Source organism: Nothoprocta perdicaria, unplaced genomic scaffold, assembly GCF_003342845.1.
Source record: "Nothoprocta perdicaria isolate Ctin4 unplaced genomic scaffold, notPer1 scaffold_124, whole genome shotgun sequence".
NCBI classification, from domain to species: Eukaryota; Metazoa; Chordata; class Aves; order Tinamiformes; family Tinamidae; genus Nothoprocta; species Nothoprocta perdicaria.
The window spans coordinates 2164130-2234533 of NW_020454361.1; the positions used below are offsets into that span (position 1 = coordinate 2164130).

At 45.6% G+C, this 70404-nt stretch overlaps 3 protein-coding genes across 4 annotated transcripts in view; 1 reads left to right on the top strand and 2 right to left on the bottom strand.

Moving 5' to 3' along the window:
- Window positions 1–8263: 8263 nt before the first annotated feature.
- LOC112960406 (rho GTPase-activating protein 20-like) lies at window positions 8264–23071 on the top strand. Its single transcript, XM_026054646.1, has 16 exons — window positions 8264–8287; window positions 8370–8452; window positions 8504–8566; window positions 10248–10418; window positions 11062–11211; window positions 12732–12773; window positions 13606–13690; window positions 14505–14582; window positions 15698–15764; window positions 16767–16955; window positions 17174–17349; window positions 17799–17960; window positions 19074–19183; window positions 19814–20003; window positions 20610–20727; window positions 21342–23071. Exons 1-16 carry the CDS (start codon window positions 8264–8266, stop codon window positions 23069–23071), a joined length of 3438 nt encoding a protein of 1145 aa, XP_025910431.1.
- A 4767-nt stretch (window positions 23072–27838) lies between these two features.
- Window positions 27839–32840, bottom strand: LOC112960435 (adrenodoxin-like). 2 transcript variants are annotated; one of them, XM_026054680.1, is made up of 5 exons: window positions 32662–32840; window positions 29541–29665; window positions 28887–29016; window positions 28403–28570; window positions 27839–28371 (listed from the first exon to the last, which is right to left on the bottom strand). In XM_026054680.1, the coding sequence occupies exons 1-4, from the start codon at window positions 32838–32840 to the stop codon at window positions 28450–28452; spliced, it is 555 nt and encodes a 184-aa protein (XP_025910465.1). In that variant the 3' UTR covers window positions 27839–28371; window positions 28403–28449. The 2 variants fall into 2 exon arrangements, with proteins under 2 accessions (XP_025910465.1, XP_025910464.1); XM_026054679.1 differs by having other exon boundaries at window positions 27839–28570.
- Window positions 32841–39643: 6803 nt separating this feature from the next.
- Window positions 39644–70404, bottom strand: part of MSN (moesin) — a 48139-nt gene continuing 17378 nt past the window's right edge. Inside the window, exons 2-13 of the mRNA XM_026054647.1 lie at window positions 62663–62746; window positions 48640–48735; window positions 47854–48128; window positions 47353–47436; window positions 46849–46995; window positions 46295–46391; window positions 45257–45420; window positions 44680–44810; window positions 43903–44063; window positions 43269–43361; window positions 42635–42868; window positions 39644–41763 (exon numbers count right to left, since the gene is read on the bottom strand). Coding sequence (XP_025910432.1) covers window positions 41599–41763; window positions 42635–42868; window positions 43269–43361; window positions 43903–44063; window positions 44680–44810; window positions 45257–45420; window positions 46295–46391; window positions 46849–46995; window positions 47353–47436; window positions 47854–48128; window positions 48640–48735; window positions 62663–62746 — 1731 coding nt within the window. The 3' untranslated portion in view covers window positions 39644–41598. The remainder of the gene's footprint in view (window positions 41764–42634; window positions 42869–43268; window positions 43362–43902; window positions 44064–44679; window positions 44811–45256; window positions 45421–46294; window positions 46392–46848; window positions 46996–47352; window positions 47437–47853; window positions 48129–48639; window positions 48736–62662; window positions 62747–70404) is intronic.

Genomic DNA, 70404 nt, shown 5'->3' on the forward strand with positions numbered 1-70404 from the left:
TATTTGATCTCCCAGGTCCTTGTCCTCAGCGACGAGCTCTCCTCAACCTGCTTGCAACTCTCAGTGTTTTCAGGCCCCTGCTTCCCACCTGCTTTTTCACGGGGACTCAGTTAACATAGAGTTGTTGCAAGCTCCTCACCTCTGCCCACTGCTCAACCGTGTCTGTCTTGGCCTCTCGCACTCTTCCACCCTGGACATCTTCCTGCAGCTCCCAAAACATTGGAGCAAAAACGTTTATAGCTTTAGCCAAATTCTGCTGTTATTTACCCAGCTTAGGAAACTGTAGACCTGCAGCTGCAGTGATGTGGGTGCTGCCTGGATCCTGCTTGGAGGCTGACGTGCCTTTTCTTTCGTTTCCATGAGCACACAGTTCACAGGAGACTGAGCCCCACAGTCCTGTACGCACCTCAGGCAGGTTTTGAGGAGGCACCAGAGTGGGAGTCACTCTTGAGTGTGTTGCCAGTCCTGATGCTGACAGGCAGAAGAGCAGCAGAGAGGGGAGTTTGCCTTTCATGGTGTGTTTTAGAGAGGAGGTCTCGGTTAACTTGTGGTGGTGTTTTTTTCATTTATTTATTTCTGCCAGCCATCTCTGAGAGCGCCATTTAGCAAGGCTGTGTGACACTCACTGTGCAAGCGAGGCGGTGCAACACTTACAGGATGCTTATAAGGTATAAAGGGATTAATGTTTAGCTCTAATGAAATCCAGATGCACTAAGCTGCTCTTCTCAAGCTCTTTCCACTGCCAAGTTGTGAATAAAATCATTTAATCACTGTAAATACATGAGGCACAGCAGCCTCGCGGCATGCGCTAGGCTCTTAAACGTGTTAGCCCCAAAGCCATTGGGTTTCGACAAGCATTCACCTGTGGAAGGGGCCAGGTCACCTCAGACCCTCTATTTGAAACATAGTCATCCATGAGACGGCAACTTGGGACATTTTGGGGGGATTGCAGTACCTGCACATGTTTGCCCTAGCTGCCTTGGAAGTAAGCTGGCTTCTGCCTCAAGAGCAAGTCACGCAGGTACAAAGGTGGTGAGCCCTTGGTCCATCTCTCCCAGGGATGTCTTGGTGGTGCCGCCAGCAAGACACCAAGACCTTGGCAGCTTTGGTGAATGCATGTTGTTTTCTGCAGTGGAGACGAGGGAGAGATGAGGTGCATGTCTCATTGAGGAGAAACAAGACCTCGTTCTAGAGGTGCATATCTCTGAATGAGCACCCCTGAACCATGGGCCTGTCTTGTGAAGTGCTCACAGTTAGAATCTTCTCTTTCATCTCCACTTTATATTTTCTTGCATCACCTGCTGAGTATGGGTGTTCTGCATGCCCAACCCTGGCAGCAAATCTGGACCCAGACAGAGCTGGACATGAACTGGCACAGGTGCAGTGAACTGGGCACTTTTCTGTATTAAAACAGAAGAACTAGGAGATCTGAAACAAGGAGATGGACAGAAAAGGAGTTTCTTTTAGAGACATGGAGGAATGTGTTACTTTCTTTTATTCCTCAAGTTTGGCTGCTCTGCAAGCTTTTAGTTTTGCCAGAACTCAGTTCAGCAAACCTTTTATTTGCATTAAAAAAACCTCTTCATTTATTTTCAGAATATTTCAGAATATTTCAGAATATTTAAGGTTGGAAGGGACCTCTGCAGATCATCTAGTCCAACCTTCCTGCTCAAGCAGGCACACCTAGAGCATGTGGCACAGGGTGGCATCCAGGCGGGTTTTGAAGACCTCCAGAGAAGGAGACTATTTTGGCCTCGGTGATGAGTTTTTACACTGTGAAATCCAGTAAGTTCCCTTGCAGTGTTATAAATACATCCAGGTTTACAACGGGAGCTTCTGCTGCAAAGTACCAGACTTCATTAAACAGTGGGAAGGGCGTCTTAGCATCTCCTCACACTATCTTCCCATTAGCCTTATTGTCAGCTGCTCTTTAATTATTTGATGCTGTATTAATCAGAGCATGCCGCAAGCTGACACTAGAGATCTTATATGTGTGTAATGCTAGGGAGAAGTAGGAAAGTAAGGAAGTATTCTGTATGGAAAGTTCCTTGAGCATTTGCACAAAAGAAGTAAAGGGCTAAAATTGTTCCTTTGCCATTAGGAGAAGCTATGAAGTTCTGCTCAGAGCTTTCAGGTTCTCCTGAGGAACCTGCTTTTTAGTGTGGAGCTGGAGCAGCCCTACTTGGCTTTGAACCCCAGCAGTGCTTTAGCAAGGGGCAAAACTCTGCACTGATCTCCTGTGTGGATGGATAGTCTTGGTGGACGGGAGTAACATGTGAGCCACAATGTGTTCAATAGCCAAAAATGTGGACCCAAGCCTTGACCAATATCAGGTGTCTCAATGTGGAGTTCAACCCTGTGTCATTTAAGAACATGGACCATTACAGCTGCTTTTGGGAAACATTAGCTTCGGTCTGGAAGACCCATGGTCCTCTGCATGGAACATCAGACTCTTCTGTGCTTTTGAGAACGTGCTTCTCCTTTGTTATCCTGTGCCAGTGTTGTTCCTGGGATCCTGGGGAAAGGAGGTTCTGCAGGCACAGCTGACTCGGATGCAGGAAGTAAAGGCCATGGAACAGATTAGTGCAAGTCAGACTAATCCCTAGTCACCTCTGCGTGGAAAACCTGGTAGCCATCCAGCTCCCCATCGCCATCATACAGGATGCTGCAACATAAACCAGCAGGCTCCATTTCTTGGAAGGAAAAGGAAGATGGCTTCAAAGAATGTCCTTGCACATACAGCTAGGGCTGTCCAGCTCTCCGTGCTTTAAGTGGTGTTTGGATTTGCTTGGAGCTGCTGTTCAGCAGGCAGCAATTAGTGAAACAACATGTGGAGCAGAGCTTTTGCCTAACAGCTCAGATAAATATTTACATCCAAGTTTCTTAGCTCTGAGTTCACTCTAAGCCTAGATCCATCTTTCTGAAGGGGCTTCCATCTCCCAGGAATACTGGCCTGTGGCCACCCAGTGGGATTTATACTGCTTCCACCAAGGAGTTAGGATAATTATGGGCCTCAGGGAGGTCAGAGCGGTGGCTGGAGAGGCAAAGGTTCTCCCTTATGTTTGCAAGGAAAGTTGTTTTGCCATATGCCGGTGCTGGCAACGACTGCCCTCTCAGGAAGCCTGCACTTTTCCTCTCGTTGGTGCCCTGAATATTGGCCCTTTTGGGGGTGATGTGGAGTGTTAGAAGGCAAAGGAGCAGCTGCCTGTGTCCTCAGTGGCCTGCAAGCAGAACAGAGCAGGCAGCTGTGGGGTCTGAGCCGTGGAACTGAGCCAGATAACGCCTGCAGCCGGGGGCCAGGAGCTGCCCGGGGGAGGCAGGGAAGCGCCAGCAATGCCGTCCTGCGTGGTTGTGTGGCCTGCCCGTGTCGCGCTCGCTCCCCAGCTCCCCCAGCCCCGCAGGTGCTGCGTGCACCAGACACCAGGCCCAGGTACTTTCAACTCCTGCTGCCCTTGTGCAGTGAGAAGTCTCCCCCTTCCTTCTCTCTCCTAGTTGGGTTTCCTAAATAGAAGCGCCCATGCAACCTGTACCAGCACCCATGCAACCCGTACCAGTGCAAATGCAATGCGTACCAGAGCTCTGCAAACACCTCCTGCGCTCACATGAATGAGGGACTTGGCAGAATTCTTTCACACCGTCACACACGAAGATACTTGCAATGCTGCTAACGTAAACTCGTGACATGGAAGGTAGCAGCATTTGTTTTCAGTTGGGTGGATCTGAGCCCAGGCTGTTGGTTGTTTCTATACTCTTGAGTCTTTTCTTTTTTAATTGCCTAAGTACTGAATAACCATGCTATGTGTATGCAGTAACATTACTGTGTTTAAGCAAATCATTACAAAACATGTTTTTACTGGAGATCAGTTATCAATAGTGGTGATCAGCTGCATAACATGCCGATACCACAGGGAACACATGAACGTTTTGTGTTCACAAAAAAACAGCAGAGAAGGAGGATAATACCAGCGTTACTGGCTCCGAGCACTCCCCAATGCTCTAAATAAGCAGAATACACTGGCCCCACTCTGCCTCCCCCTGACAGTGCTGTGAGCAGCATGACCATCTGTGGATGAGATGAGCATTAGCGTGCCACTGACACAGAGGCCAGGCTTAAGAACAAATAAAACCAGTATATGATATTCTTTCATAATCTTCACATTAGAAAGTGGTCTGTATGTCTTAGACTTGGGTAAAGTGACACCAAGGGGCAGATTTTCAATATTAAAGAGTTAAGTATAGTGCAAGCCAAGATGTGGAGAACTCAGCAAAACATCACTTTGCAGTAAATAAGGGCAGGCCTGAAGTACTCTCCTGTACTGATCATATCGCTTTTAGCCTCTCTGGGAATAGGGAGACTAGTGCAATGTTCTTCAGGGTGGCATGGACCTACCAGGCTGGTCTTAGCGTTGCTAGCAAGCCCCATGGCTTGGCCAAGCATGCTGGGCTCTGCAGGGCTCCATGCTGCTGTTTTGACACTGCTACTTGTTTTCAAACTAGCTGCACATCTCTGTTTCAGTGAGACATACGCAATGGCCAAAGCAGACCTACTCCAGATCTTTCCAGCAGTGTATTTTTTTCCTTGGAAAATGCAGATTCACTGAAAGCAAACATTTCATGGAAATGAGCTGCTTTGGAGCGGCCTTCCAGTAAAATGAAGGGATGTTAAAGCTTTCTGCCAGGCAAATTTCCACTGGAAAATGCCCTTGTTTCCTGCCAGCTTACCTACCTGCAGCTCTGCAGAAGCCCAAACATATGGATTGACCATGTAATTTTACATCCTGTAGATCTGCTGCCCCTTGGCTCACAGGTGGTCCTTCAAACAGGCAGGCAGGGGTTGCAGACAGCCAAGCCAACAACTCCTTGGTCACCCTGTACCCACAGTTGGTCTGGAAGCATCAAAGTCTGAGATAACCCGTTCCATCACAACCTGCCACCCTTCATAGCACCCACAGCTAGTGAGCAGTGGAGATGACGGGGCCATGTCCATTGCTGCTTTACACCGGCCACACGTATGGATGAGTCTAACCAGGATGCAGCAATTTGATCCCATTAGCAATGTCCAGGTCTGGTCACCTCCCTGGAGCCACCAGGTTCACAAGAGCACGCTGTGTTGTTTTGGAACACTATGTATTGATGCTTCTGCAACAAACATATCGAATAGTGTGTTTTGCAGGAAACTTGGACTGTTAAAGCAAAACACTTATTTCCATTTCTGAATGTAAACTAAAGCAAATGCCAATATTCCAGCAACACAGATGTTACAGGCTTCGAACAGCTCTCATTGGCAGGAAAATTCACCTCATACCAGGCAGGTATCATTATTTTTCAGTTCCACCCCACTTTAATAATAACATTCAAGTGCAGAGGTCAGTGGGGGTAAAAAAAAATACTCACGTTGGCCAGCTGCATTGATGCCGTAGGCCATACATGGGTTGGGAATGAGGGGCATTGGACTCGCAGCTCTCCCCGTGCCAAGAAACACACAGCTAAAACTGGCAGCTCGGGATGAGTAATGCACAAACAGAGCCAGAGCGTGGCGAGCACTCAAGCACTTCCCAGCGTGTTGGGTAAACTGTGCTCTGTTCCCAGAGCAACCGTGTGGGGAGAGATGGGCTGCGCCTGGGGCCGGGACGCGCGCCAGCGCACTGCCAGTGCAGCCAGAGCGGGGCCCCTCTGTGTGCGAGCGCAGCCGTGCCGAGCCCAGATGCACAGGGAGCGCAGGGCCCTGTGGCCGGGGCATCGTCCCCATGCAGCAGCCTTGCAGCCGGCTCCTGAGATGGGAGGTAGAGGCCAGAGCTGCCTGCGCCGGGCTGGGCCAGGCTGGGAAGGAGGATGTGGGCAGAGAGGGTCTCTGAGGGGCTGGTGACTCCAGTCTGGCTGACGAGGCCTCTGCCAGGGCCCGTGCAATGAGATACCTCAGGCTGTTAGAAAAGTGATCTCTGCGCTCATCCCAGGATCGTTCGTAATTATTTGACCAGTGGCGATTGGCTTAGGACTTGGGAGGATATTTCCTAAGTTATCTGAAGCCTGAGTCAGGCCATGGGGCCTCCATGCAAGTGGTAATCTCAGTATTTTAGTTGGAGATGGCAAGACACAAGTTATTCCCCACATTCAGTCACAGTTTTTGCAGGAAACCCGAGGCTCTATAGAAGAAAATATTCACCAGAACTTTTTTCTCTGTCACCTGGGCAATGAAATCCTGACTGTGCTATTTTTCCCTAATGTTTGTCTTGGATAAATGACTTTTCACAGGACACTCACATTTCGTAAATAGTTGGTGTTCCTGACCCAGTTGTACAGCAGAGGAAATGGTTCCTTTCCCTGCAGGAAGGTTTTTACATGCCCAAAGATCTTACCCAACTTCATCCCAAGGGTCATTGCAGTGCCACAGGATGGTCCCACCGCACCACAGCTCATTGCTGCTGCATGTCTCTACATGCCCACGAGCTGGTTCTGGTGGCCTTTGCAGCTAGTGCTCGCTCAGGGTTTCCCACCTGCTTCTGTCCCCAAGGTGCTGCATGACGCTGCTTGCCTGTGCTGTGTGTCACAAGCAAATTCTGTCCCACTAAGGCACTAAAGACACTAATGTTCCCTCGCACTGTAGACTCGCCTTTTCTGAAACAGACATTTTTGAGCTGATGTTATTTTTACTTTTCTGTCCCTGAGAAACACTCTAAGATGGACTCTTTGCCTAACAAGGTCAGATTATGGAACGAGGGAGGCATTGCTACCATATTGCAAAATCTGAGTCCTCGGGCTCGGATATGACATATTAGGTTGTTCCTGCAATCTCACTTCAGCTTTGAGTTCTTTCCTCATGCTCTTTTTCACAAGGTCATCTGTGCTTCGCCGTGCAGACAGACCTGATCCAGAGGTGACTCAGGGGCAGTGATATGACTGGCTCTTGCCATGGGATTCCCTGGACCATGGTTGCAGAAGCCAGAGTGTCCGGTAGAGGAGACAGGACATGAGTAAGAATGTGTGGTGCCTCCCTGGCAGCTGGGTTCTTGCTCACCTCTGCCACAGTTTCCTTCACAAAGACTGGTAAATCACTTGCACCAACTTTCGAGGCGGTTGCTAATGACCTGCTCTTAGTTTTCTGGACCCCTGTGGCATAAACCCATGGAGGCAGATTTATAACAGTGGAGAGCCCCTCCAGCTCCAGCAGAAGAGATCAGGAACTGTGCTTCAAACAGCACCTCTGTCTGCTCAAATACCCCAAATCCAGTGGTTGAACGCTCACGTTCACCGTAACCATCATCATTGTTTTGATCACCGTGATCATGCTTTCTGTCCAGGGAATGGGGATGACGCCTTACTCCAACATGATAAGATGTCATCATAACATGGTTAATATTTAAGGTACTGAACTGTAATAACAAAATATACTCAGAGATATGCTCACATGCAATGAGCATATTCTGCACGCAGCATAGAGTCTGGATAGTCCACAGTTAATAAAAATAACATTTTCTCATTCTTATCATCCACTATATTTCAATATGTTCAGAAGCTGAGAGATTGATAATTCAAGGCATATTCTCACCTTTTCTGTTCTTAAAGATCTGACAGGCATGTGTTGAAAGTAGAAATGAACTATAAAACAGATCATCCCATGCTTACTTAGCATGAGCTCTTCCTGTAAAGATCTGTCCTCTGGGCTAAAATCTGTCATTTTTCTCCAGCACAAAATTAATTTAGCAAATAAAAGAAGACCCGTGACCTTCATGTGGATATGTTGACTTGGGTGTTTACTGTGTCTCACCATCAAGTCACCCCATCTGTGTGTTGCACAGGACTTTGTGGCAAAGACCGTTAAAGAAAAATGATGTCTTGAGGTTACATAACTTGGAGAACTTAATAATAGTCTGTTTGCTGAATCTATGTGTCATGGAAATTAAAGATGGAGAGAAATCTATTAGGTAATGTCATCCATTGCTTTAACCAATAAAATCCTGCTCCTGCAGTGTTAAGTGCTGCCCATAACTTAGTCAAATCTGGTTTTAAATGGGCTTTCCATGCCCATCCTTAGCAGACTGTTCCACTGTCTGTGAGACAGGAGTGTTAGGAAATTTTTCCTCACCATCTGCCTGAGCTTTTTTCCTGCTCAGTCTCATGCCTTTGCGTTGGGATTTGGCTGCGAAAATAGGAAGCATTTCCAGGCAGGAAAGTCTGGAGCATCCCGCTCAGCACAAGGGCCAAGGAGCAGTGTGGCAGCAGGGAGGGGAGGAAGCGTCTGTGAGCGCGGAGCAGGATGCGCGACATGGAAGGACTGGGTTGCGAACAGGTAAGGCAGAGATGTGCAGAGCACAGGGAGCATGGCTGCATGTGTGCGGCCGCACTGATGGGAGTGTGCTTTTCTCTTACAGAAAATGAAGCCCATAGTCCAAAGAAGACAATCAGCCCCTTCTGCCATTACTAAAGCTCTCAGCAAGTCCAGATGCCATGCCAGGTAGAGGAAATATCTTTTTGACCCCTTATTTTTGTCTTTCTGCATACACAGACCAAACCCCAACTGCTTTTCTTGTTCAGTTCACAACATCTGGAGGAATTTTTGTGTGGAGAGGTGAGGAATATTTTCTGGTTTGCTGGAACATGCTTTGAAAGTGCCTCACCAGAGAATGTGCAGTGCCAGACCTTGATCTCTGTTACAGACGTGTAAGCCAGAATAACTCCAGTGAGCTCCTTGAAGCTACTCTGGACTTGCTTTACAGCAGAGAGAAGAAAATCTGACCCACATGGGAAAACAGCCAGGCAGGTCTCCATTAGCCATGGGGGCAGCTCCTACCCTCAGTCTTAGCTGCAGAATAGCAAACCCGCTCCTTGCTTGCAGCACTGTCAGGGCAGTGAGACCACACTCCTTTAAGCAACACTGAGACGCAGTGACCAGGACAGTTGTCATCCTCTTTACAAACGCATACTGGTTAGCTGTTTGGGAAACTGTGCCTTCTGAAAAGAATAAGAAAGTTTCCTTGAAATATGTCTTCATCCCCTCTGCCTGCAAAGAGCAGAAGCACAGTGTCCAGCTCCGCTACTGGATGCTTCCTTGAGTTGCTCTGGCTGGGCAGTCAATGAAGCTTCAGCTGATGGATTCATCACTGTTTAGTCTACCATCTCACCAGCAATGGGCAGTGGTATGAGAAATAGAAACAGAGGTGCCTTAAGAAATAAAACAGCTGATGTCAGGGGAAAGAGAGACAGAAACAAACTGTGGAAAGAGGCGGCCAGAGCAGTGAAGGGCTGCTGTGTGCTTAGGCAGCAGTGCCAGCAGCGCGTGGCTGTGGTGTGGAGCAGGGCTGGGAGAGGACTGAGGTGGATGGCAGCCCATGTAGCCCTGCCTGGCTCTGCCTGCGTCAGCTCTGTGGCAGGAGCAGCATCAGACCCATCCCCTGTGCTCTGCCTGCAACCAGGGGCTGAGATTTAATGCTGCCTCCATCCTCGGTGAGCATCTGGCTGTTCCACCCCAGCACAACAGTGCAGACAGGAGCCACAGTGGGAAGGATGGACTTGTTACAGCTGTGTCCCCAGACACAGACCTCGGGAGCAGCACTGGGGGCACCAGGGAGCCTGTCGGCTCTCCCTTAGAACCACATAGCACGGCACCGGATCTGGTGCTTTGGTGGGAGAACCACTAGGACCTGTCCCTGCTCTGAGAGTTTCAGGTCCCCTGACAAGTGACAGCAGCTTTGCCTCACCACTAGCTTCTGCAGATGGGCTCAGTGGTGACAGGAAAAGCTGATTCAGTGGATTAACATTTTGGTCATGACCAGCCCCTAAAGAGCATCCACTTTTCATCCTCCGTAGGCAATTGCTGTAGGTGCATTTTGGTGTCCTGGCTCATCCCTGCAGGAGCTAGTCTCATAGGCAAGCAAAGGACAGAACTTGCTTTCATTCGGTTGTCTCCTGGCCAAGTAATGTAGCCCTTGTCATTCTTCTCTACACCTAGCTTGCACAAAGGAATGAAGGGAGGAAAGAAGGGAAGGAGGGAAGGAAGGGAAGGAGGGAAAAAAGGAAAGGAAGGAAGGGAGGGAGGGAGGATGAGGAAGTTTCATCACTCCAGTCTTGGTGTAGGTGTTCACATTGACTTGCGGCAGATGGAGTTAATTGGACAGAGGCTGGACTGCAGCTTGTAGCTGGGTCAGCACTGGGAGAAGCGCTCGGTGGTCAGGCTGCTCCAGGACATCATTTGCCATGAACTGTATGGGAAGGGACTTCTGACAGTCTTGTGGTTTCTTCTCCTCCTGCAGGGAGACCACCCTCTCCTCCTCCCATTCGGACAATGGGCTCCCAAGCAGCTTGTGCAGCAGCCCAGGTTCCACTTTTATCCTGGACGAGCGAGTGCAGCTAACCGTGGGCCTGCAGACTCAGGAGAGACACCTGATCCTGTTCAGCGATGCGCTCATCATCGCCAAGTCCAAGTAAGAGACATTCACTCTCACTCGTCCTCCCAGTCCTTCCAGCTGAGGCTGGATGCTGAGCTATTTGTGGAACAGGCACCACAACCACCCTTCTTTCCAAGCCCAGCTATAAAATGTGGCATCCCTGCACCTCCCTCTCCAGAAATTCCTCTTGGTACTAATGTCTCACAACATGTTCCTGAAAGGAAATGTTGTCTAAGTCATTTTGCCCATTTACTCTTTTTTTTTTTTTTTTTTTTTTTTTTTTTTTCAAGTGGCTTCTTGAAGGAGCCGCATGAAGGCAGGAGGCAGCAAGTGCAGATGACTAATTCCTGCTCTGGTCTCTTCTACCAGTGTTTCATGTAACACCTAAGTGAGCATCTTGGGTAGCTTCAGTTATTAGAAAGACAGCATAGCTGGTGACTAGCCTGAGCTACCCTCTGCCTGCCCCTGGCACCCATGATCTGCACTGCTCAGCCACAGCTGCCCTGCTGCAGCCATCAGCCCCAAATCAGCTTGCAGACCCTTCTGGTAGTGCCTACATGTGCCCAGGCATTTCACTTTGGGGCTGTTGTTATATCTGCAGGACCAGAGGATAGTGTGACCAGACTGTGGAGGTGTAGGTGTTAGGATATGACCTAAAAACCTATTATTTGAATTGCAGATCCTCCTCCAGCTTGAAGCTCAAAAAGCAGGTGCACCTGAGTGAAGTATGGACCAGCACTTGCCTCAGTGAAGTGACAGAGAAAAAAATGAGTCCTGAGCATTCGTTTGTCATTGGCTGGCCTACCACCAACTATGTCGTCACCTTCAGGTATCACATCAGACCAGAGTTCTCCATTGGCAGCCCAGCAGCTGCCCAAATCCTCCTTTAAGCCAAGAGGTAACTGAGGATGTAGGGTCCTGCACCCTATTACACTCACTGTCCCATTGAATATAGGACTTCTGCTAACATTTAGCAGTGGGGGGGAAGTTAGATCTTGGGAGGCAGTCATGTTAGAATTACACCTGCAGGCTGTTCCCCTAGAGCCTTTTAAATGTGAGAGCCGAGCCTTGTCTAGTGAGGGCCAGCCCTGCAGAGCATCCTGGAACAGCACATCCAGATCTGCCACAGCCAGCCAGCTGGGCTGTTGTGTAACCTGCAGGTATGTTATTTCAGCAACTGCCAGCAGCCGCTTCTCTACAAGATTAGCCCCAGTCCCAGAATTTTTCGTTGTAAAGAATAGTTAGTTATACCAGTGAAAACTGCCAGGTGGCCTGTGCCAGAACCAAAGTCTTTATCCATCACTAACATGCCATGGACAAACCTTCATTTTGCAGTTGTCTGCCAGGCTGTCTCAAACCCACAGCAACAATTCATAAAGATGGAGAGGTCCTTTAGGATGGGCCTACACAAGCAGCACCAGCCCAGAACTTGCCATGTCCCTGCTAACTCCCTAGATAGAAAAGTGAAGGACTTTGGGACACTCTAGAATAGCCAGATCATGTCCAAATGCCATTAAAAAGGCTAATCCAGTGCTGTATCTGAGCTAACAAGCCTCACCAAAAAGCAGGTGAGTTTTTAATTCTCTTGAACTTTGTATGGCAAGGCTAGACTGAATCTTAGCTAGTTTATACACAGGAGACTCAAGTCTTCACCAGCTCAGGCATCTGCTCCATCCTCTGCTTGGCCAAGCAGTGAAGCCATCACTCCTCAAAGTCCTTCTGCCCCCAGCTATGGCTGAACAGTGGGACTGGTCTGGGTAGCACCTGCTGCTTCCTTGGGACAGCTGCCTCCTCATAAAGGAAATGGGAACCACACTATCATTTCACACTTGCTGTCTCATCTTCAAAATCCAGGCTGATCCTCTTCTGTGTCACTGATTCTGGCCTTGGGGCTCGTGCTCTCACACATAAACAGGCATTTGTTTGACTTTGCATTTCCTTCATGTCACTGAGATCTGAGCAGCCTAAGCTCGCAGCTGAAGCTTCTAGGAACTGCACATACTGGAAAGGAAATGGCAGTAGAAAAAAACAGTGTTTAAAGGTCATTGCAAAAATATTGAAGGCCCACAAGATGAGTTACCTCCAGCATAACAAAGATACTCATTTCTTATCTGAACACTTGTCAGCTGAGGCAGGAAATGTAGTCCAGTTTGTTGCTGGGATATTTTATTATTATAATTGTTATTATTCATTAAAATAGAACAGGACCAGGAAAAGACTGTGCTTTTATTCCTGGGCTTTGCAGGAAGGAACTTTGACTTACAGCTATATATAAGTGAAACTGGGTAAACTTCAGAGACCATGAACCACTCAGCATTTTTTTGATGATCTGCCTCTCTTTATCTTCAGCTCAGCCAATGTGAAGGAGCAGTGGCTCTCCACATTACTCTGGTAAGTGACACTGTGTCATCCTTATTCTGAGTGGTTCTCCTGCACTCCTCAGAAGAAATATAAGATGCCAGATATCAAATCATCTCTGATTTTCAGGACACTAAATGCCTGGCTACCATTTGAAATTTGAATGTAGAAACCCTTGGTAAAAACAAAATTGTTTTTGACAGTCCAGAAAAGATTAAATCCACTAGAAGATAACATTTTTTGAGAACATTTGGATTTTGTTTTGTTTTGCTTTTGTTTTCTTTGGAGCTAGATCTTGGCTTTGCTAATCACTATGGAAATATCACAAATGATATTGATTCTTCAGATGATTTTTGCTTTGATCAGAAGTTCGTATTTCATGGCATCTAGAGACTCCTTTTTTTTTTATTTTCTAATACTATGATTTTAAATATTGTTTCCAGTTACCTACAGGCAGAAGTCTGTATAGGTACAGAGAGGAGAAGAAATTGTCTCCCATTTTGTGGAGAACATTACCGTAAGGAAACTGGAAGTTGTTACACCAGAGGCATCTGCATTAAATACTGCCATGTGGGTTTTTTGTCCTCTCCTCTCCTCTCCTCTCCTCTCCTCTCCTCTCCTCTCCTCTCCTCTCCTCTCCTCTCCTCTCCTCTCCTCTCCTCTCCTCTCCCTCAAAGAACTCAAAGAAAGATAAGCCAGTAAGAGCATATGACCACACTATGAACTTTGCATGTTATTCTTCCTGACATAATTAATCCTTAGTATTATGCTGCCAAAGAGCAGGTCACTTAGACCTCTTGTATCCAAATGTTAGGGTTGTTTTTGAGTTCTCTTGGGAAATCATATTCCTCCCCTTTCTTTTCAGGCATATCAGTGAGACAAAACAGACTGAAGACCTGAAGACTCTGGCCCTTCAGATCTTTGTGCTGGATGCTGATAGCTGCTCCTCTGTAAGTAAAACTAGGAAGCCGTTCATCAGACCAATACTACACGGAGATCTGTGAGGCAGAGGAGGGCAGATAGCATTGTGATGCTGCTGCTGATAGCCCAGTTTAAAACACAACTGCCCCCTGAAAGGTTTTGGAGAGTGTGCAGCTGCACACTTATTGCTGGAAACTCACTTGGAGGAAACTGGGAGGAAGTCAGACTCTTAGCAAAGAACAGTTAATTCTTAAGATTATTCTCAGTGGCTGGACTCTTCCCTCTTTTCCTTCTGCTTTACTTCATAGTTAGTGATTGTTTGTGGTTGGGTGCCCAGCAATTCCCATTTTTGGTGCAATAGATTGAGGTTGCTGATGCTCCTGTCTCTTTGCATCACTAGCATTCATTTCTATTCTTCATGCCAAACTTGGTGGGTCACCTTCACCTCCTGGTATCTCTTCCATCAGAGGGACCCTAAACACCCTTGATTTATTAGTGCCAGAGGTGAGCCATTTGCAATGACAGGGACACTATGAGCAGTCAATAACCACTGTGATCAAATGCAGCATCTGAGCATCTTAAGTTCCTGTGAATCCCACTGGATGAAGCCTTTGGATGCTATAGCAAACCAGTGATAGGAATAGCTGGGAAGAGTTTTCACACTGCATAATGATTCCAGTGCAGATTGAATTGGCATAACTATTTTAGCCATCAGCAATTAGTAAAGGCAATCTATAGACAGATTAGTGACATTTTCCTCCAATTCTCAAGCTACAAGAAACTGCAATGAAACTTCCTGGGTTTTATCAGCTTACTCTGTTTCCTTTTTTTTTTCATTTCTAGACTATCACAGTCAATGTGTCTAATGTGGAAACTGTAGACAGTGTGATCAAGAAGACATTGGGGCAGCTTGGGCTTCCTGTAAGTCACAATTGTTTAGTCTGCCAGGCCTTCGCTTAGGAGCTGACCATGTCTGATTTATGGGACAGTGCAGATCTGAAGAACCGCAGATTTGCTCTAGTTAAATTTTAAGGTATTAATATTCTCTGGACTGCTCAGTGAAGCAATCTGGTTGTGTGGATACAAAAATTTACACATGCTTACATCCTACATTAAAGTCAGCCCTTGTGCAATGAGGTCCTGTGGATTTCAGAAGACTTTAGAACTTGTGCTCAGAATTAGTCTTGAGCTAAACTTGTTGAAGAATTATTAATTTAGCCATGAAACTAAATCAGTGGTATTACCAGACAAACCTTCTCCATTCTTACATCCCTTTACCCAGAGTGATCTGTCAATTACAGTATTTAAGAGAGGGCACTAATAGTGTCCCACTAGTTTAATACCAAGGAGGACTGTGCAATATATTGCTGAAATAGTCCTGAGAAGCCTCCTTCTCAGCACACATTAAGAGAATCATTTCTGTTGTGCCACGTGCTCATGGTAGTTTTATGAACACAAGGCTGAGCATACTCCGTAGCTCCCCAGCCAGAGAAAGATGAATCTTTCTCTGGAGCCTGCAGAACATACAAGGGCAATACATCATGCAGTGTGGCTGTGCTTTGGCATGGAAGGGGAGGCAAGAATTACTTGGGATGGTAGGAACTCAAATAGGCAGATTTGTTGCCTGACCTGGCAGCAACAGCCAAATGCATTGGTCCGTTGAGGTGGAAGATGGTATCGCGCTTCACAAAGGATGCTGACATTCCTCAGCAAGTGTGAGGACTCCACAGCTGGGTTTTTGCTCAGCATGGTAAGGGATTTCCTGAGTCATCGCCCACTGGGTGGACATCCAGGAAACCCTAGGGTGGATTTGCATCCTGCCAGCTCCTAATCCCTCCAACTCCTGAACCTTTCCCCTTCCGCTGCACGCCTGTCCCTCCCAGCCACACTGGGCCCCGGACATGGCCGTGTGCTTCCTGCTCCTTGCCCACTCAGCCCTTATCCCTATCCGTTGCTTCCTGCCTGTGCAGCCTTGCAGACCCTCTTCCTGGCTTCCTTGACGTAACTTTCTCTCCTCTTTGTCCCTCAATTTCCAGAGTAGAACAAACGATCACCACCTCTGGGTGATTTCTGGAAAAGATGACTCTGCTTACCCTCTCATTGGTAAGAGCTGTCTAACTTCTTCCCCGTGAACCAAGCTTGTTTTGAACTTTTCATGAAATCTGGAACATTTTAATTACTTCTTATGAGAATGTTACAGTGTTTAAGGTTTGCTCTTTAAGCGCTTTCTTGAAAGTTTACAGGTTTATCAGAAAACAACCAAAAGACAGTGAGACTCCCTGTCCTCAGGTCCTTTCTGCCGAGTCAGAGCAAGCGAACATCAATGGTCTCAACAGGCAGCTCATATTTGCACTAAGCAACCACCAGTTAGGATCTAGTCAGGTGGAAGAGAGAAGTAACCTCTGATCTACCCATCATTTAAGCCAAAGCCACTGATGTATGGAAACTGCTGCCTGTAGCTCTGACAGATGGTTTGGCCATTGTGCAGACTATTTTGTCCTGCAACATGGTGCTTAGTAATACAAAAAAAATCTGCTTTAATCCCATATTGTTTTTCAGTAAGAGCTGAGTAAATATTTCCCCAGCCTTTCCAGGGAGATTCTGCATGTTGGTTTATTGAAGAGATCTTACTCCAAGAACCAACCTGTCATAAGACACTGTTATTATGGGGCTCATTAGACTGCACATTTATTTGTAGGCAGTGATGTTTTCCAAGTGGTTCTGTCACATGCCTATTTTTTGTATCACTCCATCATAGACTAGACCGTCACTATAGGATAGTTCCTGAGCAGAACAATGCTTCCAGTATTTTGTTAAATAGATCTCAACCCCTAATAATGATAATTTTTTGTATAATATAATGCTACATATAGAAGAGTGGCTGGCCAGGTATAGCCTCATATACCTGTTTGTAAAGCAGTGGTCACACAGGCACAGATGCCTGTAGTGCCCTAGTTCTAGGCTTCAGGTGGATGTTGTTGAGCAAAGCTGCTTTAAAGTCCAGCTGCAACAGGAGCCATTGGATGTGGTTGCTTCCCTCTGTCCGGGATTAGAGCTGCTTTTTGATAGTTTTGCTGGCCTTTGATGCCTTTCTTTACTCAACAGGGCATGAGCATCCTTTCAGCATCGCCTTGAACTGTCTCCGAAACTCTGTCAACCAGCAACAAGGAACCAACGATAACATCTTGCTGGCTGATGGGACAGAGGCTTCCCTCTTCAGTCAGCTCCTGAAGGAAAAACAGTGCCAGTTTGTCCTGAAACCCAGGCTCCAACCTTCCATGCAGCTGAGGAGAGGTAGGGGCCTGAAGCAGTGTCTTATGATGAGGCAGAGACTGCTGTTCCCCATGGCAATTCTGAAGTCCTCCTATGTGAAACATTTGCACCAAGTGGCTCCCACACCTGGATGTGTGCCAAGTCCTTGCCCTGCTAGGAACCTTATCTGCACCTGTAGATCACTTGCTGGCCAGTAAGAAGGGGTGGCACATGCAACAAAGGTCTGTGCTTTGTTTCAGAATCATTGGAGAAACACACCAAGAGGAAGAAGTCCTTGATCGATTGGGCCCTGCGCCGCAGTACCAGCACACCCACAGGCAGCCCTCCTTCCCAGTCACCCACTACCCCACGGAAGCTCTTCGGCCTGTCTCTTTCCTCTATCTGTCCTGATGGGATCCTTCCCAAGCCCATCATGGTAAGCAGCAGCCCATCCTAGTGTAAATTTTGTGTGTACTGCCTGTTTAGCCAAGAATTTAAAAATCACCTGTGATATTTACAGGATTGTATAGGGATAAGAACAGCATTTTCCTGTGGTTCAGATCTAGCTCAGCAGCAAGAGTCAAAGATACCTTCCTGCATCCCCTCCTGCATCATCTATATCACTTCTTGCACAGATGTCCATCCTGTTTCTGTGGACATCTCCACACAGGCCATCACAGCCTAACAGGGCCAATGTCAATGCTATGTAGGCTAGACCTCCTTCACTACAATAATCAACTGACCTCACGCTTGCTGCAGGATAAGAGCACTCTTGTCCCTGGCACACTCTTGCTACATCTTATACTAAAATTGTTGTGAGGCATAATACTCTCCAATGATATGGTAAAACATTGAACTTTTAAGTGTAAGTGGGCTTTTTCTTAGGATATGCTGCTCCTGCTGTACCATGAAGGTCCCTCTACCAGGGGCATTTTCAGACGCTCTGCCAATGCCAAGACTTGCAAGGAACTTAAAGAGAAACTGAACTCTGGCGATGATGTCCAGGTGGATGGAGAGTCAGTCTTTGTGGCTGCAGCAGTCATCACGGTATGTGCGACCATGTAACTCAGCTGTCCAGGCTAGTCACACCTTCTTTCTGTTAGTAAGGAAGCAACATGAGCCTTTGTGGAGTTTCCAGCCAAGCATGTTCAGTCCTGATGGCTAGGTCCATCTATGTCCCTCAGACCTGAAGGTGATTGTTTTAACATTCAAATGTGTACATTCATCCTCAGACTGCTGTTTTATTTTGTACCTCCCTGTACAAAACAGCCACAGAGTGTGGTTGTGTCCAACCTCAAAGATAACCATGCTATTCATTCATAAGTTATCTCAGTGCAAAAGAGCATGCCAGATTCTGGACTCCACAGTTCAGGTCCTGCGCTTACATTGGTAGGAAGCTTTATGGGGCCAACACCAGACCTGATCTTTGTCCTTTCTGGGTGGAGAGGAGACTGCAGGGAGACATGGAAGAAGTGTGACTCCATCCACGTGTGTCTGCCCTGCATCCTGCAGCAGAGTCAGGAGCTAAGGCAAAATGAGCCTTCACCCTCTCATCAGCCAGCAAGCATGAGAGAAAACTGCTCCTGAGTCCACATGGAGGGATTGTTTGAGATTGGGATAAGAATCAAGCTTTAATAAGGAGAGGCCTGGCAATTAAATTTGGCTAGAGCAATTCAGGAACCTGAAATATCAATAAACATACCTGGTTTTTGCACTTGTTGGCCTAGTACAGAAGCCTGCTCAGTGGGAAGATATTCAGGCACTTTTCAACACAAGTCACGTGTTAAGTTGTTAAATAGTCCCCTGAGAAAAGTGGCAACAATATCCATTGCTAGAAGTGTTTAGAACAGGATTGTACTGCTTAGATTGTCCTTTTTGCGTTAGTCCTTTACTGTTATAATACAGAGGACAATCCTATTCAGAAAAGGGACAGGGACATGAGGGTTGACTGTCTACCCTCTTCCAGCACTAATGCAGACAAGACTCTGCAGTGCTGCAGATGACAAGCTTGATTGGAGCAGAGAGGGGAGGAGAAATGTATGTGTCGTATCTTATTTTATCTTGTGCTTATATGAATAAACACTGACTTTATGCATCATGAAACCAACACAAGAAATTAAAAACTGACCAGACTGCTCTGCATATATATATTTAATTCAGGATTTTCTCCGAAATATACCTGACAGTGTTCTATCCTCAGACATGCACGGACTGTGGATGGAAGCTGTGGATACAGAAAATCGGGCACATAAGATTGAAGCCATCAAAAGGTTTGTAAAAGCCTTTGTAAAAGCTTCTCTTGGTGGGAAAAGGGGAAGTATGTGGCCTTAAGCATAGTCATCATGTTCTGGGAGACTCCAGGCCACAGCAGACCTCTAGCTGCTTGCTAGTGTCATGGTCAGAACGTTTTTCTTTCAGTAATCTTTTATGAACATTGTTGATGTTTCTAGAAAAAAAAGTAATTAGAAAATTCTTTTCTGGTGACCAGTTCAAATTACCAGCCATTTTTTCAGCAAACTGAAAAAGCACAGTAATTCAGCCACAAGGAGTACATCAGATATTAATGGAATTATAACTTTAACAATGACAACAATTTTTCTGTGCACAAAACAAGGCTCACTGGGATAAATCTCATCCTGTGGATGGCTCAGCTCAATTTTTGAACCTGGGCCTCCTCTGTTATCTCTGTAGCTGGAAAATGGGCAAGAGTATTGCCTGCAGTGCAACCCCACATAAATACATCCCATTTACATATAGATGTAAAGTTGTGGCTCCCAAGCTGATGGAGGAGAATGACAAAAGGCAGAAGGGCACAAAAGCTTTGGGAAGCAATTTTTGATATCCAAAGACCAGATTTTTGTGAACAACACTGTTTCAGTTTACTCCCTCTCCCTGCACAGTCTTGTCAATCAGCTCCCCGAGGCCAACTTCATTTTGCTCAGACACCTCTTCAGCGTCCTGCATCACATCGAGCAGAATTCGGGCGTGAATCAGATGAATGCCTTTAACCTGGCTCTCTGCATTGCACCCAACATGCTGTGGCTACCCAGTCCCACTGGGCCTGAAGAGGAGAGCAGGTCTATGAAGAAGGTACTTTTTTTGTAGGTTTGGTCTCATGATAGTCTTTCCTTTATACAGCTTTTTATGGGAATGGTTTTCCTTTCGTAGACCAAAAGGAGGTCTAGGGTCAGAGAGAGCTGAGCAGCTTCATCCTTTCCCCTCCCCAGCAGCACCCATGACTGACTTGGCCGCTTGGTCTGTCCAAGGCAGAAAGAGCAGCTGTGGCTGCTCTACCAGGCGAGCTCACCTTCTGGGCAGACATTCACCAGGAGGATGGAGCAGCTTACGTGAGATACGGCTCCTTTGGCTGGACCTAGCAGTGTACAGGACAATACATCAGAGGAGGAAAAAGTACTTGTATTTTACAAGATGCTGTGAATAGTAAGGAAAAATAGACACCATGTCACACCAGGCTCACCTCACCAGTTCATATCATTCAGCTTCTTGCCCACGGTTTGGTTAACATAGAAGCTTTGCTACATCCCTCACAGCTTCTTGACCAAAAGATTCTGTAGGAAATTACACCTTTGTCTAAGAAAAGTCATCTCTGAGGTGCCTCCCGGTCTGATTTTACTTGGTTTGTATAATTGGCTGTGTTTCCTCAAAACTGACTCCAGAAATTGATATCTTTGCCAGGTGGCCATGTTAGTGCAGTTCCTGATTGAAAACTCAGCAGAGATTTTTGGAGGTGACATTGCTTCCTTGTTTCAAAGACCAGACAAAAAGAAGTCCCAGATCTCAGAGGACTCTGTAGGTAAGTCAATGGCATTTTGTCTTCCAGGAGTGTTTGAAATCCTTTAAAAATAGGTAAATTCATATGAAAGAGTTTGCTTTACCCTTCACTTCACTACTAAGGAAAACCATTGTAAAACAGTTGATTTTGGTTTTCCCTTTCCCTGTCAGGCACAGGCAGGAAGGAAGAGGAAGGCTGAGGGCTGAGGTACACCACCTTTAATGTGTCCTTGAACATGGTTGTCTTTCTCCTTGTCTGCTGTTCCATCAACTCCAGCCCTTCCATTTTAGAGTACAACCATGAGGGTTCCAGTAGCCATAGCAATGCATATTTCAGCAACCTTTTCTTCCTAATCAGTTTTCTAAAGTTAAACCAAGTAGTTGAATGGAAAGAAATCCAGTCATCTCTGTTAACCATTCTATGAATGCAAACTAGCAGTGAAAGCTCAGGTCGTCAAGCCAGAATTTTTAGTGGCATTCCCAGTAGTGATCTAGGCTCTGAGAAAATCATTAACCTTTGTTTACCCATCTTCAAAATGAAGCTGATCATGTTTCCCTGCCATAGCTATAAGGCACTTTGTTGGGTTGGGTGAACACAGGCAGCAGATTAATTTGCACTGTCTGCCCCTGGCATAGGCTTGACTCAGCATGATGATTCCTCTGATGAGCTGGAGTTTTCTGCTTGTGACCCAGAAGGACCAAAGCACCACCTGGAGCCTGAAACAGATACCATTTTTGAACCATCCAGCAGCTTATTGCTGGATGAGGAGCAGAAAGACTGGGACTTGTTCAGTGAGATCACAGCTTGCTACCAAAGCAAAGCTCAGAAGAATGCCAGCACAGACAGTTACGACCTCCTGGAGGAGAATGGCTCCTTCTGCTCCATCGGCTCAATACGCTCCCTCAGCCCAGCCCGGGATCGGTGCTCTTCAGAGCCCAGTGTCTGCCTCAGCTCCCAGCTTCCTACCCAGAGCCACGAGCCAGTGGCCCGTCAGTCTAGCTGTGATGCCACCATCATGCACAGTCACACTGACTACATCCACCGGCTCAGGCAACTGCAGATGGAGAGCCAGAAGCTGATTGATGAAGGTCTAAGCCCTGGAGTTAGTAAGACCAGGCAGAATCTCTGGCAATCACCTCAGACCAGCAGTATGGTGAAGAAACTCAACCTGCAGAAATCCAGCCTGTCCAATAGGTCCAGCTTTTCTAGCCTGTCCTCTACCACCACCTCCCCATCTGCTTCCTCACTGAGCTCCTTGGACAGTGCTTTCTCTTACTGCTCAGAGTCATCAGCTATCAGTCCCACAGAAGTCTCATCCCTGCCCTTCATGTTCGGAACATCTGCCAGGCTCCATGCTGTGTCCCCCAGGATTGCCAGGAGGCCCCTAAAAGAGTGGCACAAGTCCCTAACCTCCCCTTTGCCTTCAAATCCCTGTGACATGGACACTTTCCATGAGTGTAAGCCCAAGGTTTCTGAGAACAGCCTGTGCTCTGGGGAAGGAAGAAGTTCTGCATCTGTCAGCAGAGCAGCTGTGAGAAACCTGCTGACCGACATTGACTGGGAAGAAGAGGAGAGGCAGCTGAAGTGCATGGGGTCCCCTGGACCAGAGCTCAGGAGCCTGAATTATTTCAAGGAGCCTGAACAGGGACCAGAGTGCCCAGCTCCCAGGCCAGCTGGTGAGAAATGTCCAGAGATCAGCCACCAGCAGCACAGGGAGAAGGCAGTGAAACACATTGAGATCAAAAGTATTGATGCCTCCCTTCCAAGCCAGGAAAGCCTGAAATGCACCAAGATAACTTTTTACATGGCCCCTAATACAGAAAGCTCTTGGGAGTCTCCAGTGGAAGAGGAGAGATTCCCAGTGAGCACCAGCAGCAGTGACTCAGCCAGCAGCAGCAGTGAGCAAAGCCTGTCCAAAGGCTTACAGACTGTAAGGGTCCACATCCCCCAGACAGTTTTCTATGGGCAGAATACCCCCCTGGTCTTGCAATCCATCTCCAGGCGCTACCGCCATAGATCAACGACCCCATCCCTGCAGACAGAGCACAAAGCCAGCCCCTGCACTGCCTCCACTCTCCAGGAACCTGAGAGCAAGCCAGTGGAAATGGCGCAGGCGCCAACCCAGAGCAAGGGCTTCAACACGTTCAGCCACACCATCCGTATCATCCTCCCAGCTTCCATCCGAAACACTGTCAGGGAATATTTCAAACATGATGAAACTAAGAACTGCCATGGGACAGCGGCAGAAACAGTGGAAAATGAACTTCTCCGGAGCAAGGTAGAGTGGCTCAGGAGCCAGCCACCAACAGAGATGGCCACAGAGGAGTGTGATGCAGTGGCACTTGCAGAAGAGACTTTTGTCTAGGAACATTGTGTGTGTGTGTGTGTGTGTGTGTGTGTGTGTGTGTGTGTTTGTGCATCATTAGAAAATATTCTGTAAGATATGACCAAGGTGTGAAGAATCTAACAGGCTGCAAAGGGCAGTAAGTGTAAAGTTTAACACTAATGTGTAAGTAATGTTGGGGTTTAACATTTGTTTGGGTTTTGGTGGTTTTTTTATTCTTTATTTTTTATTTACTTTGTTTTTCTACTGAAGACACTTAATTGACTTGAGTACTGAGTGGGCTGAATGCCACTAGGTACTGCCCCTGAATTAGCTGACCTGCAGAGTCTTCCTCCATTTCTTTTTAAAGGGGGAAAGGAGAAACTCTTTGTTTTCTTCAGTCATTAGTGTGTCTAGATGACTGGAGAAGTGAGGCAGTTAAAACTATTTGAATAAGATAACAATGTTCTTTAAGCATGCCCAAAGTTCTCCACTGTTCACTGTTCATCACCAGAAGTCATTTAAAGGAAAGCCCTTCATCCAGCCCAGAAATCACTACTTGCTTGTGTCCCACAGTGGTCTAGCGCTATAGGTGTTCACTACTGCTTGAGGCTGTGCTCCAGAAACACCAAATGGAGCCCAAAGCCCAGCTTCTGCTCTCAGAAGCCATTGGAAAACACTTTACTCCAAGATTCCTTTTTTTTTCCCCCCACAATTAATTATAGATTAATTCTCTTCTCTCCTAATGCTCCCAAAGCCAGTATTTTGCAGAGTCACAGCTGATACACAGAAATCTAGCTTAGTCATTTCAACAGAATGACGACCATTTGTCTTTTGTGATTTCTGCTGGGACTAGTTGGTGCTTCTAGTCGCAGGAGAGATAGCATTATTTTTGGTGATGGTGCAATTTCAGAAGGCTCTTTTCAGAAGGAGTGTGGGTGGAGATCCTAATCAAATCCCTAGTCAGGGGTTATGAGGGAGGTGATAAGTAGGATTTGGTTTTAGCAAGAAGTCAAGGAGCTATGGAAGTAGTTGAGAGTGTTGTCAAGTGGATGCTGAAGCGAAGTCCTGTGTGTCCAGAAAGATGTCAGACCATAAGGCTGAGACAATGCAGACTTCCTCAGTACTAATGCTGTCTTGGATAGGGAATAAGTTCCCCCTCAGCGAAGTACATGGTCCAGCATGCTCCAACTGTGTCAGGTATGGACAAGCACTAGGCAGGGATGTGCTAACAAGGCAGCAATGCAGCCAGGGAGCATCCATGTGAGTCCACTCAAGGAAACTCTCCCAGGAGCTTCCACGATGGGACTTGTTTGAAGGGTGATGCTGCCAGCTGAGCTTTATGAGAAAGGTGAGGCAGCCATATTAGTTAGGTGTTAAGAAAGCAGTGGGAGAAGTCTCAAAGGTTAGGGATGGTTCATTTGAAAGGTAAGCATAAGTTTTCTGAATTAGATTCTGTCAGAGACACATTTTTCATTCAATTAACAGTAAACCAGTGAAGAAAAACAAAAGAAATGTTTGAACCACAGTGAATGAGAGTTGATCTTTGTGGTACAAGTGCCCCTGCAAGCAGTGATGTCCACCATAGCCATTTTTGGAGCCCCAAACCTGCCCCAGCTCAGCTCTCGCATACCAAGGGAAGCCACCTCTGTATGGTGGTCTAATGATCATCAGTTGCATTGATCCTCCATGTACGTCTGGCAGTTGGTGGCTGGAAGTTGGGCCTGCGCCCCCAGTTCATGCCATTGAAAGTCCCATCAGGGCAGAGGGAAACTAGATTTCAGTTGTTTTTTTAACTTGCCAACTGTGGCACCCTCTGTCTCCATTCACCCTGGTGGCCTTTGTATGATGAAAGGTGTACATTGTTCTCATACAAATCACCTGCCATCATGTCCCTCACGTGTGAACACTAAAGAGGCATTCACAGGCTTTTTTTTCCAAAGCTACAGTTGTAACTATTTCAATAAAAGTGACACAAGCGTGTTTGTCATTGCGGTGTGGTCACTGTCCTTGCTGCCCCCACTCTTGTTTTCCCTTCTGCCCCTGGCTGAAGGATACTGACAAAGGGCTTTCTGACCACGGGGCCTGAAGGGAGGTTGGCAGGTAACACTCCTGCTGCTGTGCACAGAAAGTGCTGGCTAAATACCTGTGGATCTCCTTACGGTTCTCCTTCCTTCCTGCTGCTTGAAGGAATGTGGTCTCACTGCCCTGACAGTGCTGCAAGCAAGGAGCGGGTTTGCTGTTCTGCCCCTGAGACTGAGGATAGGAGCTGCCCTGTGGCTGCTGGAGACCTGCCTGGCTCGAAGTTTTTGAAAAGGCAAATTCCCTACAGCACAGCACTGCTCGGGATGAGCGGCAGGGCTACGGCAGCCGCTGTCCCAGCAGGCAGCAGCCAGGTGCTGCGGATCACACCTGGAAAACCCATCTGGAGCCATTGCCAGGATACAGAATCACAGAGGTACCTCCTTGCTGGGGACAGCAATGCTCCTCGTCCAAAGGCTGGTCTAGACAGGTTGGACAAACCAAATCTGAGGGGATTTTAGGAGCTGCTGTAAAATGAGTCATCTGCAGTCATTCCTCTTATTTGTGTCTTTCCAAGAGGAGAAACTGCAGTAAATGTTATGAGAAAAGTCTATTTGAATTTGGAAGATAAATTAATCTGTACTCTAAACATACTAGTGTTGTAAACTGACTGAATGGCTGGGCTCAGTTCAGCCCAGGAGAACCTGGACCAAAGGGAGGGTAAGAGCTCCCAGTTTGTGTCACATTTTTGTGAACTTCAAATTACTGCCCTCAATCCCAAGAAATTCAGGACCACAAGCATAAACTGGCAGTCTGAGAGGCCCAGAATATGAATTCTGCATTAGCCAGTGTGCAGGCACCCTGCTTCACTGTCAGTCCTGAACAGGAGACACCCATGGGGTGCACAGATTCGCCAGAGTGCCCACATTTGCCTTTGCAGTATTCGATTCATCCTCTGTTATGTGGTGGGGTCTAGACCAGCTGTCCTGAGAAGCCTTGGAGCACAATTTCAAAGGGGCCTAAGGGCCCCTTTCCGCAGCAGCCTGTGCTAAGAAGAAGGGACATTTAGATAGTGGGTTTTCTGCTCCAGAGAGGCCATGTTTTCCATTAACCTACAGCCCTCAGACTCAGAAGGCTTCCCAGACAAAAGGATTTCCCTTCTCTCTGCCCTTTTCCAGATCAAAAAGAGAGGTTTAGTTAAAACTGGCCCAAAGCCAAAGGTTGAAGCCGGCGCCTGGCCGGGCGCGGTCACTCAGGAACTGTGCGGGGGCTGTGCAGGAAGCGAGGAGCGTTGGCGAGCTGTCCCCAGTGCACATGAAGGCCAGTTGAGCCCGAGCGTGCCCCTGAGGAGGCCGTGGCCCAGGACCTGCAACCCCGTCTTGCCTCTGCTCGGCACGCTCTGCTCCCCAGGCCTGCAGGCCCACAGAAGCGTCAATGGGCCTGCTCAGAGCAGTAATAGTTACTTGCTGCTACTGCTCCAATTCAATTTCTGACTGCCCAACAGAGCCTGGAAAGATATGATATCCTCAGAAAGGATCCCATCCCAAGCTGCTCCACCCTCCTGAAAGCAGCAGTTTTTGTGCAGCCTTCTCTGGTACCTTATGTCACCTAGTGGGACAGACTTGCCACTTGCCATGGAGAGCTGGGCAGCAAATGAAAGAGCTCACCCCAAGAGCTCACTTTGTTGAATGTAGACAAGCTCTGGGGAGGCACATGCCGTCGCATGAGCTCTTCAGCCACAGCTGTCACTCCCTCTTGCCATGCCACCAGGGATGCATGCCTACAGCGAACTGACATCTTTCAGCATCAGCCTCTGGTCTAGCTTGGACCTCAGGAGCAGGAGAGGGCTGAGACTGCCAAGTGCTTTGCAAATGGATTTGGCAGAATGAGAACTCAGGAGATGATACAGGAAGAAGCACTGGAACTGGTGGATTTACTGCTCTTATTCACCCCTTCTGCAGCCTACTGCAAATCTCTAATCTTCATTTTATTCTTTTTGCTTTATTATAGTAAAGCTGGGGTATGTTAGACAGAAGAAGAACAAATCATTTATCCTCCAAGGAAAGCTCAGGTTCTGCTCCCTTCTCTGCACGCTTGGTGCTCTAGTTGCTGCTGATGCGCAAAGAGCTCCATCTTGTGTCAGACCAAAGCCCTCAAGAGTTGCTGCCCTTCAGCTGTGGTGTTCAGGTGAAATACAGCAGTGTCTGCAATGCAAAGCTCAGCAGTGATGTTATTTTATGACTCAAGATCTGTAAGCCTGGAGACCATCATGTTCTAGCTTTGGATTGGGTGGGTCCCAGCTTCAAGTTCAGAACACCCAGTTTCCAAATCCAGGGGGTACTGGGGAAAAACTGGGCAGAGCTCCCACATGGATCCTGATTTGTAAAAAGCCCATTCCATTTGGTACCAGGATGCTTAGGGACTCAGTGAACCTTTTAAATGCCATCTATTTAATGTATCAATGTTAAAAATGTAAAAAAAAAATGTGTTGCTTCACCTAGGCCTGCAGTCTTTCGGGGTATCCCCACCCCAAGCGTGGGCCAAAGATCTAGAAAGGATCTACTGAAAGATTTCTATGCAGGATTGAGTTTGGAAAATTTGGCAACATACCATGAGTTCTCTATGTGACTCAGATAAAAATTTCGAAATAGCCATTTAACACAGGGTAAAAATAATGAGTCAGGTAAACTAGAGCAACAGAGTATTGCACCTAAAAATGCATCACACTCCAGCTATTGTAACTATGTTGTCAAAAAAGTGCATCCCATTGGTCTAAAACCAATTATTAGAATTTTATTTGACATATATGATACTACAGAAATGGGAACATTTGAGATTTGAAGAAAGTGGCAAATCATGGTACCTAATCTAGTGACATATAATATCTCACATTGATAGAAAGTGGTTCCCTTTCCGAACAAAATGCTGAAGTGGTTCCCTTTCTGAACAAAATGCTCACATGGATGCTCTGTCAGAAATCCAGTGCTGATACACAGCCACGTATTTGGGACAACCGCCTCTTCTCATATCTTGAAGAGGGAAAAAAGCTCTCAGCGGTTAAATAGCCAAGCCCAGCAAAATTACCAGTAATTACTCAGAATAGTACATACTTAATTTTAAAGAAAGAGTAAATCACACATAGCACAGATGTTTGCTGTCACCCATCCAGGAAAATGTAAAGCCATATCCCTTTAGTCCAATTGCGTTCCACAGATCACTTAAGGACTTAAAGCATGTACTGTAGACCCTAATATTAAGCTTTGTTTAAATAAGAGATTTGCTGAGCAGTCATACATGCTGAAACAGACCCCTGTTGTCTACTGCAAGCAAGGCACCAAAGCAAAGTGCCACCACCACACCAAAAACAAGGGAATGGATTGTACAGGATTGGTTTTTGATTACTGTTTGTTTTGATTCCCAACTTCCAGCTCCTTCCTAATGTCAGACACCTCCATGGGAACCTGCACTGTTAGACCATCCATCCACTTCTTAACGCACACCTGGCAGCCAAGGCGAGATCTGAGAAGGAAACGTCATTAAGGGAGGTTTAGTTTTGCCATTCCCACAGAAGAGACAAAAATACCTTACCCCCTCGGGCAATGTCTGCTCCAGACTAGATTTTCTTTAGCATTTCTATTAAAGGTAAGAGCTTATGTCCCAAAACCAAGTAGTTCTAACTTAAAATTATAATTGTCTACAATGATGTATAATATTATATAATTATAATAATATATTATATAATTATTATAATACAGAATAACTCAATAACTCTTGTTCTCTCCTAAATCTATCTCAGAGACTTTGAGTGTCTAAAACAATCAACAGGAGAGCTTACCTCTCAGTGAGTCCGTAAGCCAAGTCCAGCATGTCCATCTCTTCATCTGAGATGGCATCCAGCTTTTGGAAGATGTCCTTTTCAAAAATCAGGTGACAGGTGGAGCAGGCTAATGTCCCTTCACATGCACCTGGAGGAGAAGTAGGTGGGTAACCACACGTGTGAGAAAACAAGAAGGTGAGAAATATTTGGAACAGTGGGCAAATAGCTCATCTGATGTATATAGTATATCAAAAGAAATTCCAAAGAAGACACAATAGATAGGCACAGACTTCAGCCTGCTTATTCTTGATGAGGATTCCAACCACCTTACAATTTAGTACTTCATCTCTGACCAAATATAAGTACTGACACAGGCCACTGTACTCTGGCAGTGAGAGAGTGGCAGTCACACTGCCAGGCCAGTGAGATTAGCCAGCTTAGCAAGGATTTGTTAGGGAAGTGAAGCCTGCCAGCAAGTACATCTGCTAAGGGCTACAAGTTCAGCAAGTCAAAGAAAGTTGATCAATAAGCAAAAGTGTTGACAACCAGATCAGCAAATAAAGTGTTTGCATCCTCTCCATGGTCATCAAAACACAGCAGTGTGTGTCCACCCGCAGTGTTCTCAGGTACCTGCTTAACCCCGAAGACCACCTACCCTCATGTCACACCTACCAAATCCGTCAATGCCCAAATTTTGGTTGACAACCACTTGCAGCAAGGTTTCCCCTTCTTTGGCTGTGGCAGTGAGTTTCTCTCCATCTCGGTTTATAAAATGCACAGTTACCTGCTCTGCAGAGCTGCAAGACAAGTTTCCAAGGCATTAGGTTTCAAAGGAGACAGGCAAACTAGTGCTCTTCCAGTCTTAACTGACCTAAAACATTTCTCTCTTTATGAAACTTTTATTGGAATCAGTGTTTCGCTGTGAGTGGGCAAGTGCAGATGCTCTGTACCTGCTCCCTCTGCTTGTGCTGACTGATGACTTGAGTGTTTACAGGCAGGCTTTTGTCATTCACCTTTTTGTGTCCTCCTCCATTCCCAAGGGGATTGTTTGCTGATGGCTCATTTTCTGCTCCATCATAAGGTGTTCATACCTTCCCTATCCTCAGTTCCTAGGAGCCTTGCTCAGTCCTAGCTTGTAGGGAAATACCTGTGAATTAACTCTTCCAAGACTGCACAACTCTTGCTCAAAAAAAATTGCTGATTATATTGATAGCCCGAGGGATTTAATCTTGTGATGAACTTCATAACAAAGCCATGAGCATCTCTTAGTTCTGCCCTGCAGAAACCATATCTACAAAATCAAGGATACAAAGCATACTTCAACTCCTCCAGACCAGACCCTCTCCACCAACATGGACAAGGTTCCCATCCTGAAGAGCACCATGTCAGGCATTTCTCACTAAGGAGGTATATAGACCCTTCTATTTATTTGCTGTGGGAAACACTAAACAGCTAAAGAATGATGTCCCTTAGTATACATACTCAATGGGTTACTAGGTAGCAGCTGGTCCCATACCATCCCAACAGTGTTGACACAGTAAAGCATCCTGAATGCAGAAAGTATTTTGCCCACTACCTCTCCACATGCCACTGCCCGTTTGTCCACTCTTTCAAAGCCCAGGACTTTCTCCTAGTTGTGGAGGCTAAGTCCATTCTTTCTTGTAAACCCTGGAGTGCAGACAGCTTGTCCTCTAGAAAGAGCAATCCCTGTCTCACAGCCCTGAGCACTGGAAGCATCGGTGCTGCTTCACGGCCTTGCTACTGCCATTTTTCTGGCATAAGAAGAAAGATTCACAGCCTTGAAAAGAGAACGTTTCACAGAAAGAACTGGCCAAGTTCATCGTCCCCTCTCTTCCCACTTGCACAAGGCTGAGTGAGCAGCCTCCCTCTTCCTATAATGAAAGCATTCTTCAGCTGGGCATAAAGTCTGCTAACAACATGTTCCTGGGTCCAGAGAAACACACAGCAGGAATGGCTCAAAGAGTCTGAGATTTTCTAATCTCAAGTATTTGCAATGTGCTTTCTGAATAGACTGTCACAGCCAGAGCCACAGGTTGCAGCAAACCCTCTGACTTTTCCCCACTTGTCAGAGGAGCGGTGCCTACTGATGGGGCTTTTCCTTCTCCATGCCAGACATTCTCTTGGGAAGTCAGAGAGCCAGAGAGGAGGAATTGCCTAAGTGTGAACTGTCCCTGGGGCAGCACAAGCAGCAGCTGAAAGGCCTTTTCTTATTTGCTCACCCCTCTCTGCTGTAGCACATGAAAATGAAGAACATGGTGATTTCTACTGATTTCTGGATAATGGAAAATCCGCACACAACCTGCAAGTGCACACCACCCTTGCAGAGGGCCAGGAGGAGCACACTATTTTACAAAGCACACTTGGCCAAAGAGCATCTTCCAGGACACTTCAGGTTCCCTCATAGTGAGACCCACAAGCACTTCTCTGCAAGTAAGGAATTCAATTTAAAGGTTAGCGTTCAAAAAAGAAAATAAAACACGTCTCTATCTTGATGGATCAGACCCATTTATTCCTGGCAAATTGGCAGGTTTCTTGACACTGTTGGGTGACTCCCCATGAGAAGCTCAGTAACACATTCGATGTACACTAACATTTTAGCTTCTTCCAAACATCCCAATCTTTGTGTGACACAGACCATTAGTGTTGGCAAGGGAGATCTCTGGAAGGTTATTTTTCTCTGTTTCAATGTTTTTTCTCTAAAAAATGTTTCCCAAGGACATACAAAACAGTGAGGTGCCTGCAAGTACTGCTGGAGATAACGTCATCAGCAACAAACCTATTAAGAGAGAAAGCCAGTTGATAACAACTGCTCATAAATCCCATCAAGCAGGCTTATCTGTATAACTTTTCTCTAAGGTCAGATAGCAGAATAGTCTATTGTGTTTTCTGAGATGTTGGCTGGACTCTTCTGTTCATCTACTGTAATCTCTGCTAACAGACTACAGTCTGACCCAGATCACACTTGGGAGAGCTTACAGATTCTCTTTACTTTGCCCAGGGAAATGCAGTATCCTTTCAAATAACCCTTAAGGATCAGAGACTAGCAGGGAAAGCTTGTGGTTCCTGCAGTTGCTGCTGCACAAATACAAACAAGCAGCCGCGGTGTCTGCAGTCTCCTCCTTTCCTGCAGGTACTGCAGCAACATCCCCACTCTCCCACTCACCTCTGCAGTGTTTCTGGGCAGGTCCCTAGGGATGACACTGTTGCAGCATCTAGCTCTCCCCACATTCAGAGAAAGAGGTACGTGAAGAAGTTCTGTCGGACCCTTTATACCACCCCTGAGCAGCAGTGCTGACTATTAATGCACGTCCCCACAGTTAGAGCAAAGCCCCTGCCCATCACCCTGTCTGCTGGAGGGCAGGAGTGCTCGGGGCAGCCAGTGTGAGCAGCTTGCTGACACACTCACACCAGAGCCACATGTTTCAGTAGCCACCAGTGACCTGGAGTGAGGAGGTGAGGTATGGGGCTTATCTCACACTGGCAAACAGCCCAAACCCTTGCAGCAGAATATAACAGCAGAAACATATGAAGGGTAATGAAGAAACTCAGGGAATTACAGGAACCATCCATGGTGAAAGAGGAGAGGGACCTTCCCACCCTGAGGAAAGCCAAAGGCCGTGGACGTGGTGCCAGCCCGTACGCCGAGCCCATGGCAGAGCTGCTCCCAGCACAGCCAGCTGCGTATCCCATCCCAGCAAGCATCGCACCAGAGCCCCACACAGGGCCCGGGACACTGCAGGTGTGATGAGCCCCAGTCCAGCTCTGAACCCACCTTGGCTCCCCAGGGGCCTCCTGGAGCGTTTTTGTGGTGCTGAGGTCTCTTCCTGGCACCTGTGTGGTCAGCTTGCAATGTCGCCCAGCCGCCCTGTGTGGATAGATGAGGTGAGATTTGGTCGCGCTCAGCCCATTGAGCAAGGATCGCAGGAGCCCCGAGACACCCTGCGCTATCATGCCCGCTGAGTCTTGCTGCACGTGTCCCAGGCTGTCTTTGCAAGGCCATCCAGAGACAGTTATAGGCGCAGCCGAGGGGGAAGCTGAAGGCCAGCCTCCGGGGGCGGAGGAGGGAGGGACGGTGCTGGGGCCCACCAGGCGATGTTGGGCCACATGAGCTGGGTGATGCTTGGTCAGGAGCACCACCAGCCTGTCCCTAGCAGGACTCACCTTACTTGATCCTTCTGCATTCCCCTCCAGAATATAGACCAAGCTCAACCTAAAGCCAGATTCAGGATCAATATTCATTGCAATGTCTAATTACACAGGGGATGCAAACTCAGTGTGGGATGTGCCCTGTGCAGCGAGGGCTGGGACACAGCAGCACCTGAAGCAGTGTGGCAGGACTAGGGTGCCTGGGCTGTGCTCTTGATGTGGAAGTTTTCCAGCCCCATCCCCTGCTGCAGATCCTTGCTGTAAAACGAGAACCTTACTTTGAAGAATGGCAGAGAGAACAAGCCACATTTGTTTATTGATTACATTGTCTCCTGAAAATGGAACAGAGGCATAATATATGTGTGATTTATTTCACGTTAATTAATATCAGTATTAGTGAGACTTCCAGAGAGGAAAGTTCCTTAGTTCAGTCCCAAAAGCTGTGGTATTAATTTAGTCTCTTCTCCTCTGAAAAGCGAATCAATCTGCTCCTGACCCAGGAGGCTTCTTTTTTTTTTTTTTTTTTTTGTGGAATTTGGGCTGGTGCATGTCAGGAGACCAGACTGTCTCAATTAACAAATTAGCAGTGTGATGGTTTGGTGGGATCTTGCTTTAATCAAGCTGCCTTCTGCAAGAAGAGCTGTGGGGCAGAGCCAGCACTGACAGACCATGCAAGCTGTGATCCTGGAGCTGTTGTTTCAATTTGCTCTGTGAAAGGAGGGAAGCCAGACTCAAAAACCATCCACTCTCTGCATGCGCACGCACACATTCGCGCACACACACACTCCTGCTGAACTCGCAGTTTTGGACATAGCTGGGAAGTTTTTACTTCTCACTCTGAAAGATTTCCTACCCAGAGCTTTCTGGTTGGGAGAAGATGTTTAAACTGTCTGAGGAAAACATCAAAGACAGTAGGAAAGCAAGGATTTTCCATTAAAAAAAGGTTTTGAGAGAGGTAAGGGGAAAGAATCCCAGTTTTCACCCCAAGAAAGTTTTCAAGGGAGATGTTCAAGCTTCCAAACACACTGCTGAAATGGTTAATCACTGGGATTTCCCAGGAATTCAACACACTAGCCAAAACAATGTAAAAATTGCCTATTTCTCACCATTTGCAGCCCAGCTTTTGAATGATCCCTGTGGATCCCCCGCTCACAAGAGAGGCAGAGCGGGCAGTGGCAAGTGGACAGTTCCTCCAACAGCAGCGCCAGGCACCGTCTCTGCTCTCGGACGCACTGTCCCTGAAGGTTTGCTCTCACCCACAGGCTGCCCCAAACACTGCAGCCTCAAGCCCAAACTCTTGGGCCCTGGATTTAAAATTGCTTCAAGCAGCCAAGAGCCGCTGTCCATCCTTCCCTCATGCCCAGACACTGCCAAGGAAGGACAGAGGTCCCTGTTCTCTTTCCCAGATATTTACAAGGAAGGAGAGCTGGGCTTGCAATGACAGACTCCAGGATAGGGGCTGGAGCACATCCAAACAAACTACCAGGCGCCTTATCTCTCCCACAAACCTTGAGCTCAGAGATATGCCTGATATATGCGCAGCAGTTCTCATGGCAAGGACACACGTGTTTGCTGGCACTGACCCTGTGCCCTGCCTGGAGTGCAGAGCGTGGTGGGGACAGGTCAATGCCACTACGTAGGAGAGGAGCCAATGTTGCAGGGAACACTGGGGCCAGGATCATCGTGCCCAGCGCTGAGGGGAGCTACCATGCAAAGGGGACACCTATCTGGAGCAGCTCCCAGGCTGGGGGTGAAGAGGGTCTCGTGCTGGGTGCTGAGAGCCTGTTTAAGGTTCTTTGAGACAGGGAGTCGAGGAGCAAGGCAAGGTCTTGGGCTCCTCCTCCCTGCCTGGCAGCCAGTCCGCAAGCAAAAAGCCACCTTTCCCAAGCAAGCCCTTATTCGTTTAGCCCAGGGCACAAACAGAAAGCCAAAAATAACCCTCAAACCAACCAAGCAGAAACCCTCATGCCTTGACAAGCCCGGTAAGTGCTGCTTGGGAGATCAGCACATGCTTTAAGGGCAAGACGAGCGCAGTGGGTGTGAATCCCAAGCGCCGCTTCATGGAGCCTTGGCAAGAGCCTGCTGTTCCCGGGGGAACACACACGCCCCGCAGGCACCTCCTGCCCCCCGCGCAGCAGCTGCAACGTCTCAGCTCAGGCTGGAAGGAAGTGGTTTTCTAGCCCAAGACACCGTGCCCAATCTGCTATGCGCTAGAAGGGACGATCTCCCCCTCCTTACGTAGCCTGGGGGCTCACACCCCAGCAGTCTCCACTGGCTGTGAGGTGCCGTCAGCTCCAGCCATGCCTGCAATCTGCACAAGCAGCGCTCAAATTGACCTCAGTGCTCCCTGAGCCAACCGGGAATTACTCAGCGGCGCTGCAGCCCTCGGGGCCGGAAGCACACGTAGACTTCCTGGATACCAGGCTCAGCTCCACGGTGCAGTTCAGTCCTTCTATGGGCATGTTCGGGCAGCGCAGGCACGCTCGGCCCACACAGCCGTGCCTCAGTGGCTCCGGGTGCAGGGCATGTGGCCCAAGCAAAGCCAGGCAGAGGAGCCCTTCTGCGAACACGAGGTTTCCAGAACGCCCTGAGGGAAGGGTTCAAAATTACTGCCTCTCTGAAGGCATATGGAAACCCTGGTTAAAGTATGCAGTTATTAATATACACATCAACATAGCTTTAGCAATAGCATGGTTCTGAGTTTGAGAATATCACTCCACTGACACCCGAATCGTCTCTTCGTAAAACCCCACATGCTCAACGGTAGGACTCCAAAGGTGGAGAGAGAGGGCACTGAGCAAGCAGCAACTCCCGCCAGCTGTGACACAGCAGGTAGCCAGCTCTGCCCCCCAGCACAGGGACAGGTCTGTCACCACCTGGAACAAGCAGGGCTGCCACGCTCTGCCTTGGTCAGTACAAGGGCAGGTGGTCAGGGCATGAGAGAGAAAAGGCTTCCTGGTTGGCCTCCAACAACGAGAGACAGTAGGTAAAACATGTACCTGAGACTAAATATTGCTTTTGCCAGTCAAGCAGAGCTTCATGAGCTTCGCCACCACCAAGAGGTCCCCAGACAAGACTGCGCTGTGTGCAAGCTGAAATCTCAGGAGCTTCAGAGTAGCAGACTGACCCAGGCATAACCAAGATGCCAGACCCCAGCCTCCTTCTTAATGGCAGGGATAGTTGGTCTCTGGCCTCCTCCCAAGCCCAGTGCAAGCATCACTACGAGGAGACAGAGGTTGCTTAAACACACAAAATTGAAGTCACTGAGCAAAATCCCATCTTTTTCATTCCCTCAGGATCCATGCTTTCTTGCTAGAGGACAGGTTGCTAGAGAAGCAGATAGGATCCCTGTACCAAAGAAAGCCAAACTGATGCAGTCCAGGCCTCCAGTTACTGCTGCCCTAGCCTGCAAGGACAAGCAAGGGGCTGCCCAAAAGGGCATGCCGAGCCTGAACTAGTAGCCAAGGAGGGCACACCATGCCTGCTCCAGGTTTAAACCTGACTGATCACAGCTCTGTAGAGAAGGGTTGAGATGTTGTGCCTCAATTCCTTCATGTCAGGCAGGACTGCTATTTGCTTGCTCCAACCTTTCTCTATAGATTTAGCAGCTCCCTACGAGACTGCCTGTAGGCAAAAGGACCGGGTGTTCAGCACTAAAAACAAGAGGGCAGTAAGCCACCATCAGAGACAAGTCTGCCCCACAGCAACAGAACAAAGGAATTCATTCTGGCAGCACCTGCTGATGGAGCTGCTGCCTGCCTGGGTGAAGGCCACCATGGACTTACAGTGCCCTTACCTCATCCTTCACGCACAACAGCTGATATTCTCCTTCAGTCAGTCAGTGAAGGATGCTTTGAAGATGGATGGGAGGCATTACCATTGCCTGTGGGGTACACCCAGCCTCCACTGCAGCCTCCCAGCTCAAGACTGGCATATTCCACATCCCCTTGACTCTCCCTCAGGCCTGATGGAAAAGCAACCCTGGCTTGTGCTTCTTTAAAAGATCACACTTGGAGACAATATACTTGTAATTTTCCAACAAGCTCTGCTCAGCAGAAAGCTGTCCTGACGTACCCGAAGGTCTTAAAAGAGCACCACAGCAAGTGCACTTTTAATCACCTCCAGAAGCTTCCAATATGTCTCTTATTTTTCCAGTCTCACTGCTGTTTTTTCCTTGACAGATTCTATTTTCTTCTTTTTTCCTCTTCCTGTCATCCTGCCCTCTATTCTGAGAGTTCCTCTTAAAACTACTCAACTACTCAACTTAACCCATCACTTGCCATTAATGTTCATTTAGAACTTAATTCTGTACTATGGACTTGTTCTCATCCAGAATGTATTAACACAAGAGCTGCAGCTACCTGCAAGGCTGAAGCCAGACTCTCTTTAACAGTAGATGTCTGAGCCCAAATTTCTTCTTCTTGCAAACAACTGGGTTTCCTGCAAGGGAGAAAACATCAACAGATGTCACATGTGCAAGCTGACACCAAGGGCTCACAGCACCTCTGGGTTGAGGCCCAGCACGGATGAGCTACACTGATACGTGGCCATCATCAAGTGCTCTAGTTATGCGCTGGCATATGGTGTCTGGACAGCTGCACATAACTTGATCCTTGTGCCTGCAGAGAAGGCAGCGCTCAAGAGAGCAGGGACACTGATCATACAGGGCAAACAAGCTGCATTGTGGTTATTCCTCATTTTTCCTCTGGGGGATATTCTGCCTTTGTTGGTGATCAAGCAGCTGCCATGCAACAATCTGTGATCAAAATACCTTACTTGTATATGCCCTTACCTGTCTTTGCAAGATGTCTGAAAACAACAGAGGCAGACACTCAACAGCAGAGCCCCTGTAGTCCAAGACTCTGGAGACTGAACTTAAGCCTCCTGCTGAAGCCAGAGAAGGGTACAAGCAACAGCTCTCTGGAACAGTTAATAGGAGAAACGGGGAGCCAAAGCTCTTTTGATGTCACAAATTACTCTGTTCTCTCCAGCCCAAGAAAGACTTCAAGAGGATAGTGCTGTTAAAAACTAACAGGTTCTTACAAGGTGAGAGCAAAGCTCAATCTAGATTACTTTTCCAAGTTATGACTGCTATTGATAGTATCCACAGGAGTTGACCTGAACTAATAAGCTTGGCGTGGATGGATGTTTACATCTTATGATTGTTCAGTGTACCAAAAGGAAGTGGCCAGAAGACTAGATCTGGCTTATCTGCCACCGAGAAGCTAATACCAGGTTCCTGAAGAAAATGCCTGGGCTCCCCTCCCAGTGCAGGAGATGGAGAGTCCTGTGCTAAGACTGTCAGCCCACCAGGCAGTTCTATCTCAAAGACATGCAACTCTAGAGTTACTTCAGCTCTTCCTTACAAGTCCTAGTGAGCATAGTAAGTGAAGATGTTGCTCAAGTCACAGCTTGGGTTCTTTAGAAGCGAATGCAGCCTCCTGGCTGGCCGGACAGTCCATCTGGAAACACAGCTCATCTGGAAATCTGGCACCAGACTTGAGGAAAGCCACAAGCAATCATCCAGACATTTTGTTGATTTTCTCTAAACTTTATTGGCACTGTAGGAAGAACAAGGTATGGATTTTAACAACTCCTCTAAATATAGAAAATAAGGAAAAAAACACCCCACAATATCAAGGCTCTTTGCAGATAACCACATGATGGACCCATATACTACTCGCCAAGGAATTAATTTTCTAATAAAAACTAGATTAAAAAAAAAGCCCTCAACATAACTTACAGTTACAAAAAAAAAAAAAAAAAAAACAAACCCAATATCACAAGCTAGGCAAACAATTCATAAAGTAATTCCCTCCCCCCAAGCCTAAGAGGAGTATTTATCCAATTAATCTGGAACAGGGACAGGAAGAAAAATTCACTATATTCTAAAAAATAAAAAAACATATCTAGAAATCTCACTGTAATACTGAAAGCTTCTTACATTATTTTTTTTTTTTTGCAAAATATCATCTCTTTACAATACAGTATACATTTCCAAAGGATGGGAGACATAAAAATATCCTCTCTCCCATGACTAATATTTTCTAATTGTGCATAGCTAGAAGTATTGAAATCAAATATCATTAGATACCACTTTTAATATAATACTGGTTAAGAAGGGGGCAGGGCTGAAACAACTACACAAGGAGTTAGGTGGACTCACTGGCACAAGCCGTTCTATTCCTGCATTGGACCATTCGGAATCAGAACAAAATAAAAAAAATAAAATAAAATAAAAAAAAATAAAAAAAAAAAATAAAAAAAACCAACAACACACCCCACACCCTATAATCAGAAGTCAGGCCAGCATTGCAATACACAAGTTCAGCAGTATTATGTGACCCATCAAAACAGAAAGAGGTTTTCTGGTTTATTATTTGAACATGTATTCCAGGCACCGTTTATCTTCTCATTAGGAAATTGTTAAAATGCAGTAAGGGCCTTTTTGCCCCTAGATGCACCAGTAGTTGTCATGGACAGAGCGGAAGTGCTGAGAACCAGCTTTAAAGCACCAGAACAGAAGTGCAATGGTTGTTTGTTCCCCAATAATGAGACTCATGTAGAGCCAGTGCCAAAAACCCTTCAGTAAAGAAATATGCAAATCAGTTCTGACACACATAACTGCAGTCTTTCACTGGTGACATTCGAAGCACTGAGGCATGTGTTTTTGGCCAAATGCTTCCCGCGTCCCCTCGCCAAAGACACGCTGCGTCCAGGGCAGAGTAGGGGGCTCCCAAGTGACTCTGATGGATGCATAGTAGGAGCATAGAGCGATGCTCCCACCAGAAAGAGGTTTTAGTTGGTTGGCATCTCCACAGAGACTTGTACTGATTCAAAAGAGAGAGAGAGAGAGAGAGAGAGAAAAAAAAAAGCACTGGTGAGGTCACTGATACCAGCCCAAGGAATTATTGAGGAAATACTGCAGTTTATTAACACTGACATGAACATTTCTTTTTGGCACACTGTCCTTTACCTTTTCCATAGGGTGGAGACACAAGAGAGGCATCCACAAAACCAAGAATGTTTTAAAGATTTAAGATGATGCTAGGCAAGAAATTATGTTATATGCTAACTTGATGATTTCCTGTAGAGACAGGCTAATCCAAAGCAAGCAAAGGAGAACTCCATTTGAGATGGACTGACTCCCTTTGTAAGAAGCCTCTCGTAAAGTTGGAGATTTCCTTCTATGAAGGATCAAGGCAAAAATCCATTCACCCCTGAGAATATATGGCTGTTCCTTCCCCAGAAATGGAGGAAAGGAGTCTGAGCAGCTACAGCACAGACAGGAATGGAAAGCTTGGAAGACAGGGTGTCAAGGGCACTGGTAAGTGTCACAGCCTGTTCTCAGGACAAGTCACTGGGATTTATTTATCTGTGAAGGAGCCTAGCAGGACGCTAGTGACTTTGCAGAATGCTAGTGAGGGTGTGGTCCATTCCCCTCTGATGCTAGGAAGCTGGGAAGACAGATTCAGACTTGTACATCACCCAAGCACAAAAGTAATTTTTGGTCCCCAGCTTCTCATTACTTTTTATAATTATAGCTAGCTTAAGTGAAGACAACTGACCCATAGTAGATCTATACACAGTCATAAGGCACAGATGACTACGTGTTAACAAGGCCTCTTCTGGACACCTGAAATCTCATTCCACAACCAGAGGGGAAAACACAACTGCAGCAAGTTTTAGTTCTTTGCATTTCTGCCTATCCCTCTAGGTTTCCACTGGTGACCCCAAAATGGAAGGCAATGTTCTTTAGCTACTTCTGCTTCACTGGTTACATTCAAGTCAGACAAGTAACAGTAAACAAAGCAATTTACCCAGAGGAAAACACTTCTTCTGGAAAACAGGAAGTTGATGGTCCAAAACACACTTTAGTGGAAATATTCCAAAGGTCTCCACATGATTAGGAAACTCAAAATTTCATCATTTAAAAAAAGAACAGCTAATACCATCAGGTGTCATAAAAGACATTATTAACACCACTGTTGAGCTATTTCGCCCGCTTAAGTTTTAAGGTCAAAAGCTTTGGTCTTTTAGAAGAAAGTCTGTATTATATCACCAACTCTTACTCCTTATCTCCTGCTTCCCCTTCTCAACTACATGAGTCAGACTTTATACGAAGGCAGAAATACAGACTCTGGCCATTAAGCTTAATATTGAACTTTGCACAAGTTAGTAGGAAGGCACGGTGTCAAACTGTAGCAGTTTACTCCAAGTTAATCAGTCAAAGTAACTGGTGGCCTCTTTACCCAGTGGCAGAAAATAGCAAGGCAGCTACTTCAACAAGCGATACAATACTAAATGCAGTGAGACTTCACCCAAAGCCAAGCAATTTCAAATTTTCCCCCCAAAGAACACAAGTTTGCTTTCCCCAGCCACCCCCAGGAAGATGCAGTTGGTTTTCCTCTGTTGCTGAATTGCAGCACTTGCCCAAAACTCTATAAATAAGACCATGGTCACTCTTCTGTAGTGGTTCCAGCACAGCACGATTATGAGCGAGTGATGGGTGAAGAAGGGAGAACGGGGAGAAGAGTGCAGGGCGGCCAGTGCAGGGGAGAGTTTACATGGACTCAAACTCATCAATGCGCTGCTTGGTGTTGCCCTGCCGAATCTGGCGGAGGGTCTTGTACTTGTCTCGGCCCAGTCGCATGTTCTCAGCATGGATCATGTCATTGGCTGTCTTCTTGGTTTCATCTCGAGCATTTGCCAGCTCCGAGGAAAGAGCCTTTGGGGATGGGAAACAGACAGGAAGGGATTAGCATATGCCCTCCTCTCAGGAAGAGGCTTCTTCATTCAGCTCTCCTAAAGGTTCAGTACCCACAGAAAGAGGAAACTCCACCTGAATAAGTTACTGTCTTTCCCTAATATCTGAAGGTATAAAGCATCAAATATCTTTGTCCTGCTGATCTTTGTCTGGAACAAGACAAAGAACAGTCATCAGTCTATTCCAGATGGACAGTGGAAAAGCCTGGTGGAGGGATCTCTAAGGACATTAGGAATGTCCTGCCAAAGTAGGAATTACTAGCCTACAGCTGCAGTAGACAAAAACACTTCTGTCAATCTGCCTGTGCAAAGCCACCCCAGCATGAGGCAGAACAAGCAGACCCTACTGCAGTCAGTACAAAGTACAACGAAGTGAGTGGGAAGAATCAACAGCAGTATACCACTGATCCTTGCAGCAAGGAGGGGCAGCATTGCCCACCCACCCCATGCTGGGTGCTAGTGGGCTGCTCTCAGGGTTTAACAGTACAAACTAGTCAGAGAGTTACTGACAGCTGCTTGATAGAAACTGGACCAAGTCCTACAATTCGCTGCAGTCAAGGCTTCGAGCAGCTGTCAGAGAGCTGGCATGACTCACAAGAGTATGCTGCATATGACAGATGCTGTTTCTTGGCACCACTCGGAAATGCTTCACTATTACCCATGAAATCAAGTGTCAGGAGACAAGATCTGCCACACACTTCTGTGGTTACTAAACTAATCGGCAAGATCAGGATTCCTCTCTTTCTAAACAACGATACCTACCAGCTGCATTATGTGGCAAGAATAGAGGCAACCCCCAGACACACAGGCTCTCTCTACTGCTATCTTTTTACCTTCAAGTGTTTCTGGACTCGTTCGTTCTTCTCTGCCTCAGTGGTGCGCTCCTCCTCACTGCGGTCCTTGATAGTGGCCTCTGACCGCAGCTCTGCACTGGCTTCTGCAGCATTCTCATCCTGCTCATCATCATGCTCATTCTCAGAGTGCATGGGCTCAGTGACGTGGGGAGTGCTCATAGCAGTCTTCAACTCCTCTTTGGTCTTTTCAAGGTCTTCCTGCACCATCTGTGCCTGCAATAAGACAGCCACATGGCTTAGACAATATAGTCCTGAATACAAGGCAGGCTTCTTCACAGTGCAAGAGACTTTTGCCCAAAAGGAGCATGCAGGAGCACTACCTGGTGCAAGTAACAAGTGCTGCAGCTACTGCACAGTGAAGTGATACCAATCACCTGCAAAACCTTCTGCTAGCTTTCATTTCAGAGGCTTGAAGAACCATTACAATTCATGGAATATTAGTCATATTAATAAGGCTATTTATTTGGAACTAGAATAGGACACTCATTTCACAGTACAATGAAGAACAACAATACTGTTCATTTGCAAATGCGGCAAAATATGGGAATAGTGTGGCAGGTCACACACAAAAAAATGAAGAGTAACTCCAGGAAAAATGTTGTTGCTGCTTTACCTTCTGTTGCCACTCCTGGGCCTCACTCTCCTTCTTCTGCCTGGCCAGCTCCAGCTGCGTGATCCTTGCTGTGAGTTCTGCCATCTCAGCAGCCTGCAAAAGAAAGGCTTTTAGGAGGAACAAAACCCAAATTGCTGCTAAATAACATGTGTAATCCAAGTCCCAAATAAAATTAGTATCTTTAATATTCTTTCAATAAGGAGAAAACCTTTTTGTATTCTTCAGTCCCATTGATATCTCTGTAATGTAAGGAAATAGGAAGCTAAAAAAGGTGGTTTTTTTTTTTTTTCTCCAGAGCTACAGATCCTGTTTCTTTGAACTCAAGCTGAGGAAAGCAATTTGTGAGCTCCACATTGCCCTCAACATTGCCTACAAGTGCACGCAAAGTGCACCGTAAGATAGATATACTGTACAAATATATATAGATATACTTATATCTACATATAGATATATATTTGTAGATATAAATATATTAATCTATATAATTTTATATCTAATGTACAAATATATCTGCATCTAGGCACAAGCTCATCTGGCTGAGGTTTAAAAATAAAAAAGTATGCCTTCCACCATATTCATAGTGCTCTGAGAACTGCCACCCTCCTCTTCCCTACCAGATTTTCAGTTCACTCACCAGTTGTTCCTGGGTCTTTTGCTGATCATGGGATGCTTTCAGGAGGGCCTCCTTTGCCTCTTCTGCTTCTCGACGTTCTTTAGCCAGTTTCTCTGCTTCCTCCTGAGCTCGTTTCCTCTCCTGCTCCAGCTCCATTGCCCTGCGAGTCTGTTCTTCCAGTTCTGAGAAGACAGAAGAGTGTGTTTGAAGAGAGACCAAGTACAGAATGACTGCAGAAGATGCCCTCACCCCAACTTCCAGATAAAGGCTTCCATTTGCAGGATGAGGCCAAGGAGACACTCAATCGTCTCTTTTCCTCCTTCACATACAGCTGGAGCTAGGCCTGTTCAAGACCAGGAAATTACTTGCCTAACAGGATTCGGGCGAAAGTATCCAGATCAAAATGGTGTCTTTAGAGGCAAAGAAGCATACAGCGTTTTGCCAGGATAATGCTGGCCAAGCAATTAGGCAGCAAAGACCAGAGAGCTGGCCAATGCAAAAGGCACTATGCTTCCCAACTTCTCACAGGGGTGCTAGGATAAAGCTCCCAGCCAGCACATACAGGACGTCCTGGCTCAGCCTGGCCACCTCCCATCATCCTCAATGCAAGCCATACTTCAGCAGCTGCACACCGAGAACTTCCTTTAACCTTCAGAAGCCCAGCTCAGTTCTGCAAAAACAAGGCCCTAGCACAGCAGTGGAGATTCAAATGGTTCAGAGATTTCCTAGCCTTACTACTTGGTAGGTCTTCTCACTCAGAACATGCATCTAGAAAATATTCTAGTGTTACCATATTACCTTGCTGAGCTTTCTTGGTTTGCTCCTCAATTTGCTTGAGTCTCTCCATTAACTCCTCCTTCTCACGTTCAATCTTCTCCTTCTCCTTTTCTGCCAACTCCCTCTTCTTCTTCTCATTCTCCAGCAGGGCTCTGATGAGGGGGGAGGTCACAATGCAGTTTAGCATTAACTACTGCTCAAAGTGGGGCACTTCCTGGTGAAGTTTTGAGCATGCTACTAGAGCACTGAGCTGACTAGCTTTAATACATTTGAAATCATTTGAAGTCCAATGCAGAGAGAAAAGCCCTGCCAAATCTAGGGGCATCGATGCTGTTAGTGGGCACCCATAACATCAATGTTGCCCTCAGATAAGTTCTGTCAAATAGATGATCATATATTTAACTTAAGAGCCTGACAGTGGATCCCTCTTATAAAAGTGCTATTTCCATCAACTTGTTTGATTTATTGAAGCGTGAAGCAATCTGCCCTATCGTTGGCTCAAGCAGATTAGTAGTAAAGGTGCTTTTGGCAATTCTGCTATCACGTGATGTTACTGTGCAGTGCTCAACCAGGCCCAAGTTGTGCAAACGCCACCAACCTCTCCATCTGTTTCTGATGCTTCTCCTCACGAGCCTGTGCCTTCATCTGCTGCACCTCAATGGTATCTGGTTTACGCCTGCGCATATAGAGTTCATGGTTCCCCATGCAAAGTGCCAGGATTCGCTTGTTAATCCGTAACCGAGGTGCATAGAATACAAAGTCCTTGGAATAAGGAGAAGGTGGCATTAAGACTTAACTCCTTCAGCAGAAACAGTCCTATGTGAATACAATGCATCTCAGAACCCTGAGCTTCCTAGAATTATTAGCCAGTTTTTCTCACTAGCATCTAGTTTATCCAAAGTGGTAATCAGAAACCTGTCTTTCAGGAGTGAATTTTAACCCGATAAGCACACACAGGGCAGAAGTGTCTCACCTCACCATTCCACTCTTTTTTTTTTTTTTTTTTTTTTTTTATGCAACACTCTTGTCAGTGACATGAAGTGTAATGTTTTTTCTTACATCAGAATAGGTATTAAAGGTCATGTCCTATGGATAAATAACTTTGTTCTGTTAACAAGGAGCAACAGCAAATGTTTTCCAAGCAACAGCAAAACAAGTGCAGAAGAAGAACAGGTATCAGAAAACATCCAGAAAAATTAATGGACTTTGAAGATGAGACCAAGCTGAATTATTTCATTTAAAAGAATAATAAAAAATGTTCCTAGCATATCCTACAAGATTACCTGACACTTCAGCTTCAAATAGGGTGACAAAAACTATGCTTAAGGAAAAAACTGCAAAAGATTTTCCTGCATACTACTAAATCCAGTAGGCTGCATAAGAAGCATTCATTTTCAACATAAGTGTCTCTGACACCACAACAGCAGAGAACTGAGCAGGCTTAAGAGAACTAGAAACCCAAAGTCAAGAGTCTCTCTCTTCCACTGGTTTTGAATAGCTTAAGTTTAGGCTGAACAATATTCTTCTAAAACACACAGTAAAATGCCAGATCATTCAACAACAATAAAGTGCTCAACATTTAAATATATATATATATATATATATATATATATATATATTTCAAGTTGTTTCTTACTGGTGCTTTCTTGTCAATAGGCTTGATAACAAACTTCTTGTCATTAAATGAGATATTTCTGATCTCACTCCAGGGGAATCCAATTTTCGGTGTTAGCCTGCAGAAATGAAAAGATTCAAGTCATTTCAAATTCTTGACCCACATCGCAACGGCTAGAATTCTGCCAGGCCAGCCCTCATGATATTATGACACTACTAGTGACTGCAATCAACAAACAAAATTGGAGACACACAAACATGAGCTACAAATATAGGAAGCAGTTCCTCAACACCTGCCTTTTTTTTTTTTTTTTTCCTCTTCTTAATATAAAACTAACTTAGGAACATATCTATGGCAGGAAGACTTGCAATTATGCAAGTGAAACAAAAGCAACATGTTTTTAATCAAAGTGTGACCTCATATCATTTTTTTTTAAGTAGTGGATTGACTACCAGGTCTTTCTGAGTAAGAAATGAAGAACAACACAGAGATAGCACAGTTTTTAAAAATATTACTTTGAATGTTCCTTTGTATTGGAAAGAAGCTGAAGACAGTGACAAGAAGAGTTTTATTACCTGTCATTCTGCTCATAAATGTTGAGTCCAAGAGCATCTACACCTAGCCATAGTTCAGAGCCCTTCTTGTTCTTAATGCTGAAGTAGTTCACACCATACATTTCCAGATCCTGTGCAATTTTCAGGTACTCCAAGACAGCATCTTCCCTGCAATACACAAACAGAAAGCAGACATTCCTTTCTCAGTCCATTTTAGTCACCAGAACAAGAAGATACTGCCTCCCTACAGGCAAAGAGCAGCAACAACCTGGAAAAGTTCCAAGTATCTTCCCCTAGAAGACAGCAGCGGACAAGCTCAGCAAGTATAGCTTTGCCATATTACAAGCAGTCAGTCCATGGAGACTAGCAAGGATAGAGGTGCATGAATCTCATTTTTCTTTAGCAGAATAACCTGAGGAATGCCAACAGTCAGCCTAGAGAAGTTATGATTGATGTTACATTGATGTCACACACTAGCAGATTCACACTAGTTCACATTTGGCAATGCCACACTGCATCCCTTACCTAATCATTCCTCGATGTTCTTCATGCCACACTTGGATCCTCTCCTCCCACTGGTCCTTGTTGAGTTTGTGCTGCTCTAGAACTCTGGAAAGGAAATGGCAGCATATCAGAAGAGCACATGAGATGTTTGAGACCAACATGCTCAGGATATGTTGCTCTTGAACAACTTCACTGAATACTCCATTGGCCCACAACCCCTTCCCACAAGTGGCCCGAGTACAAAACTAGTCAAGGAAACAGGTAAATATTCACACTTTTATCAAACTCCACGGATCTGTTTCTTCTATCATTATATCTTTATTTTTCAGAGCTTCTCCCACTACTTACAGTTTCTTTAGTAGCCATACCATTGTTAAGATTAAAGCTCTTAAGTGAATATCAATGCCCATGTTCATGGTAACATACAAGGCTGGATTTCCTTCTGTACAGGCCAATCAAGACAAAAAAAAAAAAACAAAACAAGATTAAAAAAACACAAACACACTTTAGGGGTTCACTTACCTCTGTGGGAGCAGTTTGTCATTAGCAAGGTAGCCAGCCTTGTGCACCTCTTTGTTAAAGTCGCCGTATTTTGACTGGACAGCATAAGAAGCCAGGAGGACAGCTGTCTCTGGAGGGCAATAAATGTCATCGTTCAGAATTGCCTCCTTCACTTGGAGGAAGAAGAGACGCTGCGTGATGTCCTGGATCAGCTCCTCTGCCACATCCTCTGGGTAGAACTTGGCTCGGAATTTGAAGAGCAGGGGACTCTCCTTGCGCACATCCTGTGCCGTCACCTGCAGCGACAGAATTGATCAGGTTTTACAAGCAATGTACCAACTGGGTGGAGCAGGCTCACAAAAAGAAAAAGACAAGCGTGTGTTAGAAAGAAAACCTTCTTTCCAGTGCAAAAATGAACATGCAGAGAAGCCTAAGATTTTCAACTCCCTGCGGGTGAACATCTCACCTCACCCTGTCCCCACAACATTTATAACAAGCCACAAGTCCTCACAAGACGAGCAACTTCCCAGGTTTCCCTCCAGTCAAGATGCTCACAGGAACACTACATCAACCCTTACAGGGAAGGATAACAGGTCTGCCTGGTTAACAGGCAAGACTACATGTAGGCAGAACAGACTGGGCACCAGGTCTCCTCCATCCCTGGAGGGGGGTGCTGAAGAAAGGCAGTGCCAACTCATTAATTTCAGGTTTTCAGAGAAGAATAGAACTCTAACATGAGGACTAGATCCAGCCCTGTTCTTCAAGAGACAGGAGCCCAGAACAGATGAAAGCTTGAAGCAAACATACCTTTTTGTTCAGTTTCAGCCAGGTTGAGAAGCCCTTGGTGTCCTGATACTGAAGTCCAAAGAACCAAACCTCTCTTAGGCCAATTGTCTTCACAACCTGGAGGGGGGAGAAGATTATTAGCAAGAGCCCCTGCCAGAGAGGCTGTGCTCTCTAGTGGCAGAAAGCACATTACCAATTAGATCTTTATAAATCTCCTTTGAACATGTGTCCCATTTTCCCTGCTACTATGCCAATACAAAGATACAAGAGCATCCAAAGGGTCCCAAGCAGGAGATGGACTGCATTCATCCATCTCCCACACCTTAAAGTTTTGTTGCTATCTAGAAGCAATACCTTAGAGTGTTGTTTTGGACAACCTTACAAGTCAATGTATAAAGGCAAACTAAGATGCAATGGGTTGACAGCTGCAATACCACCAGAGATTAACAATTCACTTCAGGTATACCCCTCATTCATCATGCAAATGTACTATTTCTGGGCAAGACATGGTTTACACTGCCTATTCTACTGGACTGTACTGTTCTAAGATTTGTACTCTACTTGAAGCTATATATGGACTTTTTATTCAACTACTTAATGCCTCCATCCGGAGGAGGTACTGCAGTAAATCAATACATTTCCTTGTGTCAGGGCAAGGACCTACCACAGAGATTACCTGCACTGGTATGCAAGCTCTCTCCTTAGACATTGTCTGAACACACTATAGGTGCACATATAGATGTGTAAATAAAAACTAAGAAAGTTCTATAGACATATTGCAACATCAAGAACCCACGCATTATGGCACAAGACTACTGCAGAACAATACTATTTCTGGTAAAAAGCAGGGAAGATCTTTCTTGGAGAGCCTGTTCACATACCCAAGATCATCATGTTGTGCTCTGGCAAGTCCAAGGTGTACTACAGAATTCAGCAAATCCAGACACTGACATTCCCCTATGTCCCTCCTGAAGCCTGGAATGTTGTTCTCACACTAATAAACAACGTGGGTGGGTGGGTGTATGTACACACATGCAGTAGAGGCCTCCTCTGCCCACCAGAAATGTTCCCATCACCTCCTTTACTAGAGGAGGAAGGCAAAGGGAGAAGATATTTGTTTTTATGAGGTCTAGGCCATACTTACACTGCCTTGCCCCTGTACTTGCTCACAGCTCCCTCCACCAGAAGCCCAGGGTGTCAGTACGTGCAGAAGAGAGTTTAGTACTGTCTTGGCCTGTATGCTCCATACAGTTTCTATCCTAAGCCCTTTTTCCTTCTACATTACTCCTTCAACAAATTCCAATGAAGCACTCTGCTCCTGTCCAACTTGATCAATGCAACATTGTTGTGATTGTAGCAACACAACATGTCAACAACACAGGGTGGCTGCAAATCCTGGTTGGTTGCTGGTTCAATTCTTTACAGGTTGGGTCAGGGATTTCTGATCTGACAAAGCAGCACAGGGGCCCTCATTCTATTCAGGCATGTGGAGCAAAGGCAGCTTTTTTCAGAGGCGTGCTATTAGTAGTTCACACATACATGCAAAACGCAATGCAACCACACAAGGTTGGTAGTTTGTGCACATCATCCCACGAGCCGCCCTGAACACATTCACCTGTCCTTGTTTGAATCCAATCCAGAGCACTATCTCAAGTGTGGAGTAAACAAGGGAAGTGGGTCAGACACCCTGCACTTGTTTCGTGCAAGTGTCATGCGGGAGGATGCCCTCTGGTAAGGAACATTAGAAATCGCCATAGATGTATTGAGAAGGTATGGTACAAAGAGAGGAAGCAAAGTTGCCCCACCCCTTGAGAAATGCTGTGTTCCCTACAGCATTGGCCTCCAAAAGGGATGGGAGCTCACTCGGTCTGCATGTGCCTGCTTGCCTCGCTCTTTTGTCAGCAGCTTAAGCCAGGGAGCTCAGCACATTGAACCAACAGCGAGGAGCAGAACACACCATGCCGCGGCGCCACACAAAGGGCTTTTATTCACAGTGGAGAAGCCTGCACAGCAACAGTGGTGAAAACAGACTGCACATGAAGGGGAGATAGTGCTGCAGACTCAACATTACATCCTCAACTGCTACCGAGTAATCCCAAAGTGTAAGACAGCTCCCGCTCCATTAAAGCGGGGCATATTCTTGCTTGTTGTCTGAGCTTGGACCTGGCCTTCATCTGAAGCTGCTCTTTAAGTACATATAAAGAAGGAGAAAAGGTATTTCTCCTCTGCCCATCCTGGCTTTATGTGACAGAGTATCTTAATCAAGATACTTTTATCCAGGCTATTCACACAATTTAGACAAGGGAAAAAAGACAATCAAGGAAAAGAGAGCTTTCTACAGCCACCAACAATTGAGCACTGCAGTTAGGAGACCAAATAACAGATATCTGCTTTTGCACAGAGCATTTGGATTCCAGATGAACACAGAGGTTTCAGAAAAGCAAACAATTATTGGTAGAGGCTAAAGGCAAATGAAAGCTGGCACAGGAGAATACAAAGAGTACTGTTTAACACAGACTACTTGGAACACCCAAGTTTAGTCTCTAGGCTGGACAGAGTGCCATCCTCCTCTGTCAGGGAGGAGGCCGAGTCAATTTCAGGGTAGTGTTTAGTCTGCAGGGCAAGGCTTGGTCTTCAACCACAACAGGTTACTGGCAACCTTTAATTCCAGTTGTCACACAACACCTTCACCAGTTGTGACAAGGTCCTTCAAGCAAAGTTAGCTTATAATTGCACTTGCTAAATAATTAAGTCTTTCTTCCCCTACCTTCAGGGAAGAGGTGCGTTCCTGGTAACCTTACAGTCATCTTCATCACTTAGAGACAACCCAAACACATGACCATTCTTTATAAGTATTTAGGAGAAAAATGTAAGCTGCTCCCCTACTTTTCATACTCCACTTTTCTCAAGTCTATATGACTTCACTTTTTGCTGCACCGATCCTCATCCTGAAATATATGCCTTTTCTCCCTCACCTTCTTATTAATACATGATGCCACAAACCAGGAACAAAGCACAGAATCACAGAATGTTCAAGGACAGAAGGGACCTCTAGAGATCATCTAGTCCAATCTTCCTGCTCACGCAGGGACATCTAGAGCATGCGGCACAGGGTGGTGTCCAGACGGGTTTTGAAGACCTCCAGAGAAGGAGACTCCACAACCTCCCCAGGCAGCCTGTTCCAGTGCTCTGTCACCCTCACAGTAAAGAAGTTCCTCCTCACATGGAAATGGGCAGGGGCAGGAGAGTAGAGGGGCTGGATCACATCCCTCGTCCTGCTGGCAACATTCCTCCTGATACAGGCCAGGATCCCATTGGCCTTCTTGGCCACAAGGGCACACTGCTGACTCATGATTAACTTGGTGTCAGCCAGGACTCCCAGGTCTCTCTCCGTGGAGCTGCTTTCAGCAGGTTGACCCCTAATCTGTACTGATGCCTAGAGTTATTCCTCCCCAGGTGCAGGACCCTGCACTTGTCCTTATTGAACCTCATGAGGTTCCTCTGTGCCCAACTCTCCAGCCTGTCCAGATCCTCTGGATGGCAGCACAGCCCTCCGGAGTGTTGACCACTCCACCCAGCTTGGTATCGTCCGTAAACTTGCTCAGGGTGCACTCAGTGCCCTCGCCCAGGTCACTGATGAACAAGTTGAACAGCACTGGGCCCAGTACTGACCCCTGGGGAACACTGGCCACAGGCCTCCAACTGGGCTCGGCCCCATTTATCACCACCCTCTGAGCTCTGCCATCCAGCCAGTTCTCGATCCACCTCACTGTGCACTCGTTCAGACCACTCTCCCAGAGCTTCCATATGAGGATATTATGGGAAACAGTGTTGAAAGCCTTCCTGAAGTCAAGGTAGACAACATCCATGGCTCTCCTCTCATCCAGCCGGCCAGTCATACCATCATAGAAGGATATTAGGTTTGTCAGATATGACTTCCCCTTGGTGAATCCATGCTGACTACTCAACACGTTCTCCCTCGTATGCCTAGAGACACTCTCTAGGATGAGTGACCTTAGCAGTAAAGACAGAGACAAAGCAGGCTTCTTAAATATAAAATTTAGCCTCATACAATCATTGCAGTTGGAAAAGATGTTCAAAGTCAACAAGTCAAATCACAAACCCTTCAATACCATGCCTGTTAAACCATGTCCATAAGCGCCTATCTACACATTTCTTCAACATTGCCAGGGATGGTGACTCCACCAATTCCCTGAGCAGCCTGTTTCTTCCCATGCAGAAATTCTTCCTAATGTCTAACCTGAACCTCCTCTGGGGCAACTTGAGGCCATTTCCTCTTGTTCTACCAATAGTTATTCTGGAAAAGAGACCCAATGTCCCACCTCACCACAACCTGCTTTCAGGTAGCTGTAGAGAGCGATAAGGTCTCCTCAGAGCCTCCTCTTCTCCACACTAAATTACTGCAGCTGTCTCAGCCGCTCCTCACAAGGTCTCTGCTCCAGCACCTTCACCAGCTTCGTTGCCCTCCTTTGGGCATGCTCTAGCACCTCAGTGTCTTTCCTGCAGTAAGGGCCCAAAAGTGAACGCAGGGTTCAAGCTACGACCACACTAGTGCCGAGCACAGAGGGACGATGCCTTCCCTACTCCTGCTGACTGTTCCTATACTGTTCCTGAGACCAGCCAGGAGGCCCTTGGCCTTCTTGGCCACCTGGGCTCATTGCTGGCTCACGTTGAGCCAGCTCTCGATCAACACCCCCAGATCATTTTCTGCCACGCAGCTCTTCGGCCGCTCTGCTCCAAGCCCATAGTGCTGCATGGGCTTGTTGTGACCACAGTGCAGGACCTGGCACTTAACCTTGTTGAACCTCATACGGTGGCTTCAGCCCATGCACGCAGCCTGTCCAGACGCCTCTGCAGAGCCCTCTCACCCTCATGCAGATCAAGTCTTTCTCCCAGCTTGGTGTCATTGGCAGTTTTGCTGAGGGTGCCCTCAGTCCTCCCATCCAGAGCATCGATAAAGATATTAAAGAGGAGCAGCCCCAACACTGAGCCCTGGGGAACAACACTCAGGACGAGTCACAACACACACAAGCACAGATAGTTCCCCCTGCACAGTTTTTTCCTATCACAGTCATCTCCTATCTATAACACGGACCAAGAAGCCAATGAACTTCTATGAGAAAACTGTCAGCAAGCCACCAGGCTGCAGGAGCTGGTGGCACACCTGCCGTTTCATAGTTCTCCTACGCAGGTTAGCAAACAAGGCACTTAGCAGTGGAGTGTTATTTAGCCATCCTGCTCTTACTGACATTCACACACTCTGTGCTGTTACACCAGGCCTCTTCCTCAATTAGATTTGATGGAACGGCAAGTAATGGTCAGCAGTCCCAAGCTTTATTTGGCTTTATTTTCTCCACCAATTGTGATGGAGAAGAGAAGGAAGCCTTCTCTCAACTGCCATTGAAAGTTAAACACAACATTGCGTTGAAAGTTAAACACAACGTTGACGATCAGTGATATAGGCATTCAGGCATATTAAGCCCAAAATCAAGTGCAAGTGAAAAGGATTACAGGTAAGAAAGGAATTTATAGGAGAAAAGTTTCCTTTAGTTCCATTGATAACTAGGAATACATCATGTTATTTGAGGTTTTTTTTTTTTGCTTATAGTTTCATATATTCAGAAGATCCACAAGTAGCTCATGAATAATCATGTTTTAAGAGAGGAAAAAAATGCTGTCCAATAAAGTTGTGTACTTGTACGTTTGAACTGGTCAAATTTGCAAGGCCAAGCATCATCATACACTATCTAAGAAATAACAAGGTTTTCATCTAGGTACTTTCAATGTCACAGAAAGATGATTATGCGCTGCCATTTTATGGGAGAAGAGTGTGGGGGGGAAAAAAGTTTAGATTATCTAATCCAAAACTACATCACACTGAGATTCAACTGATGATTCTCAAGCGAGTAGAAGATTCTTTCCCCCTCCCCTCCCCACCTCCCATATTGTAAATCTTTAGTCTAGCTGACGTCATAGAAGATACCTACAAAGATTAAAGGCCAGGAATGAAAGGCCAGGAATGAAGTAATTCGGGACAAGCCACTATTCACTTGTGCTGGTTCTCTTTTCTAATCTTCTTAGATTTAAACTGTATGAGGCTATCATGCCTCAAGCATTTAGATCATGAGATAACCTGTGAACTACTTCTGCTTTCCTTTTAAGCCTAATTCCTATTAGCTCATAGCATATCATTTTGCTTAAAGCCCAAACTCCTCAAATAATTTGTAATACCTACAAATTAAAGGAAATTTACATAGGAAATTGCCTAGAAAATTAAAGAACATATACCCTGGAGAAAAAGAAAAACAGAATGTTTTTGTTGCAAGTGCCACAGTTTAAGCTATTTATGATTCAAAATTGGTAAGATTTGTTTCCTGGATCATTGTTCATTTCTTTCTTGGGAGACATTGAGTAACAGGAAAAAGAAAAAAAAAAAAAAAAAAAACAGATATTTTGAGCGTCAGGACTGCCTGTGGCTTTTTCATGGTGGAAAGCTTGAGAGTCCTCTTCCATATACGCAAATTAAGCAGCCATCCATTCATGTTATTGGAAGCTTCCCCATTTCCATTATTCTGTGGACGACTAACCCAAATATTCATCAAGCTACAGAGCTGCCTGAGCCTTCCTTCTAATTAGAATTCAGCTCAAAGATAGACAGATTTAAAACTATGAAAACCATAGTTCTTATAACTCCTTGCAGTCCAAGGATGATGCATTACAACATTAGTCAACATGGCTCCACGTTTATTTCCTGTCCCTTAACCTTGACCTCTGGTTTTGCATCTACATAGTCATATACATTGAAAAGTTTTCAGAAGACCCATTAATGGCTACACAAAACACGGTGGTTAATTGCCAGGGTTCAGAGTACCACTCTCATCAGGGCGCTTTAAGCTTGCCACATAAGCCTGTTCACTTGGTTGTTGCTGAGAGAACAGTTCAAGACACTCAGGTGAGTAACTTGCATTGCTGATGTCCAAGCAAGACTTTGGAGCCACTCACACGATCTGAAGTAGGTGTCTCAGGCCACAAAAAGTTGCTTGCTTGAAAAGTGTGTTCACAGCAGCAGCAAAGAGATACTCTGCAGTAATTAATGCCTCATAGCGAACACGAAGCACTCAAGTTCACACATGAACTTAATTTACTGTCCAACTTCCTACTCTGATCAACCTGCATTAGTGTAACCTCTTAAATTAAAGAAAACTCATTTTTATGTAGGAGTGTAAATCTCTCTCACAAGTTAATCATCTCTGAAACAAAGCCAGTCTACTTAAGAGCACTGGAGCAGGGTCACCCTGCCTGCACACTCAATATCCCGCACTCAGTCCAGAAAAGTAATCTCCAATCAGGTGCTAAGTTATAAAGGTGCAGATCAGGCTGGGCTTAAGTGCTTAGGTAATGTTAGCTTTTCGCTGCTCTCTCTTATAGAAACTCTGCAGATCTAACAATAATAATTCAGCTAATTCAGAAACACACCTTTCAAAATTTAACCTGTCTCAAAAAACTGGAGGGGAAAATAAAAATCCCACACTTTTATTAGTAATGACATTAGTAACTGCTATGGTTTACAGTCCCTCCATTGCAAGAGAGTCCAATTTAAAGACTTCAGTGTAAATAACATTTATCCAGTCTCAAATCGCAGGAATATCAGTATTTTGCTAATTGTTTTCTCCCACAGTTGAAAATAATTGCTCTGAAAAATTAGCAAGACAGTTAACAACCTCTGAAAACTTTTTAAAAGATCATGCCAAACACAGTGTGTGTATCAGTGAATAACAGGGTACCTGCATGCACCTGCAGCTAGTGAGAGCTATTAAAAATCCTGTGAGAAAGGCAGCACACTCTTATTAGCATCTCACAACTGCTGAGCTATTAACCTGCAATGGTATAACTTCAGTTAAATGGATACCTTGCATTTAAGTCTTTAGAAGTGTGTCTGATTGATTATTTATTCCAGTTTGGAAAATGATGTTCATTCCTGTTGTCTTTCTTGGTGACCCCCTTCACTCACTGTTATAAGAAATAAGTGATACTTGAACAAACTTGGGAACACCAATACCTCAACCCAACACAAATCTCAAATTTACACTAAGTTTCTTGTTTAAGTAGTGTCTCCAAAGCTCAGAACTCAGTTTAAGAAAGATTACATCCATTTCTTCATCAAAACACTGCACCAGAGAAGTATTTTAATTATAAATACCCCTGAAAAGCTCTGGAAACCTACTGAACTTTATGCATGGAATTCCAGCTGGTCATGACCTGCATGTGAAAGGCTTATAAATTTACATTCAGGAGGAACACCCGTGCACATTTCATTCAGCAAGTTCAACAAGACTTGAGCTACCCTTCAAGTAGCGGCCAACATGCAGAAGCCTCTCTGCTGCTAGGAATCCTGAAAGACTTTACTCCTTTTTGGAGGAGACTCAGGGGAGACCTTATTATTCTCTGCAACTACCTGAAAGGAGGCTGTAGTGAGGCAGGTGTTCATTTCTTCTCCAGAGTAACTACAGACAGAAAAAGAAGAAATGGCTTCAAGCTGCACCAAAGGAGGTTCAGGTTAGATATTAGGAAAATTTCCATATAGAAAAAATAGTCAAGCATTGAAAGAGGCTGTCCATGGAATTAGTAGAGTCACTGTCCCTAGCAGTGTTGAAGAAACGTGTACATGAGGCACTTAGGGGCATGGTTTAGCAGGTATGGTGTGGAAGGGCTTACAGTTGGACTTGCTTACCTTGAAGGACTTTTCCAACCATAATGATTCTATGATTTACAACCATCTCTGTCCCCTACTGATTTTTCCACCAGTTTGGTAAAAGCTTCTGGAAGATTCCTGGTCTGTTTACCATCCCTTTCTGGATAGGGCTCAGACTGGTAATTTGATGTTGTAAAGGTCTGAGCCTGGGGCCTCCTCGCTCCAGTGTCTACTGTGGCGGCAGAGCACAAAGCTGTCAGTGCCACTGTCCTAAATAGCACTATCAGCAGCAAACGCCACCTGTTTTCATCGCTTAGGCTGTATGCACAGAGGAGTGCAATTCACAGGCTGGTGAATTTCAGATTCAGCAATAGGGAAAATGCCTACACATATAGTTTTACGGAAATTTTCTTCTATGAATGTAGAATCAAAATATCACATTTCATTGAATTATTCCTTGTTTAAGGTAGTTTGATATACCACCACAGAAATCCAGTAGTGACTATGACAGAGACATCCTTCAAGAGACTTCGTACTGTTAAGTCATGTTGACCATCAGGCTGATGAAAAGGCAATTGCCATTTCCTTCACTTTTCAATAACTATAGTATCATGCTACATCTGTACTTAACAAGTCTGATGAAAAGAAGTGTTTGAGATATCAGACAGTATTTCTACCCCTCTACTATCTGCCGTTCTGACTACATACCTGAACAATCACATACATAAGCAGTATCACATTGCAGAAGTTAGACTACCTGCAAAACAAAACACAAACTTCTTGAATGGGTTTGAAAAGCTTCAGAATATGGGGAGGAGATTTATATCCTTTTATAACTTAAAGTTTCAAGCTTTAGTTACTTGATTAGTCTTTTTAAAACTCATTACTAAAGGAGATTGTTCCAATTTGCTCGCCAACACCATTCTAACTTCAACATAACAAAAACAGCATAGCTTGCTGCACAAGCCGGTTTAGGCATCTGAAAGCAGCCAGTGTGCACAGCCTCCTGCCACCGCAGAGAAGAGTCCTATAAAAAGAAGTTTATGGGCAGAGGGGAAAGAATATCGTCTGACCAGCTTGAAGGGCCACCACCACCACCGCTGCTGGCTCTAGCAGCATCTCAGAAGAGAAGAGCTCTTGTATTGGCCATGCCCAATTATCTTCTGTTTATAGACACTGTTTTTTCACTTATTTGGTATTTCCATGCAAACTCAACATAATCCCATTTTGGAGGGGGAACAGTTGGAAGGAGAGGATGAGAGAACATCTGATATGAAAAAAACATGTTTTGCATCAAAAGTACTTACAGGTACTTACAGGTACCATAACTTACTATTCAAGAAGGTCTCCATCTACAGCTAAATATCAGACTGTTCCCTTTCCATTCGGCAGATTCCTATAGAACTGGGCATTTCTAGCATTTCTAACTCACCCCTTCCAAGCGGGCCAATGTACTAAACAAAAGGATTATCTGTGTGGGATAGTTTTTAGCCAATTACAGTTTACCATTGAACCTCCTAGCAACAAGCAGTCAATTTTTGGTTAGGCTACTGCCTTTATAAAATCCATTAAGTTTCCACATGTCCCTGTGAAATTTGAGACATATTTCCATACCCTGCAACCACAGGCCCTTACTGTGCAAACAAGATGAGTTCTGCATTTTGCTAGAGGAACCAGCCACTCCCCAGAGACTCACTGCTTCCTGCCATGGAGCTGTCAAAGCTCTCCCTTCAGTGCATTCATTTACTGGATCAAGTGTTAAGGTCAGGCTCCTGCATATTTAATCAGTGCTAGGGTGAAATCTGCCAAGGTGAAAGGCTTCCTTAATGTCTCCTTCCTCAAAAAGCTTTATTTTACAGACTATGAGGGACTAGCCACGTTTACTCCACAAAGAGCTCAACTAGTCTGGAGTTTCCCATACAGCTTAGAGGCATTTGGTCAGCTGTTGTCAGCTTTGACAGTCATGAGGGAATAAGAGACAGTCAGACCAGTGCCCTGGAAAGCTGTTGAATTCAGTGTACCTGATACACAAGTCAGAACAGGGCTCTCGATGAGGGCTGTATTTCTTGCTGAAGGAACACAAACACATGATGCGTTAGGCTCACTGCTAGACATATAGTGAATCACACAATCAGTGACTAATTACAGTGAGCAGAGAGATGCCACCTGTTCAAATTTTATTCCATTGCCAAGTGCCCTTTTTATAATACTGTTCAGTTCCAGCCCTAGAAGCTCATGAAATTGCTAAAAATGCTTCCTAGAAAAGCTAACTGCTTGTTTTCCAAGCCTGAAACAACAATGCATTTCTAGTCTCACATTTCTCCTTAACCTGTGGCTCTTAAAGACAGCTATGCTCTCCAATGAGTGTACTGCTTTGGTTCCTCTTGTAACCAGCTTCTTCTGGAGTCACATGCCACAAGCATCATCTCTTGGACTTCACAATATATAGCGTCTAATATTGGTAGGCTAGGAAATTATTTTAAAAAAGACTATAGGCTAGGAGATGGAAAGCATGCCATTGAGGAACAAATCTGGTTTGGAGCCAAGTAAATGGAGTTCATTTTCAGCTGGGGAAGTCCTGACTGAACAGCTTAGTAACCACAGCTCATCTTTAACAGCCCTGATGCAAGGGCTGCGGATGGGTGTAGATTCCCCACCCTATTCATCCCTAGGGGATCTGGGCTGCAGACACCAAGGAGCCTCTCTCAGTATTAGAGGGAAGGAAAGCTCAGAAGAGGACAAAAGCAAGGAGGAACCAAGGGTCGGGAACAGCAAACTTGAAAAGCGTCCTTGTACCATGTATCAGGGACACAGGGGAAGGAACGCATCTCCACATCCCCGAAGTGCTTGCAGTAGAAGGTTTTGATACCCCTGTCTGCCTGCTGGCTTCTCCAAAAGCTGGTGAAATCAGTCTGAAACAGACCAGAATCCCACTGATGGGGGCTAGAATCAGTTTAGCATTAAAAAAAAAAAGGAACAGCAGAGAGACTACTAGACTACTACAGAGGGCTCTGAAATCTAGTATCTCACCAGTTTCACTGTCTTGTTAATCTTTCCCTTATGGGAGATGTACGAACCAATGCTTCTCGCACCGGTCTTTAGTTAAACTACATTTTGGTTTGCTGCTGAAGAATGGCAGCATTTCTATCCAAAGCCCATTCAACTACTACCCCTATGAAATCTCTGCACTCAAGCTGCTCATACTCATCATGAGGCTGTTAACTAGAAAGAAGCTTTCCAGAAGTCCTTTGTATCTCATTTGGAGTGGGCAAGTAAATGTGGGACAAAAATATTTATTCCACCTTTAAACAGAGTAGGTGAAAAGAGACACTGCCCAAAAGCTTCTGAACAAAGTCAGCACCCTCCGTTGCCATAGTTTGTAGCTAGAAACTTTGATAAAAGGACCTTCCTCTTTTCCCAAGTCAGATCTCATGACTCACTCAAAGCAAAAGGGTACTACTCCATGTCAAAAACATTCAGGCTGTCTGCAAAGAGTCAAAATCAAGTTTCACACCAGAAAGTCTATATGCTGCAACAGCAAAATCATAAGATAGCTTTTTTATAGAGAAATCTGCTATGGTCCCAAAGTCTTGATAGAGGCAGCTACTGCCTTGGACCACTACAAACAGAAATTACTAGATGGGCAACTGCAGGAACACATCAGAGTTTAAAGCAATTAGAATACTGACAGCCATAACCTTGTTCTTACTCATCCCACTATGGGAACCAAGATCTCAGGATGAGACAGTGTGCACAGATTAAGAATTGGGAAGCAACCCTTGCTTAGTTCATATTAGTGGAGTCAGCAGGGAGGCCAGCTCTACCAGCCTTTTTGCAGCAACTAATGTAGGCAACAGCTCAGACATTTGAAACACACTGTCAGCTGGCACGTGCCCAGTAACACATTTTTAAGAAAGAACAGAGGAAGAAAAGTGGCTGAGCTGCCAAATTCCCCTTTCCCTCAGCAGGCTAAAGAGAGAGGTCAGTATACGACAGCTTGAGAAGGCAGTGAACCGAGACAGGATGGTAGAGCAGAGTAATGGATTAAGGGAAAAAATCAGTATAGACAAAAGCACAGCACTATAAAACCAAGGCAAGGGATTTTTTTTTCCACATGTAAGAAGTCTGTAACAATCTGCTGAGAATCAGCCATAAAATGAGATAATTCAGTTGCAACATATCACCTGGCCTGGTCACAGTGGAGAGCTGTATTTGCATCTACAAGAACAGCACAGGAGAGCTGCCTCTGTTCATATCTTTGCCTCCAGGTGGTCTTTACTGAATAACTAAACATCAAAGACTCCTTGTTTATTGGATCCCACGATCGCTTTACACTCAGAAAGAGATTTATCACATGTTGATCAGCAAGTTTCACAGACCAGTAATTTAAGATGTTCAAAGCCTTCTCCCAGCATTAACCAAGCAAGTATTTAGTATTAGCTCACTATAAACTCTCATATTTTGGTTTCAAACTCAATTTATCTCTTTATGCAAATATTAAGAATTTGTTTGAGCATATCCAAAATACCATAAATACCTGCTTCCTCCCTCCCCAGTAATTTTAGCCTCATTTATTGTGGAAGTCTGACTAAAAATCTCTTCTGTAATAGGGGAGACCCTTGGGTCCTCCATCAAGAAACAAGCAGGCTGGTATGTATGTGTATTCATTTACATCTCCTGCTCAGAAACTCATTTCTGCAATAGAACTTTTATCCCTTCAGAGTGTGTTTACATTGGAAAAACAAAACAAAACATCTATTAAGACAGGTGCAGTGTGAAATGCACTGCAAGGAAGAAAATGTACAGTTGGTTGAGAACATGACACAAAGAAGTGAAATCAATTACTAAGACATGAAGAGTTCCCATGAAGGGTGCATGATCAGATGCATCTCAAAACAGAGGCAAATTGCTCAAGTCCTAGTTTCAGCGTGCTCCACATCAAGGGAGGCAAAAGTTGCAGAAGGACTTGAGCTGACTGAAAAAAATCACTAGCAGAGTTGAAATATCACTAAAGTCAGTAGTAGGATTTTTAAGCACTACTTTATTTGGATAACTGTGTCAGAAATAAGATGCAGCAAAATAAGCACAAGAAGCATCCAATTAAGAGGACCCTTCACCCCTCAATAGAAGCTCAGCTCTTGATGAACTTGCACCATGTCAGGTCAGTCTTAGTGGAATATCCTTCCACAAAATTACCATGCAGTTCTGCATCATGCATGTGACTTCTAACTTGAACCAGCATTCACTTCAGGCGACAACAGCAAATTCACTTCTTACGACAACAGCAAACATCAGCATCAGCTACGGGCCTTCCACTGCTTTGTCGCTTACCTGATCGAAGAGTTGCTTCCCTGTAGTGTTGGGCTGGATAGCAAACTCCAGCTCAGCATCCATGGTGGTAACACGCACACTGATCTGAAAGACAGAAGATGCATCATTACAAGACATGCACTAAGTGGCACTACACAGTAAAAAGCAGCACCCAGGGACCAGTTCCCAAACTTCTGGAAGCTCCATTGCCGAAAGTTACAAGTCTCCTATCAGCAAAGCAGTCCCAGCTCTTAATAGTTTACTAGCAGAACATAAACCTTCTTGTCTTACAGTGTAAGAGTTTATTGTCACATGCAAGACAGCCAGTTAGAGATTACAAAGTTAGCTTTCTGAGCACAGGCTATCCCAGTACTTCTCACTAAAGCAAAGAAGTTTCAGACCTTGGTACACACAACCAGACACCCAGCTTCTCTGACATTCAAGTAGAAGAAGTGCTAGGAAACATTAAGAACTTGGTCTGCTGCAGAAGGCAGTAGGTATAGAACAATATTGTTCTAGTTTCCATGGATATTTGGGCAAACAAGACACAATCTGAGGGCAGAGTACAAAACAGACAGGATGGAAGAATGACCTTATGTGTTAAGGCAAGAAGAATGCATCCTGATCTAAAACATTCACTAAGAAGCGCAGACACTTCATGAGGCAGCAGAAGCACCTTCAGGTAGTAGTTTCCTGCCTCCAGGTCCTTCTGGAAGGATGAAGATCCCTTAAGGAGTGTTTTATGTGCAGATTACTATACAATCATGATTTCATAATAATATTAGGCCTTTGACATAAAAAGCAAGTTAGATACAAGATCACCAACTGGTCTTTTATGACACTGTCTTAACAATAAAAATCTCATAAGCAAAAATCTGATAAGCATGTTTCCACATGTAACATGAAAGTGGGGAGGGGATGGCAAGAAGCAGTTTCATCTCACAAAAGTAAGTATTCAGTAAGTATTAAGGACACACCAGTAGTCTACCCAACAAAAGCTATTCCCCCCCCTCACCAAAGAAGGTTTAAAACAGAGTTGATTCTATTCACAACTCCTAGGCATTGCTGGGAAATGTTTGCAGATCCTCAGGGGCAGACAGGAACATTTCAGTCTGAGAACAGAGTTGGCTGCTGCGTTTTGACCAGGCTGATTTTAAGGCTCTCAGATACACTACAGTGCTTGAGAATTCATTTCTATTTCTGTACCTATCAATTTAAAATGGAAAAAAAAAAGCTTTACAGCTTATGTATACATGCTGGAAATAGTTTTAGTACAGACTGTATTCTAACGCTTTTCCATCAGAGTTTGAAAACAGAGTTATGCAGACAAGATTCCTGGTGCACCAATCCCCAGCACACAGGCCCTACATTCATAGCTACACCCTTGCCAACAGACAAAGCAGTCTGCAACACCAAATCCTGATTTGTTCATTTTTCATTGCAATCAATCCTCTTAGCCCTCCCTACAAGTCCTCTTCTCCCCAGGTGGGGGGACAGAGAAGGCGTAGGCTGTGGATAGTTTTGCTAAGAATAACTCATATTCAAATTTAGACTAGATTTCAACCACATGACACTAGAGACCAAAAAAAGCAAGAGTAAGCAGAGAAATATTCAAGGAACCACCCAATACTGCTATAAAAGCAGCTAGTTCAGATCCCCTCATTTCTACTAATAAATTTCATACAGAGTTCATCTATTTTACTAAGACAGAAGACTGCAAAGGACCTATAACTGAATTTGTTCATAAACATGAAGGACTAGCTAAGACCATGTCCAGTGTAGGCAGACTACCACACCCAAATATACCTCAAAGTTTCCTGGCAAGCCCACTGAAGCCTGGTACTAGTCACCACTATTTGGGACTTGGTATCCCCTGGTGATGAAGCACGGGCGGTTCTTTCTTGGAGTTTAGCAACAAAACTAAGCATATTCTCCAAGAAGTTAAAGGTAGGCTTAGCACAGCAAGGCTAAAGTCAAAAATAGTTGCAACTCTGATTTTAGCAGGGAGAGATAATTTAGACAACATTGAAGCAAGGAGATGATTGATCAGGAATAAATGGTTTCTGAAGCTCTCTGAATCTCCGGACATGAAACAGAACTGAGAAAAAACACCCCACAGAAATAGTTAAGGAGAACACAGCCTAAACTCAGGAGCTGTTCAGCTTTATTTCCAAACTAGCCACTTCCAACAGCCTTAGCAGTACTTGCTAGGCCCTGCCAGCCTGGTGTCTCAAACAGTGCTGGAGATGTTGACAAGTGACTGATTCTACAGTGTTTTGGTGAACCAGGAATCTCAGTACTCACTAGAAGTGCTGAGGACTCACTGAACCAAAACTTTGCTAATTTTACTTGGAAGCTGTCCCTTGCATAGCTTGTTTGCTGGCTTGTCCATCTGCCTTGCCTAGAAGATACACCAGAGAGGGCCAAGGTGTCTGTCAGCCTCTTAAAGGTGTGACAGGGTTAAACAGAGACATTAAGCAACAGGTTATTTCTTGATTCTTTATTTTGAAGTCCTCCTTTTTCAACCAAGCCACTGTTGCTGCACCAGTGGCCAAGGAAGGAAAATAATCATTTTGCTCCACAGTTTAAAATCCAGAAACTGCTAACATCTGTGCCATTGGTTGAACACTAAACATCTAAGCAGGGTGGAAGTGAAGAAAACAGAACTGAACCGTTTATGGCCAGCTCTTTCCATCTTGGGCCTGGATAGCTTTTAAGCTATTAATGCCTGGAGCACAGTCATGCTACAAGAGCAGTGACAGCGCTCTGGTTGGCATGTTCAGGCTGCCCCCAGGAGCAGCCGCAGTGCCTCACGGCGAGGAGCAAGAGCAAAGCCCCAAGCGGAACCGCGCGGGCTGTTTGGGCTATGCTCGTTCAGCTCTCGCACAACAAGATACCGCAGGAAACGGAACCGCACCCTGGCGGCAGTGCATTAAACACAGCACGGATGTCGAATGTCAAGGGGCTGAGTGACGGCCCGTATGCTCTGAGCACATCTAACCACTGGTGCTCAGTGGGTTGGGAAGCAGGTTGTTGAAAGCCTGAGCCTTTTAAGTCTCACTGGCAGGGAAATGGCAAACAGTGAAACTTTTTCCTCCTGTATGTTGCTAAGCTGTTTTTTGAGCCAGTTACTGTGGCTTGATGAAGTACAGCAACAATTCCCCGTTTCAAGTGGTGGGAGGCACCGCTCTCCATTCCCAGCTAGCTGATAAGAGACATGAAACAAAACCTCAGGGCAGATGCACCTTGATGAGGTTGTTCTGCTTTGGTTCAAGAGCTGGTACAGAAAATGCAGACTGCTGCTTCTCGCATATAAAGCAGCCAAGGACCAAGGAGCTTCCTTCTCAAAGGTCCCCAAGGACAGCCTCAGCCAGCTGCTTCCACTGCCATAGGCACATGTCCTGCCTGCAGCTCCCAGAGCAGCCTGCACACCAGGGGGTACATGATGCTCCCAAGCTCTCCCTGGCAAGGCACAACACCTGGCACTCGCTCTCCCCTGAAACCTTCCTCTTCCTGAGCTGTATTAACTTGCAGGCTCCCAGCTGAGCGCTACGCAACCTGAGGCTGCTCCAGAGACATGCAATAGATAACTGCTACCCTGGGGGAAACCAGCATAATCCTGGCCCACCATAGTTTAGACTCTTCCATTTACTTTGTCCCTTCCAAGTTGCTCTCCTGAGGTGCTTTTAAAACATTTAGCTAATTTACCATCAGTATTCATTCTGAGCAGGAATATCCTCAAGATTCATTAGTCTTTTGCATTTTGCATTTCTAAATCATCCAAATGAAGTTTTCTTAGGCTAAATACCCTAGCATCTATGAAGGGCCAGGCATAGGTCTCCTTCATCCCCATGAGGAACAGCTGGAGTGTTTGCAGCAGAGCTCTCTTCCCAGCTTGGAATAAAAACTTTCTTTCAGGTAACAGCAGAAATGGAAAACTACCGCTCCCAAGTCATGGCAACCATCCTTTCCCTCTGCAGGCGCCAACTCCTCACCGCATAACAAGGCACAGGATAACCAAAAAGCCTGGCTATTTTCCCAGGGAAACACATAAGGAGACCTGAGCTAGAGCATTGCAAAGTGTAGCCCATCAGACCTGAGGACTGTGTAAGCCTGCAGGATAGCCTCCAAGCCCCTCACGAAGAGGCACAGCTGTTGGCACAATCGTCACCCAACATGCAAACAGAAAACAGCTCCTTGGAGCAGTAAGTACACACGCTCCTGTTCCAAGTCTGGACAGGAAAGGCACACACTTCCGATCCTAGCTCTTATTCCTACCACTCATAAGAGACATTTCCCCCATTGATCAGACCATGAGGTCCCCACTGCCAGCATAGTTCCCTTTTCCAAAACTGGCTCTTAGTAAACTTTTGTCTTAAACTCTCTACATTCAGGAAGTACTGTTAGTGAGGAAATCTGGGAGGTCCTCTAAAAGATTAACCAAAAATTCTATCCTCATTCAGTAAGTTCAACTGAAATTCTATTTTAAGCCACCCAATTGAGCTCATTTATCTTAGTGTTTATAGCACAGTGAATATTGCATTCAAATGTCTGCCGCCCTTGGAATCTTCCCCAGATCTTAAAACTGTCAGAAGTTTTATCCTACTAGCTGGACACCAAAGAGGCTTCACTTGCTTTTACATTATTATTTAATGCCTTGCATGCAAAGAGCTAACAATACTGCATGAAATGCTTCCAGAAGCCCACCTCACATACTAGAAGAAAATTTAAATATTTTAATAGGGAACTTTACATTCACCACGCTAAGTCCTCAGAGAGAAAAAAAAACAAAGTAAAAAACAAAAAATCACAACCAATTCATTTCATAACATCACCTCCAGGAAAGAGCCAGAAACCCAGTAATTCTATTTGAGGAATCACCATTGTTTTATCAGTAAATCAAGATCATGGATCATCCCTACACAGCACACTGAAGCTTCCTGCTGCCAAGGTCAGTGCTGCGAGAGGGCGAGACCCCCTCCATAGACATGGCCCTTTGCATGGATTAGACATGGCCCAGAGCCGAGTGCTGTAGGCAGAGAAAGCTCCTTTGGTGCTCAAGAGCTTTCACCAGCTACAGGCACCACCTCACCTCAACAGGAGAGAGATGCCATGGGTAAGCTCACATGCAACAGATCTTTCAAGAACTTTCTCCATACATCTTCCAGTCTTGCTTTTCGCTCCATTGCAATTCTCAAGGTTTTACTTACAGCAATTGTTATCAGTTATTTTCCACATCTTTGAATAAATCCTATTAATAACCTGCTGCAGCTACTTGCTAAGGGGATGGTTTATAGCTACATGTGGGAGGCCAAACAGGAAAGCCTGATACCATCATACTAAACAAGAGCCGTTACTGCTGGTACTAGTATTCCAGTATGTCAAGCCACACTGGAGGAAGAACAGATAATTGTTTGTCATAAGCTCTGAGCCAGCAACAGCATGAGGAAATTAATGTCAGAGTTACAGGCAGAGCCAGCACAACTGTGTATCACTTCCATAAAGTATGACCGTGAGTTACTAGAATTTCTCCCTGGGCTTCCCGAATGCCACAAGGCTGTTACACACTGCTAGTCTCTAGGCTTCATGCCTCAGATAAGGTCTTCCAGGTTTATGCTATCAACCAGACAACCACCAGAGAAAACAGCATAGATAACATTATATACTATACTTCATCACTCATTTGACAGTCATGGAAAAGGAACAAGTGGAAGAAAAATTCCAGGACAACCCTTCATCTTTACAGACCCCACATTCACACAGCAGTTACTGCAGATGAAGATACCAGATCAATACCATGCATCAGTGCCAACAGCTCCAACCACAGAAACACATTAAGCTCAATTAAGTCACATGAGGAATTCAATAAGGTGACTGCCTTATAAGGCACCCTAATAATCTAAAAATCTGCCCTGTTTCGGCTCACAGCATGACCAACAGCAGCACAATTAATGGCTCCACTAACCTTAGTGCAGACTTCCAAGCATTTCCAGAGGTTAGATGCTCTTGGCACTTCACATCCAGTGCAGCAGATGAGCTCACCCCATGCCACCACCTTGCCCACCCAACATACCTGCAGGAGCTGTTCACTGGGACCCCTTGCTCCACCCTTCCAGAGATGAGACTCTGGTAGCACCCATGATACTCACAGACATCTGACTGCTTCCCGAGAGCAGTGCTCCTCTGAGGACAGTCCCAGGTATCTCGTGTACCCAGCAAGGCTGGACTCAGTCATATGAAAGTGCTTGCAATTTCTGAAGGGATTATGTTTAATTAAACCATGCCCCTTCCAGCAGTCTTAAAGGACCTTTTCATAGCCCTAAGCTCCTCTGGGAGCAGAGCAGCAGCAGGACACCAAAGCCTCTGACCACAGAGAAGACGTTAACCCTCTCGAGGCAGCCTAGACTTGTGCAGTTCTTCCCACTTCCCACTCACAGCACAGCACTCCTCATCCAACAGGACAGGGAGCCACAGTGGCCACACGTGCTGTCTTCTTCCCATCCACTATGCCATCTTGAGTACATTTGACATGATATAGGAAAGAAGGTGCTTCAGAGAGCCAGAACTACCACTCCTGCACTATAAATATGCATTATAAATTATTCTTTCAGAGAATCATAGAATAGTTAAGGTTGGAAGGGACTTCTAGCAATCATCTAGTCCAACTCCCTGCTCCAGCAGGGACACCTAAAGCACGTGGCACAGGGTGGCATCTAGGCAGGTTTTGAAGACCTGCAGAGAAAGAGACTCTACAGTCTCCCTGAGCAGCCTGTTCCAGGGCTCTGTCACCCTCACACAGTAAAGAAGTTCTCCCTCATACAGGGATGAAGCTTCCTATGTTTTAATTTATACTCATTATCCTTTGTTCTGCCACTGGCCAGAACCGAGAAGACTTTGGCCTCATGCTCTTTATTCTCCCCCTCAGATATTTGTACATATTGATCAGATCCCCTCTCAATCTTCTCTCCTCTAGGCTAAACAGGCCCAACTCACTCAGTCTTTCCTCACATGACAGATGTTCCAGTCTCTTAATCATCTTTGTCACTCTCCCAGAAGCTCTATGTCCTTCTTGTCCTGGGGAGCCCAGAACTGCCTCTAGTACTTTAGGTGCGGCCTCACCAGAGCTGAGCAGGATCTCCTCCCTTGCCCTGCTGGCACCATCCTCCTGATGCAGCCAGGATCCCAGTGGCCTTCTTGGCCACGAGGACACTGCTGCCTCATGGCTAACTTCTTGCCAAATAGGACTCCAAGGTCTCTCTCTGTGGAGCTGCTTTTCAGCAGGTCTACCCCTAAAATCTGTCCTGGTGCCTGGGGTTATTCCTGCCCAGGTAGAAGACCCTGCCCTTGTCCTTGTTGAACCTCATGAGGTTCTTCTCTGTCCAACTCTCCCGCCTGGCAGCACAGTCCTCGGAGTGTTGGCCACTCCATCCAGTTTGGGTGAAATCTGCAGGAGGAACTCACAAAACTGAATGGTTTTAATGTACAGTCTAAAGTGAAAAACTTAACTACAATTTGTGTGCTCATCTACTAAAAAACCAAGAGGGGATATAAAAATCATCTGAAAGCTTTTTACCTTTTACATAAGAAATCCTTAAGACTGCTGTAACAGGGGAAGTTTTGTCTTTTGCCCATGCATCCCTGTCTCCTTTGCACACGTGACCTCACAGCATCTAAGCTAATTTGGTAAAGGTTATGGTCAGTTATTCAGTTGGAGCTATTTTTAACTTCATTTCTGACAAACAGATTTTTCAGTTGACAGTGGC

Coding starts and splice junctions, on each gene's coding strand:
- LOC112960406 (XM_026054646.1), top strand. CDS start 8,264: ATGGAAGGACTGGGTTGCGAACAG. Junction 14,583..15,697: donor TGGGGCAGCTTGGGCTTCCT/GTAAGTCACAAT, acceptor CTCAATTTCCAG/AGTAGAACAAACGATCACCA. Junction 17,961..19,073: donor TGGCTGCAGCAGTCATCACG/GTATGTGCGACC, acceptor TATTTAATTCAG/GATTTTCTCCGAAATATACC.
- LOC112960435 (XM_026054680.1), bottom strand. CDS start 32,840: ATGATAGCGCAGGGTGTCTCGGGGCTCCTGCGATCCTTGCTCAATGGG. Junction 29,666..32,661: donor GAGGCCCCTGGGGAGCCAAG/GTGGGTTCAGAG, acceptor CTTGTCTTGCAG/CTCTGCAGAGCAGGTAACTG. Junction 29,017..29,540: donor TTTGGGCATTGACGGATTTG/GTAGGTGTGACA, acceptor CTTCTCCTCCAG/GTGCATGTGAAGGGACATTA.